This window comes from Helianthus annuus, chromosome 4, assembly GCF_002127325.2.
Source record: "Helianthus annuus cultivar XRQ/B chromosome 4, HanXRQr2.0-SUNRISE, whole genome shotgun sequence".
Taxonomy (NCBI): Eukaryota; Viridiplantae; Streptophyta; class Magnoliopsida; order Asterales; family Asteraceae; genus Helianthus; species Helianthus annuus.
The window spans coordinates 198,586,681-198,658,769 of record NC_035436.2 but is presented as its reverse complement, the minus strand read 5'-3'; the positions used below and the strand labels follow the sequence as shown (position 1 = coordinate 198,658,769).

At 37.5% G+C, this 72,089-nt stretch overlaps 3 protein-coding genes across 4 annotated transcripts; all 3 read right to left on the bottom strand.

Moving 5' to 3' along the window:
• Positions 1-31,166: 31,166 nt before the first annotated feature.
• Positions 31,167-32,709, bottom strand: LOC110937821 (E3 ubiquitin-protein ligase PUB23). Its single transcript, XM_022180275.2, has one exon. The coding sequence runs from the start codon at positions 32,677-32,679 to the stop codon at positions 31,378-31,380; it is 1,302 nt and encodes a 433-aa protein (XP_022035967.1). The 5' UTR covers positions 32,680-32,709; the 3' UTR covers positions 31,167-31,377.
• Positions 32,710-52,018: 19,309 nt separating this feature from the next.
• LOC110937823 (3-hydroxyisobutyryl-CoA hydrolase 1) lies at positions 52,019-59,865 on the bottom strand. The gene is made up of 14 exons (XM_022180276.2): positions 59,730-59,865; positions 57,311-57,391; positions 57,132-57,200; positions 56,724-56,787; positions 56,106-56,185; positions 55,664-55,747; positions 55,478-55,562; positions 54,726-54,811; positions 54,518-54,642; positions 53,887-53,947; positions 53,704-53,802; positions 53,485-53,586; positions 52,979-53,020; positions 52,019-52,285 (listed from the first exon to the last, which is right to left on the bottom strand). Exons 1-14 carry the CDS (start codon positions 59,745-59,747, stop codon positions 52,142-52,144), a joined length of 1,140 nt encoding a protein of 379 aa, XP_022035968.1. The 5' UTR covers positions 59,748-59,865; the 3' UTR covers positions 52,019-52,141.
• A 2,726-nt stretch (positions 59,866-62,591) lies between these two features.
• On the bottom strand, positions 62,592-66,372 carry LOC110937824 (uric acid degradation bifunctional protein TTL). 2 transcript variants are annotated; one of them, XM_022180277.2, is made up of 6 exons: positions 66,135-66,372; positions 65,961-66,055; positions 64,322-64,379; positions 64,156-64,257; positions 63,431-63,572; positions 62,592-63,309 (listed from the first exon to the last, which is right to left on the bottom strand). In XM_022180277.2, the coding sequence occupies exons 1-6, from the start codon at positions 66,270-66,272 to the stop codon at positions 62,879-62,881; spliced, it is 966 nt and encodes a 321-aa protein (XP_022035969.1). In that variant the 5' UTR covers positions 66,273-66,372; the 3' UTR covers positions 62,592-62,878. The 2 variants fall into 2 exon arrangements, with proteins under 2 accessions (XP_022035969.1, XP_022035970.1); XM_022180278.2 differs by having other exon boundaries at positions 62,592-63,306.
• Positions 66,373-72,089: the final 5,717 nt, after the last annotated feature.

Here is a 72,089-nt window from a genome sequence, read left to right as displayed (position 1 = left end):
TGGGTACCTCTGCATCACAAATTGGTGGTGCAAAGCGAGATACCTTGTGGCTTCCATCTGCAATCTCTGGGATAGGCTTGACTACCCCTGGAACACTTGAGATCATGTCCTTTAGTTTCTGTAATTCCCTGGCCATAGCATGGTTGGTACCTGTATCCTGCATGAATCCATGGTTAGTAGTAGGATAATTATTTAAAGTGTTACCTCCCATTAGGTTCAAGTTAGGGAATCCATATTGCTGGGATTCTGGAACAACGGAGGGACCAGTGGAAGCAATGGTCTGCATTGGGATGAAGTCCCCTTGATGGACATCTAGGCTTCCTGTTTGCAAACTTTTTAGGGATCCTGGTATTTGGGATGATCCTGGAACGAAGGGGGATCCTTGAACCTGGGATGATCCTGGAACAAAGGAGGATCCTTGAACCTGGGATGATCCTGGAACAAAGGAGGATCCTTGGCCCTGGAATGATCCTGGAATAAAGTAGGATCCTTGAAACTGCTGTGCCCCCGGATAGGCTCCCGGATTCATGAAGGATCCCATGTACTGAGGATAGGATCCTATTGGCTGAAAATGTGATTCTGATGTCTGAGTCATTGCTGCCGAGTTGAGACGTGATCCTCTTGACTCCCCTATAATTTGCACGTCCGGGATCCCTGATGGCTGGGAAGTGATCATTGGAGTATCAAAGCTCAAGGATTTGGGCATTAGTGGAGAATGATCCTCTGCCGCTTTCTTTTGTCTTTTGAGATCTCCAATTTCCCTGAGGATCCTTTCGTTAGTTTCATCTTGCCGCTGCATACGATCCTTCATCTGCAAAATCAAAGCAAATACATCACTAGTACTGGGAATAGAAGAATTCATAGCAGAAGAAGATAGAGGTTTAGAGAAAGTGGGAGTTGATCTCTTTTCAGTATTTTTCTGAGATCCTGCCGGTGGAGGAGGCAAGGTGATCTGTGATGAAGTGACCGCAGACATCGCCGTGGACGTGTTCTTCAATGATGAAGCCATGTAATTCTTTGAAATGATTTCGAACAAAAGATTTTCTTATGAATGAAGCACCAATTGCCCCACGGTGGGCGCCAAACTGTTTTGGTCAAAAATCACACAAGGATAATGCAACCAAACTTTAAGTAAACGGGGTATGATGCTTGGTTTGTAGAAAAAGTAAAGGATCACTTCAATGTGAAATATGCAAAGACACAATGATTTATACGAGGAAAAAGCCCTTGATCAATGTATGATCTCCGGCATAAAAAACCTCGGGTGATGGCAACTACCGATCACCAACTTCAATATAATAAAAATGTAGTTACAACTTCGGATAGTAATGAGCTGAGTACAAGGATCACTGAGTGTCTAAGTGTTTGAGAGCTGTGTCGTATGTCGTGTGTCCTCTTCCGAATGAAGAAGAGTGGTACTTATACATGTGTAGGTGACTTATTTTAGGTAAAATGACTAAATATCAGCTCATTACCCCTTTAGAAATAAAGATAATCTAGCCTAAATTGCTGCCCATGAATCAAGCCATGTTTCCATATCCTGTGCAACGTCTATCTCTGATTTAGCTCTTGCCATATTTGTGAAGACGCGTCCCTGGATCATGGTCTTTAGAGTATATCCTGCTAGATGTTCCTGCAAAGCAATATTGTATTAAGCGGAAGTGGCCGTTAGTGTGAGGATCACCATAATGTCCCATGATCCTGATCCTGAAGTTCTGCTGAGGATCACTGTCTGCCAAAGAAAGAAGGATCACTGGTTAGGATCATGTGTAAGGATCACCTACAGTAAAATCCAGCCCTAACATCATCCATATCCTGGCTCCTGCTATTGAAAATCAGGTGGCCATGGAAATAGAAGATGATACTGCAATGATCCCTAGTGAAGAAGCTCAATCTTATTCAGGATCATGGATCTCACCAATCATGAGATACTTGCAATACGGGGAGATCCCGATGGGAGAAAATCCTAGAGCTTTCAGGATTAAGGTATCTCAATTCACAATTTTGAATAATGTATTATATAAGCGATCTCTTGCAGGACCATATTTAAGATGTATCGAGGATCCTGAAATTGAAGAAGTGTTGAGAGACTTCCATGAAGGAGATTGTGGAAACCACACTGGGGGCAGAGCATTATTCTCAAGGATCCTTAGAACAGGATACTACTGGCCAACTATGAAAAGGGATGCTGTAGAATATGCTAAAAAGTGTGATCATTGTCAAAGACACAGCAATATCCTCCATCAGCCAGCCGAATTGCTACATCCTATACCATCCTCTTGGCCATTCATGAGATGGGGGATGGATATAGTTGGCAAGCTCCCTAAAGCACCTGGTGGAAAAGTATTTATGCTTGCCATGACTGACTACTTCTCTAAGTGGATAGAAGCTGAAGCTTTTGCTCAAGTCAGAAAAAAAAAGAAGTTATATCCTTTATCGAAAGAAACATTATAACTAGATTTGGCATTCCCTCTGAAATTGTATGTGATAATGGTTCCCAATTCATTGGAAGCAGAACTACTAACTTTTGTGACAGTTGGGGAATTAAGATGATAACATCAACACCAGTTCATCCACAAGCCAATGGTCAAGCAGAATCATCCAACAAGATCATCATCAACAATCTGAAGAAGAAGCTAGGATCCAAGAAGGGGAAATGGGCAGAGGAGTTACCTTATGTGCTATGGGCTGATAGGACAACTCCCAAGAATGCCACTGGTCAAACACCTTTCTCTTTAGTATTTGGGGCAGAAGCAGTGATCCCAACAGAGATGGTGATCCCAACTGCTAGAATAAGTGCTCGTGATCCTGAAGAGAATGCTACAATCCTGGCTCAGGATTTGGATACTATTAAGGAAATCAGGGATCTGGCTAGGATAAGGATGGCAAGCTACCAACAAAGAATGGCTGGTGCTTACAACAAAAATGTTAGGATAAGGAAGTTCCAAGTCGGAGATATGGTGTTGAGAAAAGCATTCCAAAACACTATCAATCCTGCTGACGGGAAGTTAGCACCAAAGTGGGAAGGTCCTTACTTGATTGAAGCTGAAGCAGGAAAGGGGGCATACAGATTGCTAACCATGGAAGGAAATTTGTTACCAAGAGCCTGGAATGCTGTTCACTTAAAGAAGTACTTTATGTGAACATGATCCTTCAAGCATGTGATCCTTACATTGAAGTATCCTCGAAGGATCCCGGTGATGTCAGTGATCCTTACTCTGGTAATGTCCTTATCTTAAAACTATTACATTTCCTTACTTTTTACCAAAGGATAAGGATCCTGTATCCTTCATCCTCTTCTCACGAACCATTTGAGTTATGATAGTTCAGGTATCTACAGCATATCGTCAAAGATCTTCAAAAGCAACGCAGATCCTTGGGTTCAACCCCAGTTATCCTTGGGATTATCCCCAGTTTCCGCCAGCAGCGCACGATGATCCTGATATAGTTCACGTCTTTGGGACCAGTACCCACTTCCGGGGCTGACAACCTCATCGTACTGGCTATACCCAGGATCCTACGTATAATGGTAGACATACCATACATCCGTTCCTAAGGTTTCTAACGTTTTCACGTTAGCTAAGGTTTTGACATTTTCATGTCACTAAGTTTGGATAGTCGCCAGTAAGGGCCATACTCCAGTTTACATACGATCCTTTGGGCTTGTCCCCAGTTATCCTTTGGGCTTGTCCCCAGTTATCCTTTGGGCTTGTCCCCAGTTATCCTTTGGGCTTGTCCCCAGTTATCCTTTTGGGCTTGTCCCCGGTGATCCTTTGGGCATGTCCCCAGCTATTAATTTATCTTTTACATTGGCTTAGTCCCAAGTTATGTCCCATTTTTCAGGTTCTCGAAGTTAAACAAATAAGGATCCTTAATCCTTATTATCCGTTAAAATTTCACTTATGGTTATCTTGATTAAAGGTTAGGATCCTAACTTGGATCCTCAGGTATGATCCTTGACTATTTTGATTATACTAAACAACCCTTACACTTTGACAACTAAACCTATGATCCTTGAAATTGATTGCTTCAAAAATCTTCAGTGTCAGGATATTTGATCTAGGATCATATCCTAAATTTATTAAACATGGTTTGCTCAACTCTTGTTACTCTGACAAATATGTTTCTAAAAACAAACTGGAAAATAAGAAGACAAATAAAGGATAACAACACGGGATAAGCCAGAAAGATTAAAGTTATATTATTAACAAAAGGATCTTAAACCCTTTCAAAAAGTTGTCAAAATTGCCAACCCACATTTCTACCAGCAAAACGTGGCCCGTCCACATGGGTTGGCAAAGGGTGTCCATTGTCTATGCGGTCTTAACAGGTGCAGGAAATTGAAGGCGGCAGGATCACAAAGGCTTCATCCCCCAAACAGAGGATCCCTCCACCATTTGCGATCCTACCTATTGTCCAAAGGATCCAGGATCCTTAACCCTAAAAGCTATTGTTTAAGTACAGACCATAAATTGTTTTAAACATCAACAACCACAAAAACCACTTCCAAACCTAAAAAAAATTGGGCTCCGGCCTAGTCACAAATATCCATCATCGCCCAATCCAGCAGCTCAAACCTTTGCTGCTCCATCACCACTAGCTTCCCCACCTTGATCCTTGCCAGCATCACCTCCTTCAAGCATAGGGATCCTGAGCCTCCGCAGCCATCTGCAGTTGTATCTTATACATAGCAATCGCGGCAGAGACCTTGGCATTCTGGGTGATCTCCTGCTTTTCGCCATCCATGTTGATCAGCATTTGAGCAGCCTCATCCTTTGTAGCCTGGAGCTCCTTCTCAAGATCAGCTATCTTAAGATCCTTCAACACGCCCATTTGTTGAAGGTCGGCGATTTGGCTTTCCTGATCCTCGACATGGCCAAGGTAGGTCTCTACTTCAGCAAGTTTCTGCAAAAAGGAAAAAGGTAAGATCAGGACCAGGTGATCCTCAAAGAAACAGAATACACAGATAGAATACTCAAGTAGGATAGCCAACAGGGGCAATGATCCTTACTTCATTAACATAATCAAGAAACTGCTGGCGGAGCAGGGGAAATCCTTGGAGATCCTCAGAAGTCTTTCTCTTCTTTCCCTTGCCCCTAACAGGTGCTGTTAGGGCTGGATTTTTATTATAGGTGATCCTTACACGTGATCCTAACCAGTGATCCTTGTTTCTTTGGCAGACAGTGATCCTCAGCCGGACTTCAGGATCAGGATCATGGGACATTATAGGATCCTCATACTAACGATCATCTTCGCTTAATGCAATGTTATTTTTGCAGGAATATCTAGCAGGATACGCTCTAAGCATCATGATCAAGGGACGCGTCTTCACAATTATGGCAAGAGCTTAATCGGAGATAGACGTTGCACAGGATATGGAAACATGGCTTGATTTATGGGCGGCAATTTAGGCTAGATTGTCTTTTATTTCTAAAGGGGTAATGAGCTGATAATTAGTCCTTTTACCTAAAATAGGTCACCTACACTTGTATAAATACCACTCTCCATCATTTGGAAGAAGACACACGACATACAACGCAACTCTCACACACTTAGACACTCGAAACAATAGTGATCCTTGTACTCAGCTCATTATCATCCGAAGTTGTAACTATATTTTTCTTATATTGAAGTTGGTGATCGGTAGTTGCCATCACCCGAGGTTTTTTATGCCGGAGATCATACATTGATCAAGGGCTTTTTGCTCGTATAAATCATCGTGTCTTTGCATCTTTATCACAGAAGTGATCCTTTACTTTCATAATTAACCAAGCATCATACCCCGTTTACATAAAGTTTGGTTACATTATCCTTGTGTGATTTTTGACCAAAACAGTTTGGCGCCCACCGTGGGGCAATTGGTGCTTCATTCATAAGAAAACCTCTTTGTTCGAAATCATTTCAAAGAATTACATGGCTTCATCATTGAAAAACATGTCCACGGCAATGTCTGCAGTCACCTCGTCCCAGAACATTCTGCCTCCACCACCGGCAGGATCCCAGAAGAATGCTGAGAAGAGACAAACTCCTACCACTTCTAAAACTCCATCTCCTTCTGCTATGAATTCTTATATTCCCAGTACTAGTGATGTATTTACTTTGATTTTGCAGATGAAGGATCGTATGCAGCGGCAGGATGAAACTAATGAAAGGATCCTCAGGGAAATTGGAGATCTCAAAAGACAGAAGAAAACGGCAGAGGATCATTCTCCATTAATGCCCAAATCCTTGAGCTTTGATACTCCAATGATTACTTCTCAGCCATCAGGAATTCCAGACGTGCAAATCATGGGAGAATCAAGAGGATTGCACCACGGATCGACAACAATGACTCAGGCATTAGGCTCACACTTCCAGCCGGCAGGATCCTACCCCCAGCATTTAGGATCCTTCATGAATCCGGGAGCCTATCCGGGGGCACAGCAGTTTCAAGGATCCTACTTTGTTCCAGGATCATTCCAGGTTCAAGGATCCTCCTTCGTTCCAGGATCATCCCAGACACCAGGATCCTTCCAGATACCAGGATCCCTAAAAAGTTTGCAAACAGGAAGTCTAGATGTCCATCAAGGGGACTTCATTCCAATGCAGACCATTGCTTCCACTGGTCCCTCCGTTGTCCCAGAATCCCAGCAATATGGATTCCCTAACTTGAACCCAATGGGAGGTAACACTTTAAATAATTATCCTACCACTAACCATGGATTCATGCAGGATACAGGTACCAATCATGCTATGGCCAGGGAGTTGCAGAAGCTAAAAGATATGATCTCAAGTGTTCCAGGGGTAGTCAAGCCTATCCCAGAGATTGCAGATGGAAGCCACAAGGTATCTCGCTTTGCACCACCAATTTGTGATGCAGAGGTACCCAAAAGGTTCCATATCCCTACTATGAAGCTGTATGATGGTACAACGGATCCAGAGGAACACATAGCACAATACAGGGAAAGGATGGAGATCAACCCTATCCCAGAAAAGTTGAAGGAAGCATGCCTAGGTAAAGGATTTGGATCCACTCTTACTGGATCAGCTCTTAAATGGCTGCTAAGTCTTCCCCCCTACTCTATTACTTCATTTGCTAATTTAGTTAATTTATTCAATAACCAATTCTCTTGTAGCAGAAAATTTGAAAAATTAACTAGTGATTTGTACAGGATAACTCAAAATCATAATGAATCATTAAGGGATTATATAACTAAATTTAGTAAAGAATCCTTGGACATTCCCAACTTGGATATGGCTACGGCTGTTGAAGCCTTCAAAATGGGACTGCTTAAGGATTCATTATTCTATGATGATCTTGTTATGACACCATGCAGGAATCTAGATGAAGTAAGAACTCGAGCACTCAGGTTCATCCGGCTAGAGGATGACAAGAGGATCCAGGAGAGACAAGTAGGATCCTCAAAACAGGAGAAGCAAGGATCCTCCTTCAAGAACAACAAATTCAAATCCTACCATAGAAATGAGAACAAGAATGTGCATGCTGTTGACCAAGAAGAGGATGATGAAGAGTATCCTCCAATCTCAGAATATTGTTTTTCCGTTGATAATCATGAACTGATCCTTGCAATGCAGAATCTAGGTGAAAAAGCTAGATGGCCCAGGAAGAATGATAAACCATCCGGGACTAAAGACAAGTCAAAATGGTGTGCATACCATGAGGATTTCGGGCATCTAACTGAAGAATGCATAGCTTTAAGGAAAGAGATTGGATATCTGTTAAGCAAGGGGCACCTAAAAGAATTATTGGGAAGAAAAAGGCAAAGGACTCAGGATCCTGAAAGGATCCCTGAGAAGGCTCCAGCACCTCCGGCAAATGCACAAGTGATCAACTTTATTTCCGGAGGATCAGACATCTGTGGTACATCCTTCTCGGCGGCCAAAAGACATGCAAAAGAATCAAAAATGGATAATGGTGAAAGGCCTATTAGAACATCAAGTGTCTCAGAAGGGAAGATGATAACATTTGATGAGGATGATCGCATTAACATTCAGGATCCTCACCATGATAGTTTAGTTATCACTCTCTTTATCTCTAACCATTTTGTCCGCAGGATCCTTATTGATGGAGGGAGCTCAGTGAACATTATCCAGCTTGATGTCCTGAAGAAGATGGGAATCCCAGAATCAGACATCACACCAAGATCCTCCGTGCTTGTAGGATTCAGTGGGGAAACGAAGAAAACTCTGGGGGACATCAAACTCCCAATCTACGTGGAAGGATTACATAATTACCAAAAATTTTGTGTTATTGACTGTTTATCTTGTTGCAACGTTATCCTTGGCAGGCCTTGGATACATGATATGAAAGCAGTCCCATCTACCTACCATCAATGTGTGAAGCTCCCTAGCCCATGGGGAATAATCAAGATCGACAGTGATCAGCAGGAGGCTAAGGATTGTTATACCTCATCCATGAAGCCAACCTCGAAGCCAAGGGAGCAATAGCAATTACAGTATCCTCCGAGGAATGTCTTGGAGGCAAAGGAACAAGATGTGGACGAAATCCTCTTGGATCCTAGTGATCCTGAATTAAAAATCTATATCGGATCAGGGATCCTTGGCAAGATGAAAGAAGACTTAATATCCTTCCTCAAAAGAAGAAAATCTACCTTTGCTTGGAAACATGAAGATATGACAGGTATATCTAAGGATATTATTACTCACAAACTTGGCATTGACAGGTCTATCAAACCAATCCATCAAAAAAGGAGGAAATTTGCACCAGAAAGGAATGCCATTATCCAGGAAGAAGTAGAGAGACTACTTCGAGCAGGTATGATCAGAGAGGTAAAGTATCCAAAATGGTTAGCCAATGTGGTTGTTGTACAAAAGAAAAACGGAAAGTGGAGGGTATGTGTCGATTTCACTGATTTAAATAAGGCATGTCCCAAGGATCCTTTCCCATTACCCCACATTGACTCCATGGTGGATGCAACAGCGGGGCATGAACTGTTAACCTTCATGGATGCATCATCTGGATTCCAACAAATTCAAATGGAACCATCTGACCAAGAGGATACAGCCTTCATGACCCCAACAGGTTTGTATTGTTATATTGCCATGCCTTTTGGATTAAGAAATGCAGGTGCAACATACCAAAGGCTGGTGAATATGATGTTCAAAGATCAAATTGGACAAACTATGGAAGTATACATAGATGATATGGTAGTCAAATCGAAGAAAGCTGAGGATCACCTAAGGGATTTGGAGGAAGCATTTGATATCCTTGATAATTATAACATGAAGCTCAATCCTTCAAAGTGCCACTTTGGTGTGAAGGCAGGAAAATTCCTAGGATATATGGTAACTCAGAGGGGCATTGAGGCAAGTCCGGAGCAAATCAAAGCATTAGTAAACATCAAGTCCCCTGCCAATGCTAAGGATGTGCAAAGGCTAACAGGCAGGATAGCAGCTTTGAACAGGTTCATATCGAAATCCTCAGAAAAATGCAAAGAATTCTACGATATCCTAAGGAAGAATAAGAAGTTTGAATGGACTGAGAAGCATGAGAACGCTTTACAAGCCCTTAAAGAATATATGTCCTCAGCACCAGCATTAGCAAAACCGGAAAAAGGAGATGTGTTATCCTTATACCTGGCGGTATCCTCAACCGCTGTAAGTGCTGTCCTTGTCAAGGATCACGAAGGTACACAATATCCTATCTACTATGTAAGTAAAAGTCTACTTGATGCCGAATCCAGGTACTCACACCTCGAAAAACTTATTCTTGCATTAATCATGGCATCCACTAAGTTAAGGCATTATTTTGAAACCCATACTATTGTTGTTAAAACTAATTTTCCAATTAAGAATGTCCTCAGGAAACCGGAGATGTCAGGGAGAATGGCTAAGTGGGCAGTGAAGCTTAGTGCCCATGATATAAGATATGAACCAAGAACAGCCATTAAATCACAAGCCTTAGCCGACTTTGTGGCTGATTTCAGTAGTGATCTACAAAAAGAAGCAGAATTGGAGGTCCAGCAGCTGGATGAAACCAAGGATCCTTGGATATTACACACTGACGGATCCTCAAATGTCAAGGGCACAGGGCTCGGGATCCTACTAAAATCGCCACAGGGGGACATAATACCCCACTCCATAGCCTGTGAGTTCCAAGCAACTAACAATGAGGCTGAGTATGAAGCCTTGATTGCTGGCTTGCAAATTGCTAAGGATATGGGGGTAAAATATCTTAAAGTATATGTAGACTCATTATTAATCACCAATCACTTTAATGGATCCTATGCTGTTAAAGGTGAAAAACTAACCAAATATTTAGAGATAGTCAAAGAATTGGCACTCTCTTTTGTTTCTTTCAGCTTAACACAGGTACCGAGGGAGGATAACACGGAAGCTGATGCATTGGCCAACTTAGGATCATCCTTAAAAATTCCAGGAGACATAAGTATCCCTATCACCCATATCCTGGCTCCTGCTATTGAAAATCAAGTGGCCATGGAAATAGAAGAGGATACTGCAATAATCCCTAGTGAAGAAGCTCAATCTTATTCAGGATCATGGGTCTCACCAATCATGAAATACTTGCAAAACGGAGAGATTCCAATGGGAGAAAATCCTAGAGCTTTCCGGATCAAGGTATCTCAATTTACAATCTTAAATAATATGCTATATAAACGATCCCTTGCAGGACCATACTTAAGATGTATTGAGGATCCTGAAATTGAAGAAGTGTTGAGAGACTTCCATGAAGGAGATTGTGGAAACCACACTGGGGGCAGGGCATTATTCTCAAGGATCCTTAGAACAGGATACTACTGGCCAACCATGAATATGCTAGGAAATGTGATCCTTGTCAAAGACACAGCAATATCCTTCATCAACCAGCTGAACTGCTACACCCTATACCATCCTCTTGGCCATTCATGAGATGGGGAATGGATATAGTGGGCAAGCTTCCTAAAGCACCTGGTGGAAAAGTATTTATGCTTGCCATGACTGACTATTTTTCTAAGTGGATAGAAGCTGAAGCCTTCGCCCAAGTCAGAGAAAAGGAAGTCATATCCTTCATCAAAAGAAATATTATAACTAGATTTGGCATTCCCTCTGAAATTGTATGTGATAATGGCTCCCAATTCATTGGAAGCAGAACCACTAACTTTTGTGACAGTTGGGGAATCAAGATGATAACATCAACACCAGTTCATCCACAAGCCAATGGTCAAGCGGAATCATCCAACAAGATCATCATCAACAATCTGAAGAAGAAGCTAGGATCCAAGAAGGGGAAATGGGCAGAGGAGTTACCTTATGTGCTATGGGCTGATAGAACAACTCCCAAGAATGCCACTGGTCAAACACCTTTCTCTTTAGTATTTGGGGCAGAAGCAGTGATCCCAACAGAAATGGTGATCCCAACTGCTAGAACAAGTACTCGTGATCCTGAAGAAAATGCTACAATTCTAGCTCAGGATTTGGATACTATTGAAGAAATCAGGGATCTAGCTAGGATAAGGATGGCAAGCTACCAACAAAGAATGGCTGGTGCCTACAACAAAAATGTCAGATTAAGGAAATTTCAAGTCGGAGATTGTTTTGGTCAAAAATCACACAAAGGATAATGCAACCAAACTCTATGTAAACGGGGTATGATGCTTGGTTTGTTGAAAAAGTAAAGGATCACTTTTACTATGAAATATGCAAAGACACAATGATTTATACGAGGAAAAAGCCCTTGATCAATGTATGATCTCCGGCATAAAAAACCTCGGGTGATGGCAACTACCGATCACCAAACTTTCATATAAGAAAAATAGTAACAACTTCGGATGATAATGAGCTGAGTACAAGGATCACTATAGTTTCGAGTGTCTAAGCGTGTGAGAATTGTGTTGTGTGTCGTGTGTGTTCTTCCGAATGAGGAAGAGTGGTATTTATACATGTGTGGGTGACCTATTTTAGGTAAAATGACTAAATATCAGCTCATTACCCCTTTAGAAATAAAGATAATCTAGCCTAAATTGCTGCCCATGAATCAAGCCATGTTTCCATATCCTGTGCAACGTCTATCTCTGATTTAGCTCTTGCCATATTTGAGAAGACGCGTCCCTGGATCATGGTCTTTAGAGCATATCCTGCTAGATGTTCCTGCAAAACAATATTGTATTAAGCGGAACCGGCCGTTAGTATGAGGATCACCATAATGTCCCATGATCCTGATCCTGAAGTTCTGCTGAGGATCACTGTCTGCCAAAGAAACAAGGATCACTGGTTAGGATCATGTGTAAAGATCACCTATAAAAATCCAGCCCTAACAATTGCCCCCAAAATATAAGGAGTTAATTGTAAATAGACGAGTTATATTTTGTTTCGGTCTTATCTCTAACGGGTGACTCCAAGAAACTAGCCGTTATGCTCGGACTAGCCGTTGTGATCATTACGTCAGAGATGTGACAATCCTGCAGATCATGATTATAAATAGGAGATAGGGTGAGGATCAGTTTGTATTTAAATTCGAGATACACTCCCTTTATATTCTGCACCGAAGGTTGTTCAGGTATCCTCTTCTTCTCTCTTTCCCTTCTTCCTTTTCTTTACTCTGTTTTTTCTACTCCGTCTCTGTTTCTATTCCGTCACAAAACATGTTGCTCCGGAATTCTCCACACAAGGATTCCAAGAAGGATAGTCCCTTAAAAAGCCAGGGGATTATCAAGGATTCTCCTATGGAGAGGTGTTGCTTTAGTGATGCTCACGTAGACAAAATTCGTCACTGCTTTCCGGCGAATGCCGTTTTTAAATCCTTTGATCCTACTACTTTGAGCGACTATATCTCGGATGTCTGGGTGGCTTTTCCTGCTACCCCGTTTGCTATAGGGTACTCGTATCCTTTTCCAGACTTTACCCAGTCTTTCTTTTCCTTAACCGGCATCTCTTACATCCAAGCTATGCCGATGATCTGGAGGGTTCTTTATACCTTCGAGAGGATCATCGAGCAGGAAGGGATTGATCTGGGGATGGCGGAGTTAGCTGAGTTTTACGATCTCACCACCTTCGGTTCTCACCGATATTTGTCGAAACGGAAAGCTGGGGAGGATCACCCAATCTTCAAAGTTACTAAGAATGATACCAACTGGAAACGTCGGTTTTTCTTTGTTAAGAGGGATTCCATCCCGGATGGGAAGGATCTGCCCAAGGAATGGGCCACTCATGGTAGGGTAGAGGATCCTCGAAGGATCACTATCAGTCCTGTTCTCATATGATGAGGATCACTGATGTCTTTTCTCCTTTGTCTTTTTTATGCAGCTATCTCCGTTGCTCACTTAAAGTTGACCCCTGCTGCCAGAGAAAGAGTGTTAGCTTTTAAAAAGCTTGAACCTGAAGTCAGAAGCTTCCAAGTCACCATTCAAGATTCTCAAGAGATATCCTCTGCATCTGCCACAATGTCAAGTAAGTATCCTTATAGAAAGTAAGTTTTATGTAAAAGTATTTAATTTTAACAAGGGAACTTATCTTGTTTTTGAATTGTGTAGGTGCTGGAAAATCTGCCAGGTCTGTTAAATCAGCCTCCAAATTTGGGATCAGTGATCTTGCCAATGTCACGTCTTCAAAGAAGAAGGCTCCTGCTGCCAGTCCTTCAGTCTCAGCTCCCAAAGCGTCTATCCGGGGCAAGGGGAAGAAGAGGAAGACTACTGAAGATCTACAAGGATTTCCCCTCCTCCGTCAGCAATTCCTTGACTATGTGAATGAGGTAAGGATCACTGCCCCTGTAGGTTATCCGCCTATCATATCCTGTTTGTGTATCCTGCTTTTCTTGAGGATCACCTGAGTCTGAGCTTGTCTTTATTCTCTTGTTTGCAGAAACTTGCTGAGATTGAAACTTATCTTGGCAGTGTTGAGGACCAGGAGAGCCAGATTGCCGATCTTCAGCAAATGGGTGTGTTAAAGGATCTCAAGATAGCGGATCTTGAGAAGGAACTCCAGGCCACCAAGGATGAAGCTGCTCAGAGGCTGATTGATATGGATAACGAGAAGCAGGAGATCACCCAAGATGCCAAGGTCTCGGCGGCGATTGCTATGTACAAGATACAACTTCAAATGGCTGAGGAGGCTCAGGATCCCACCTTTGACAAAAGCTCATGGGACGTTGAAGGTTGGAAGGCAAGGCTAGCGGACTTGGATGACGAGGAGGATGCTGAGGATATCCCAAGGCTGGAGGGAGGTGATGCTGATAAGGATCAGGGTGGAGAAGCTGGTGGAGATGGAGCAGCGAAGGAGTAGGCTGCATGATTGGGCGATGATGGATATTGTTGACTAGGCCGGAGCCCAATTTTTTAGGTTTGTTAGTGGTTTGTGGTTGTGGTATTTGGAACAATTTATGGTCTGTAACTTAAACAATAGTTTCTTAGGGTTAAGGATCCTGGATCCTTTTAGACAATAGGTAGGATTACAAAAGGTGGAGGGATCCTCTGTTTGGGGGATGAAGCCTTTGTGATCCTGCCGCCTTTATTTCCTGCAAAATGCTAAGACCGCATAGACAATGGACACCCTTTGCCAACCCATGTGGACGGGCCACGTTTTGCTGGTAGAAATGTGGGTTGGCAATTTTGACAACTTTTTGAAAGGGTTAATGATCCTTTTGTTTAATAATATAACTTAACTTTTCTGGCTTATCTTGTGTTGTTATCCTTCAATAATCCTCTTATTTCTCCATTGCTATATTTGTTAAAATAACAAGAGTTGAAAAAAGTGTTTAATGAACTTAGGATATGATCCTAGATCAAATATCCTCATATTGAAGATTCTCAAAGTGTTTTAGTTCAAGGATCATTGGTTCGGTTGTCAAAGTATAAGGGTTGGTTAGGATAAAGAGTATAAAAAATAGTCAAGGATCATACCTGAGGATCCACGTTAGGATCCTATCCTACAATCAAGACAATCATAGATAAGACTTTGATAGTTAATAAGGATTAAGGACCCTTATATGTTTAGACTTCCAAAACCTGAAAAGTGAGATATAACTTGGGACTAAGCCAATGTAAAAGATAAATTAGTAACTGGGGACATGCCCAAAGTATAACTGAGAATGATCCCGGAGGATCACTGGGGACAAGCCCATAGGATAACTGGGGACAAGCCCAAAGGATAACTGGGGACAAGCCCAAAGGATCGTATGTAAACTGGAGTATGGCCCTTTCTGGCATCTATCCAAGCTTAGTGACATGAAAATGTCAAAACCTTAGCTAACGTGAAAACGTTAGAAACCTTAGGAACGGATGTATGGTGCGTCCACCATTATACGTAGGATCCTAAATATAGCCAGTACGATGAGGTTGTCAGCCCCGAAAGTGGGTACTGGTCCCAAAGACGTGAACTATACCAGGATCATCGTGCGCTGCTGGCGGAAACTGGGGATAATCCCAAGGATTACTGGGGTTGTACCCAAGGATCTGTGGTGCTTTTGGAGATCTTTGACGATTTGCTGAAGATACCTGAACTATCATAACTCAAATGGTTTGTGAGTAGAGGATGAAGGATACATGACCCTTATCCTTAGGCAAAAAGTAAGAAAATGCAATAGTTTTAGGATAAGCATATTACCAGAGTAAGGATCACCGATATCTCCAGGATCCTTCAAGGATTCTTCAATGTAAGGATCACATGCAGGAAGGATCATGTTCACATGAAATATTTCTTTAAGTGAACAGCATTCCAGGCTCTTGGTAACAAGTTTCCTTCCATGGTTAGCAACCTGTATGCCCCCTTTCCTGCTTCAGCTTCAATCAAGTAGGGACCTTCCCATTTTGGTGCTAGCTTCCCGTCAGCAGGATTGATAGTATTTTGAAATGCTTTTCTCAACACCATATCTCCGACTTGGAACTTCCTTATCCTGACATTCTTGTTGTAGGCACCAGCCATCCTTTGTTGGTAGCTTGCCATCCTTATCCTAGCTAGATCCCTGTTTTCCTCAATAGTATCCAAATCCTGAGCTAGGATTGTAGCATTTTCTTCAGGATCACGAGCACTTGTTCTAGCAGTTGGGATCACCATCTCTGTTGGGATCACTGCTTCTGCCCCAAATACTAAAGAGAAGGGTGTTTGACCGGTGGCATTCTTGGGAGTTGTCCTATCAGCCCATAGCACATAAGGTAACTCTTCTGCCCATTTCCCTTTCTTGGATCCTAGCTTCTTCTTCAGATTGTTGATGATGATCTTGTTGGATGATTCTGCTTGACCATTGGCTTGTGGGTGAACTGGTGTTGATGTGATCATCTTGATTCCCCAACTGTCACAAAAGTTAGTGGTTCTACTTCCAATGAATTGGGAGCCATTATCACATACAATTTCAGAGGGAATGCCAAATCTAGTTATAATATTTCTTTTGATAAAGGATATAACTTCTTTTTCTCTTACTTGAGCAAAGGCTTCAGCTTCTATCCATTTAGAGAAGTAGTCAGTCATGGCAAGCATAAATACTTTTCCACCAGGTGCTTTAGGGAGCTTGCCAACTATATCCATTCCCCATCTCATGAATGGCCAAGAGGATGGTATGGGGTGTAGTAATTCAGCTGGCTGATGGAGGATATTACTATGCCTTTGGCGAGGATCACATTTCTTAGCATACTCTATAGCATCCCTTTTCATGGTTGGCCAGTAGTATCCTGTTCTAAGGATCCTTGAGAATAATGCCCTGCCCCCAGTGTGGTTTCCACAATCTCCTTCGTGGAAGTCTCTCAACACTTCTTCAATTTCAGGATCTTCAATACATCTTAAATATGGTCCTGCAAGGGATCGTTTATATAGCACATTATTTAAGATTGCAAATTGAGATACCTTAATCCTGAAAGCTCTAGGATTTTCTCCCGTTGGAATCTCCCCATGTTGCAAGTATCTCATGATTGGTGAGATCCATGATCCTGAATAAGATTGGGCTTCTTCACTAGGGATCATTGCAGTATCCTCTTCTATTTCCATGGCCACCTGATTTTCAATAGCAGGAGCCAGGATATGGATGATAGGGATATTTATATCTTCTGGAATCTTCAAGGATGATCCTAGATTGGCCAATGCATCAGCCCCTGTGTTCTCCTCCCTTGGTACCTGTGTCAAGCTAAAAGAAACAAAAGAGAGTGCCAATTCTTTGACTATCTCTAAATATTTGGTTAGTTTTTCACCTTTAACAGCATAGGATCCATTAAAGTGATTGGTGATCAATAATGAATCTACATATACTTCGAGATATCTTACCCCCATATCCTTAGCAATCTGTAAGCCAGCAATTAAGGCTTCATATTCAGCCTCATTGTTAGTTGCTTGGAATTCACAGGCTATGGAGTGGGGTATTATGTCCCCCTGTGGCGATTTTAGTAGGATCCCTAGCCCTGTGCCTTTGATATTTGAGGATCCGTCAGTGTGTAGTATCCAAGGATCCTTGGTCTCATCCAGCTGCTGGACCTCCAATTCTGCTTCCTTTTGTAGATCACTACTGAAATCAGCCACAAAGTCAGCTAGTGCTTGAGATTTAATGGCTGTTCTTGGTTCGTATCTTATATCATGGGCACTAAGCTTCACTGCCCACTTAGCCATTCTCCCTGACATATCCGGTTTCCTGAGGACATTCTTAATTGGAAAATTAGTTTTAACAACAATAGTATGGGTTTCAAAATAATGCCTTAACTTAGTGGATGCCATGATTAATGCAAGGATGAGTTTTTCGAGGTGTGAGTACCTGGATTCGGCATCAAGTAGACTTTTACTTACATAGTAGACAGGATATTGTGTACCTTCGTGATCCTTAACAAGGACAGCACTTACAGCGGTTGAGGATACCGCTAGATATAAGGATAACACATCTCCCTTTTCCGGTTTTGCTAATGCTGGTGCTGAGGACATATACTCTTTTAGGGCTTGTAAAGCATTCTCATGCTTCTCAGTCCATTCGAACTTCTTATTCTTCCTTAGGATATCGTAGAATTCTTTGCATTTTTCTGAGGATTTCGATATGAACCTGTTCAAGGCTGCTATCCTGCCTGTCAGTCTTTGAACATCCTTGGCATTGGCAGGAGATTTGATATTTATTAATGCTTTGATCTGTTCCGGGCTTGCTTCAATGCCCCTCTGGGTTACCATGTATCCTAAGAACTTTCCTGCCTTAACACCAAAATGGCATTTTGAAGGATTAAGTTTCATGTTATAATTATCAAGGATATCGAATGCTTCTTCTAAGTCCCTTAGGTGATCCTCAGCTTTCTTTGACTTGACCACCATATCATCTATGTACACCTCCATAGTTTTTCCAATTTGATCCTTGAACATCATATTTACCAGCCTTTGATATGTTGCACCTGCATTTCTTAGTCCAAAAGGCATGGCAATATAACAATATAAACCGGTTGGGGTCATAAAGGCTGTATCCTCTTGGTCAGATGGTTCCATCTGGATTTGTTGGAATCCAGATGATGCATCCATAAAAGTTAACAGTTCATGCCCCGCTGTTGCATCCACCATAGAGTCAATGTGGGGTAACGGGAAAGGATCCTTGGGACATGCCTTATTCAAATCAGTGAAATCGACACATACCCTCCATTTTCCGTTTTTCATTTGGACAACAACCACATTGGCTAACCATTTTGGATACTTTACCTCTCTGATCATACCTGCTCGAAGTAGTCTCTCTACTTCTTCTTGGATAATGGCATTCCTTTCTGGTGCAAACTTCCTCCTTTTTTGATGGATTGGCTTGATAGACCTGTCAATGCCAAGTTTGTGAGTAATAATATCCTTAGATATACCTGTCATATCTTCATGTTTCCAAGCAAAGGTAGATTTTCTTCTTTTGAGGAAGGATATCATGTCTTCTTTCATCTTGCCAAGGATCCCTGATCCGACATAGATTTTTGATTCAGGATCACTAGGATCCAAGAGGATTTCATCTACATCTTGTTCCCTTGCCTCCAAGACATTCCTCGGAGGATACTGTAATTGCTATTGCTCCCTTGTCTTCGAGGTTGGCTTCATAGATGAGGTATAACAATCCTTAGCCTCTTGCTGATCACTGTCGATCTTGATTATCCCCCATGGGCTAGGGAGCTTCACACATTGATGGTAGGTAGATGGAACTGCTTTCATGTCATGTATCCAAGGCCTGCCAAGGATAACGTTGCAACAGGATAAACAGTCAATAACACAAAATTTTTGGTAATTATGTAATCCTTCCACGTAGATTGGGAGTTTGATGTCCCCCAGAGTTTTCTTCGTTTCCCCACTGAATCCAACAAGCACGGAGGATCTTGGTATGATGTCTGATTCTGGAATTCCCATCTTCTTCAAGACATCAAGCTGGATAATGTTCACTGAGCTCCCTCCGTCAATAAGGATCCTGCGGACAAAATGATTAGAGATAAAGAGAGTGATAACTAAGCTATCATGGTGAGGATCCTGAACGTTAATGCGATCATCCTCATCAAATGTTATCATCTTCCCTTCTGAGACACTTGAGGTTCTAATAGGCTTTTCTCCATTATCCATTTTTGATTCTTTTGCATGTCTTTTGGCCGCTGAAAAGGATGTACCACAAATGTCTGATCCTCCGGATATGAAGTTAATCACTTGTGCGTTTGCCGGAGGTGCTGGAGCCTTTTCAGGGATCCTTTCAGGATCCTGGGTCCTTTGCGTTTTTCTCCCCAACAATTCTTTTAGATGCCCCTTACTTAGCAGGTATCCAATTTCTTTTCTTAAGGCTATGCAATCTTCAGTTAGATGCCCGAAATCCTCATGGTATGCACACCATTTGGACTTATCCTTAGTCCCGGATGGTTTATCATTCTTCCTGGGCCATCTGGCTTTTTCACCTAGGTTCTGCATTGCAAGGATCAGTTCATGATTATCAACGGAAAAACAATATTCTGAGATTGGAGGATATTCTTCATCATCCTCTTCTTGGTCAACAGCATGCACATTCTTGTTCTCGTTTCTATGGTAGGATTTGAACTTGTTGCTTTTGAAGGAGGATCCTTGCTTATCTTGTTTTGAGGATCCTACTTGTCTTTCCTGGATCCTCTTGTCGTCCTCTAGCCGGATAAACCTGAGTGCTCGAGTTCTTACTTCATCTAAATTCCTGCATGGTGTCATAACAAGATCATCATAGAATAATGAATCCTTAAGCAGTCCCATTTTGAAGGCTTCAACAGCCGTAGCCATATCCAAGTTGGGAATGTCCAAGGATTCTTTACTAAATTTAGTTATATAATCCCTTAATGATTCGTTATGATTTTGAGTTATCCTGTACAAATCACTAGTTAATTTTTCAAATTTTCTACTACAAGAGAATTGGTTATTGAATAAATTGACTAAATTGGCAAATGAAGTAATAGAGTAAGGGGGAAGACTTAGCAGCCACTTAAGAGCTGATCCAGTAAGAGTAGATCCAAATCCTTTACATAGGCATGCTTCCTTCAATTTTTCTGGGATAGGATTGATCTCCATCCTCTCCCTGTATTGTGCTATATGCTCCTCCGGATCCGTTGTGCCATCATACAACTTCATGGTAGGGATATGGAACCTTTTGGGTACCTCTGCGTCACAAATTGGTGGTGCAAAACGAGATACCTTGTGGCTTCCATCTGCAATCTCTGGGATAGGCTTGACTACCCCTGGAATACTTGAGATCATGTCCTTTAGTTTCTGTAATTCCCTGGCCATAGCATGATTGGTACCTGTATCCTGCATGAATCCAAGGTTAGTAGTAGGATAATTATTTAAAGTGTTACCTCCCATTGGGTTCAAGTTAGGGAATCCATATTGCTGGGATTCTGGAACAACGGAGGGACCAGTGGAAGCAATGGTCTGCATTGGAATGAAGTCCCCTTGATGGACATCTAGACTTCCTGTTTGCAAACTTTTTAGGGATCCTGGCATCTGTAAGGATCCTGGTATCTGGGATGATCCTGGAACGAAGGAGGATCCTTGAACCTGGGATGATCCTGGAACAAAGGAGGATCCTTGAACCTGGGATGATCCTGGAACAAAGTAGGATCCTGGAAACTGCTGTGTCTCCGGATAGGCTCCCGAATTCCTGAAGGATCCCATGTACTGAGGATAGGATCCTACGGGCTGAAAATGTGAGCCTGATGTCTGAGTCATTGCTGCCGAGTTGAGATGTGATCCTCTTGACTCCCCTATAATTTGCACGTCCGGGATCCCTGATGGCTGGGAAGTGATCATTGGAGTATCAAAGCTCAAGGATTTGGGCATCAGTGGAGAATGATCCTCTGCCGCTTTCTTTTGTCTTTTGAGATCTCCAATTTCCCTGAGGATCCTTTCGTTAGTTTCATCTTGCCGCTGCATACGATCCTTCATCTGCAAAATTAAAGCAAATACATCACTAGTACTGGGAATAGAAGAATTCATATCAGAAGAAGATAGAGGTTTAGAGGAAGTGGGAGTTGATCTCTTCTCGGTATTTCTCTGAGATCCTGCCGGTGGAGGAGGCAAGGTGATCTGTGATGGAGTGACCGCAGACATTGCTGTGGACGTGTTCTTCAATGATGAAGCCATGTAACTCTCTGAAATGATTTCGAACAAAGGATTTTCTTATGAATGAAGCACCAATTGCCCCACGGTGGGCGCCAAACTGTTTTGGTCAAAAATCACACAAAGGATAATGCAACCAAACTCTATGTAAACGGGGTATGATGCTTGGTTTGTTGAAAAAGTAAAGGATCACTTTTACTATGAAATATGCAAAGACACAATGATTTATACGAGGAAAAAGCCCTTGATCAATGTATGATCTCCGGCATAAAAAACCTCGGGTGATGGCAACTACCGATCACCAAACTTTCATATAAGAAAAATAGTAACAACTTCGGATGATAATGAGCTGAGTACAAGGATCACTATAGTTTCGAGTGTCTAAGCGTGTGAGAATTGTGTTGTGTGTCGTGTGTGTTCTTCCGAATGAGGAAGAGTGGTATTTATACATGTGTGGGTGACCTATTTTAGGTAAAATGACTAAATATCAGCTCATTACCCCTTTAGAAATAAAGATAATCTAGCCTAAATTGCTGCCCATGAATCAAGCCATGTTTCCATATCCTGTGCAACGTCTATCTCTGATTTAGCTCTTGCCATATTTGTGAAGACGCGTCCCTGGATCATGGTCTTTAGAGCATATCCTGCTAGATGTTCCTGTAAAACAATATTGTATTAAGCGGAACCGGCCGTTAGTATGAGGATCACCATAATGTCCCATGATCCTGATCCTGAAGTTCTGCTGAGGATCACTGTCTGCCAAAGAAACAAGGATCACTGGTTAGGATCATGTGTAAAGATCACCTATAAAAATCCAGCCCTAACAGAGATATGGTGTTGAGAAAAGCATTTCAAAATACTATCAATCCTGCTGACGGGAAGTTAGCACCAAAATGGGAAGGTCCCTACTTGATTGAAGCTGAAGCAGGAAAGGGGGCATACAGGTTGCTAACCATGGAAGGAAACTTGTTGCCAAGAGCCTGGAATGCTGTTCACTAAAGAAATATTTCATGTGAACATGATCCTCCATGCACGTGATCCTTACATTGAAGTATCCTTAAAGGATCCCGGTGATATCAGTGATCCTTACTCTGGTAATATGCTTATCCTAGAAACTATTGTATTTTCTTACTTTTTACCTAAGGATAAGGATCATGTATCCTTCATCCTCTACTCACGAAACATTTGAGTTATGATAGTTCAGGTATCTTCAGCATATCGTCAAAGATCTTCAAAAGCACCGCAGATCCTTGGGTCCAACCCCAGTTATCCTTGGGATTATCCCCAGTTTCCGCCAGCAGCGCACGATGATCCTGATATAGTTCACGTCTTTAGGACCAGTACCCACTTCCGGGGCTGACAACCTCATCGTACTGGCTATATTTAGGATCCTACGTATAATGGTAGACGTACCATACATCCGTTCCTAAGGTTTCTAACGTTTTCACGTTAGCTAAGGTTTTGACATTTTCATGTCACTAAGTTTGGATAGTCGCCAGAAAGGGCCATACTCCAGTTTACATACGATCCTTTGGGCTTGTCCCCAGTTATCCTTTGGGCTTGTCCCCAGTTATCCTATGGGCTTGTCCCCAGTGATCCTCCAGGATCATTCTCAGTTATCCTTTGGGCATGTCCCCAGCTACTAATTTATCTCTTACATTGGCTTAGTCCCAAGTTATGTTCCATCTTTCAGGTTCTCGAAGTTAAACAAATAAGGATCCTTAATCCTTATCATCCATTAAAGTTTTACTTGTGGTTATCCCGATTAAAGGTTAGGATCCTAACTTGGATCCTCAGGTATGATCTTTAACTATTTTTAATTTTATTATTCATTTGAAAAACCTTTAGACCTTGACAACTGAACCTATGATCCTTAAAATAAACTTCCTTGAAAATTTTCGATTATAGGATATTTGATCCAGGATCATATCCTATATCTCTTGAACATGGTTTGCTTAATTATTGTTACAAATATATTTCTAAAACAATTGGAAACCAAAAAGATAAACAAAGGATAACAACACAGGATAAGCCAGAAAGATTAAGGTTATATTATTAGCAAAAGGATCTTTAACCCTTGCAAAAAGTTGTCAAAATTGCCAACCCACGTTTCTACCAGCAAAACGTGGCCCGTCCACATGGGTTGGCAACGGGTGTCCATTGTCTATGCGGTCTTAGCATTGTGCAGGAAATTAAAAGCGGCAGGATCACAAAGGCTTCATCCCCCAAACAGAGGATCCCTCCACCTTTTGCAATCCTACCTACTGTTCAAAGGATCCAGGACCCTTAACCCTAAAAACTATTGTTCGAAGATTACAGACCATAATTGTTCACAAACCATCAACAACCACAAAAAACCATTACTAAACCTAAAAAAATTGGGCTCCGGCCTAGTCAACAATATCCATCATCGCCCAATCATGCAGCCTACTCCTTCGCTGCTCCATCACCACCAGCCTCTCCACCCTGATCCTTTTCAGCATCACCGCCTTCCAGCATGGGAATATCCTCAGCCTCATCCTCGTCCTCCAGGTCTGCCAGCCTTGCCTTCCAACCTTCAACGTCCGACGAGCTTTTGTCAAAGATAGGATCCTGAGCCTCCTCAGCCATCTGAAGTTGTATCTTGTACATAGCAATTGCCGCGGAGACCTTGGCATCTTGGGTGATCTCCTGCTTCTCGTTATCCATATCGATCAACCTCTGAGCAGCCTCATCCTTCGTGGCCCGGAGTTCCTTCTCAAGATCTGCTATCTTGAGATCCTTAAGCACGCCCATTTGTTGAAGGTCGGCAATCTGGCTCTCTTGATCCTCAACATGGCCAAGATAGGTCTCGATCTCAGCAAGTTTCTGCAAAGAGGGGAATAACGTAAGTTCAGAACCGGATGATCCTCAAAGAAACAGGATACACAAACAGGATATTCGAAACGGATAACCAACAGGGGCAGTGATCCTTACCTCATTCACGTAGTCAAGGAATTGCTGACGGAGGAGGGGAAATCCTTGGAGATCTTCAGAGGTTTTCCTCTTTTTTCCCTTGCCCCGGATAGGTGCCTTGGGAGCTGAAACTGAAGGACTGGCAGCAGGAGCCTTCTTCCTTGAAGACTTGACGTTGGTGAGATCATCTATCCCAAATTTAGAAGCAGATTTGACAGACCTGGCAGACTTCCCAGCGCCTACACAATCAAAAAACAAGATAAGTTGCCTTATTAGTCAAACAATCTTACATATAATTTATTTTCTATAAGGATACTTACTTGACATAGTGGCAGATGCAGAGGATACTTCTTGTGAATCTTGGACGGTGACTTGGAAACTTCTGACTTCAGGATCAAGCTTTTTAAAAGCCAAGACTCTCTCTCTTGCAGCAGGGGTTAATTTCAGATGAGCGATGGATATAGCTGCACAAGAGATAAAAAGACATTAGTGATCTTCATCATATGAGACTGGACTGATAGTGATCCTTCGAGGATCCTCTATCCTACCATGAGTGGCCCATTCCTTGGGCAGATCCTTCCCTTCTGGGATGGAATCCCTCCTAACAAAGAAAAAGCGACGCTTCCAGTTTGTATCGTTCTTAGTGACCTTGAAGACAGGATGATCCTCCCCGGCTTTCCGTTTCAACAAATACCAGTGAGAACCAAATGTGGTGAGATCATAAAGATTAGCCAACTCCGCCATCCCCAGATCAATCCCTTCCTGCTCGATGATCCTCTCGAAGGTATACAGAACCCTCCAGATCATCGGCATAGCTTGGATGTAAGAAATGCCGGTTAAGGAAAAGAAAGACTGGGTAAAGTCTGGAAAAGGGTATGAAAACCCTATGGTGAACGGGGTAGCAGGAAAAGCCACCCAAACATCTGAAACAAAGTCGCTTAAAGCTGTAGGAACGAAGGATTTGAAAACAGTATTCGCCGGAAAGCAATGACGAATTCTGTCTACGTGAACGTCAGTAAAGCAACATCGCTCCGTAGGGGAATCCTTGATAATCCCCTGGCCTTTTAGGGGACTATCCTTCTTGGAATCCTTGTGTGGAGAATTCCGGAGCAACATGTTTGTGACGGAACAGAAACAGAGACGGAGCAAAAAACAGAGCAAAGAGAATATAGAAAGGAAAGAGAGAAGAGGAGAATACCTGATCAATCTTCGGGATTGTCACATCTATGACGTAATGATCACAACGGCTAGTCCATGTGTAACGGCTAGTTATTCGGAGTCGCCCGTTGGAGATAAGATCGAAACAAAATACAACTCATTAATTTACAATGAACTCCTTATATTTTGGGGGCAATTGTTAGGGCTGGATTTTTATTATAGGTGATCCTTACACGTGATCCTAACCAGTGATCCTTGTTTCTTTGGCAGACAGTGATCCTCAGCCGGACTTCAGGATCAGGATCATGGGACATTATAGGATCCTCATACTAACGATCATCTTCGCTTAATGCAATGTTATTTTTGCAGGAATATCTAGCAGGATACGCTCTAAGCATCATGATCAAGGGACGCGTCTTCACAATTATGGCAAGAGCTTAATCGGAGATAGACGTTGCACAGGATATGGAAACATGGCTTGATTTATGGGCGGCAATTTAGGCTAGATTGTCTTTTATTTCTAAAGGGGTAATGAGCTGATAATTAGTCCTTTTACCTAAAATAGGTCACCTACACTTGTATAAATACCACTCTCCATCATTTGGAAGAAGACACACGACATACAACACAACTCTCACACACTTAGACACTCGAAACAATAGTGATCCTTGTACTCAGCTCATTATCATCCGAAGTTGTAACTATATTTTTCTTATATTGAAGTTGGTGATCGGTAGTTGCCATCACCCGAGGTTTTTTATGCCGGAGATCATACATTGATCAAGGGCTTTTTCCTCGTATAAATCATCGTGTCTTTGCATCTTTATCACAGAAGTGATCCTTTACTTTCATAATTAACCAAGCATCATACCCCGTTTACATAAAGTTTGGTTACATTATCCTTGTGTGATTTTTGACCAAAACAGGTGCTTTAGGGGCCGAAGCAGAGGGACTGGCAACAGAAGTCTTCTTTCTTGAAGACTTGACATTGGCAAGATCATCAATCCCAAACTTGGAGGCAGACTTGGCGGACTTAGCAGATTTCCCAGCGCCTACACAATCAAAACAAGATAAGTTTCCTAACTAATTTAACAGTCTTGCATAGAACTTACTTTTTGATAAGGATACTTACTTGACACTGTGGCAGATGCGGAGGATACTTCTTGTGAATCTTGGATGGTGACTTGAAAACTTCTGGTCTCAGGATCAAGCTTTTTGAAAGCTAAGACTCTCTCTCTTGCAGCAGGGGTTAACTTGAGATGAGCAACGGATATAGCTGAAAAAACACAAAAGACAAAGAAAACATTAGTGATCTTCATCATAAGAAACAAGTCTGATGGTGATCCTTCCAGGATCCTCTATCCTACCATGAGTAGCCCACTCCTTGGGCAGATCCTCCCCGTTAGGGATGGTATCCCTCCTAACAAAGAAGAATCGTCGCTTCCAGTTGGTATCATTTTTGGTGACCTTAAAAACAGGGTGATCCTCTCCAGCTTTCCGTTTCAGCAAATATCGATAGGAACCAAACGTGGTAAGATCATAAAGATCAGCCAGCTCTGCCATTCCTAAGTCAATCCCCTCCTGCTCGATGATCCTCTCGAAGGTATACAAAACCCTCCAGATCATCGGCATGGCTTGGATATAAGAGATGCCGGTCAAGGAAAAGAAGGATTGGGTGAAGGCTGGAAAAGGATACGAATATCGTATGGTAAACGGAGTTGCAGGAAAGGCCACCCAGGTGTCGGAAACAAAATCGCTTAAAGCGGTGGAAGTGAATGACTTGAAGATAGCATCCGCCGGAAAACAGTGACGGATCCTATCAACATGAGCATCGGTGAAGCAGCATCTCTCGGTAGGAGAGTCTTTAATAATCCCTTGACCTTTCAAGGGGCTGTTCTTCTGGTGATCCTTGTAAGGAGAGTTCCGGAGCAACATATTCGCGGAAGAATAGAAAGAGAAAGGAAAACAGAGTAAGAGAAGGAAAGAAAAGAAGAAGAATACCTGATCGATCTTTCGGATGAGATTATAAAGGGAGTAGCTCTTAAATTTAAATGCAAATTGATCCTAACTATATCTCCTATTTATAATGATGATCTGCAGGATTGTCACATCTGTGACGTAAGGGTTGCAACGGCTAGTTCGAGATTAACGGCTAGTTATCCGAGTCGTTCGTTGCAGATAAGATCAAAGCAAAATATAACTCATTTATTTACAATAAACTCCTTATATTTTGGGGGCAATTGTTAGGGCTGGATTTTTATAATACATGATCCTTACATGTGATCCTAACCGGTGATCCTTATTTCTTTGGCAGATAGTGATCCTCAGCAGAGTTTCAGGATCAGGATCACGGACCATCATAGGATCCTCGTGCTAACAGTTGCTTTCATTGAATTTAATGTTGTTTTGCAGGACATCTAGCAGGATCCGCTCTTAGCATCACAATCAAAGGACGCGTCTTTACAACTATAGCATGTGCTTAATCGGAGATGGACGTTGTGAAGGATATGGAAACTTGGCATGATTTAAGGGCGATAATTTAGGCTAGATTTGCTTTTATTTCTAAAGGGGTAATGAGCTGATTATTAGTCTTTTTACCTAAAATAGGTCACCTACACTTGTATATATAACACTCTTCCCCACTCGGAAGAACACACAACACAATTCTCACACGCTTAGACACACATTACGATAGTGATCCTTGTACTCAGCTCATTATCATCCAAAGTTGTAACCATATTTTTCTTATATTGAAGTTTGGTGATCGGTAGTTGCCATCACCCGAGGTTTTTTATGCCGGAGATCATACATTGATCAAGGGCTTTTTCCTCGTATAAATCATTGTGTCTTTGCATATTTCATACTGAAGTGATCCTTTACTTTTTCAATAAACCAAGCATCATACCCCGTTTACATAAAGTTTGGTTGCATTATCCTTGTGTGATTTTTGACCAAAACAATGCGTATCTTCATTAATGAGCTCGTTATAAACAGTGTCATCGTAAACGGGCTCGACTGGAGGATCCCGAATATGTACCGGTGCAATCGCGTTTTCATCGTCTTTTAGAATCATATTTTGCATAATAATGCACGCATATACGACACTCATAAGTTTTTAACACTCATAGCACGCATCAGTCGATTAAGTATACCTCATTTTGCCTTTAAAACACCAAAAGCCCGTTCCGCGTCTTTTCTTGCCGCCTTGTGTTGCCTCTTGAACTTCTTTTCTTTCACAATGTGAGGATACGGAAATGATTTCACAAACACAGACTAGGTAGGGTAGATTCCATCGGTAAGATAGTATCCACGCTTGTACAAGTGGTTGTTCACGTAAAATGGGCATTTTGGTGCAGTTCCATTTTGTTGAGTAAGAAACAAAGGAGATTGTTGGAGCACGTTGATGTCGTTTTGTGAACCTGATGGACCACAAAAAGCATGCCAAATCCACGAATCTTGAGAGGCCATCGCTTCGAGCATAACTGTGACCCCCTTCATATATTGTCCCCGCAACTCTGTTGGACACATTCTCCAAACAAAATGTGTACAATCAAGACTACCCAATATCCCAGGAAGGTGATGTTTCTGCTCTTGAGCTTGGTATAAGAGCGCAACGTCGTGGCTAGTAGGTCTATGTAGAAACTCGGAAGCGTATTAATTACATCTTTTTCACAAAAAATTTCTAGACAATCACGGGAAGTCCTTTCGGCCATATTTAAATATTTGTCGTACTCGTCTGGAGGGTTACCGGTTGCAAGTTGCTTAATAGCCGACGTAACTTTTTGCATTGGTGTAAAACTCTTCTTCATAGTCGCATCTAGGGTCTCTTGAAACTACGAGTTATTCGCTTGCACGTCACTCACAATTTTTAAAAACAACCTTTTTGACATACGAAACCTATGACGAAAAACCTCTTCGTTGAATTTGGGCTCCTCGACAAAATAATCTCTCATAAGGTTTTCGTGACATTTCTCTCGATCTGGACGGACACATTTCCTTTTTCTAGAAGTACCCGTGTCTTCCAATTCGGCGGCTTAGTTAATAAGATTTTGGAAAAAAATTAAACTACTATCGCCTGAGGAAGAATCAATACTTTACTAATATCAATTGGAATGAATAACGGTGATATATCATCCATTATTTAGAAATAGAAGTGAAAATGGAAGAAGTGAAAAATTGAGTTGGATGGAGAAGAGAATGGTGAAAAATGGTGTTGAATGGTATTGTTTTTATAAAGAAAAGTTGATTTTTTTTTATAAACAGATAGGTAACGGCTATATTCTTCAATCAATCACACTCAATCAATCGGTGACTACTCACCGCCCATCATCCTTACCGCTCACCGAATTGAAGCTGGCAACCGATCACCGATCAGGAACACCATTCCCCGAATGGTTCACCGCATCCACTCCGTCTCCCCTAAGCAATGATTTTGCAAATAACTTCACTCCATTCTGTAAGTGTTGATATTCTCTTGTTTTTCTATACACACTTTATAATAATAATAATAATAATAATAATAATAATAATAATAATAATAATAATAATAATAATAATAATAATAATAATAATAATAATAAATAAATAAATAAATTACACCTTATTGTATGGATCAGCTGTATACTATAATAATCAACCTTATAATTTAAGTGTCACATTTTGAATATTTAATTTTGTGTCTCACCATCACTAAAATTTAATATTAAAAGTTGTGCGCTCAAAGTTTGAACACAAAGTATTTAATTTGGTTTGGTCAACTCTCCCACCCCTATTGGTTATTGGTTACTGGTTAAGGTCGGTGGAGCTGGATCGGTCCCAGTCAGTTGTTGCCATATTTTGGGTCGCAACCCAACTACTCTCCTCAGAATAATAACTCTCCATGCACTTCATGTGAAAATAATATACACCCCATATGTTGCTTTTAAGAACCTCTGTTTCAATGTTTTCTTTATCTAAGATCTAAGAAAGCATAATAAAACAAAAATATCATATCTTCTGTTCATTATCACATCCACCGTCGAAAACATAACTACTTCATGGTAGAGGCAGGGGTGGAACCAGAGGGGGGTCAAGAGGGTCCGCTGACCCTCCGATCTCCAGAATTTTATTGAATTTTTATATATAAAATTGGAGTTTTGAAAAAACAAACATGAGATGGACCCTCTAATTGTAACCTGTAAAGAAAATAAGCTTTTGATGAGCCTCTGACTAAAACGTCCTGGTTCCGCCACTTGATAGAGGTAATCATAAGTTGTTTTATTTATCAAACAACTAACAGGTTAAACTCATATTTATCCGGCGTAATTAAGTCACCATTTAGTATGTTCGGTTGTAGAATCGGCTGCTAAAAGGAGCAAGCAAACGATATCACTGAAGTCATTTATCTTCAGGTTTTAAATGACCGCGGACATTGATCGATCATAGTATTTGTGGCCGTTTTAACTTGTTTTTTTATAGTGATTTTGTAATAACTTAGTTATATATTTATCGACACCCCCATAGATTTTTTTTTCTAGATTCTACCATATAAAATAAAAACAACAAAAGGGAAGAGAAACCCTTATATATTTTATATATTTGTATCATACATTAATTCATACTATATAACTTCTATGAACAAAATTATACATTACAATACTCAAGATGGTTTCAAAGTTCAAACCAACATGAACAAATGGAAAATAATGTTTTGTATATTCTAATTTTTCATATATTTTTTGCACATACACTCGTTATGCTTTGTGTCAATTAATAAACAAGGGTTATACTTATGATCAAACGTGATTATCTCCCTTCTTAATGACGACTATGTATACATAGGTATTCCTTCAACTCGCTAGGAAAACATGGATATCGACTCCATGAATTACCATGCTTCTTGAACATATCCAACACTTTGTTCTTAATCGACGACGGTCCACTCATATGCAACAACACCACGAGCTTCTTGACCGCCCCGTACATCATCATCTCCTCCAAAACCTTTTCCGTTGGATGGAAACAACATATTAACGAGAAAATCTTCACGCAAATCTTTGAAGCCGACTCAGATACATTAAACAATATCTTCGATACTGCACCAATCCCTAGACGGTGTTCAATAAATGCCACCCTTCCATCCGCGCATTCACACAATAATTTGATTATAAGCAGTATCTTCTCACACTTGGATCTATTCGAGTCGGGTAGTAGCTCAACTAGGGTACACATTGCTCCGGCCTCTATGGCCCTTGACCGGCTTTTCTTCGACGAGTCTAAGATCTTTATCAAGACTTGTAAAGCAGATGAACTTGCCTTCATTGAAATCTCATCTGATGCAAGCTCCAACATTGATTTGAACATACCGATCCCTTCTTCATTAACAACAACGTTCCAATTGAAATCGGCTTGTGTTAGTTTTTTGAGTATTGTTATTGTATAAACCCTAGCATCCTTACTTCCTCTTTGAAGAATAATTGACATTGATTTCATACATTCAGGCTTCGACAATACCTCAAGCACTTTAATACCGTAGTCTCCTTCGGATATAGGGAGATGTTGAAGAACACCCAACGCCTCCTCGCACGCTCTAAACACCATGAAATCCGAACAATCGGATAATATTTGAACAATTAACTGTAAAAGCACATCTAACCCTCCTAATATAATGAAATCAAGCTTCATCTCATCCCCTAACTCAATAATTTCTCTAAGTTTCTTTAGAGAGTTTACCTTAAAGGGACTCGAGCCGAGGGTCTTGAGCAATGACACCATTTCATCGCGCTTATACGATGGCAAAGGTGATGAAGAAGAAGATGAAGATGGTGATGGTGAATGACTATTTTGCCATAAAAGAATGAGTCTCTTGAGGGTATGATTAGGGGTAACACCGAAATTTTCTATGTTTTGCATTGTGGCTGGACAAGTCTTCTTCTTGTAGCTAAAGAACCATTTTTCGATGTTTTTTCGTTCGTACGTGACACCCGTAGAGATGATAACTGGTTCTTTCATGAGCTCCATGGATATGGGGCATCTGAAATCTTGAGGAAACTCCCGTTCTGAATCAAGATTTGATCTCCCCATCTCCATTGTAGGTGAAGGGTTTGACATCAATAACATATGTATGTGTGTCTCTATATATAGGGCCGGCTCTTGGACCGGCCAACCCGTGTTGTCGCTCGAGGCCCAAATTTTCAGAGGACCAGAAAGGTTTTTATAAGCTTTTATATATACTAAAGTATATATTTAATATATGTATTCATTTATTACGTAAAAATAATATTGTTGGTGGAGTGGAAAACCATCTTAATATAATAATGTAAAGGTTTCAAGTTTAAGTGTTGGCTCAACCATAAAGATTTTTTTTAAGTCATTTCTTCCTAACCACAATTTTGGACCCAATCCCGAGGCCTAAAATTTTTTGAAAGTTCTCGAGGACGGATATATATATATATATATATATATATATATATATATATATATATATATATATATATATATATATATATATATATAATTATACAGATATACAAGTGAAAAGTCTAATGAAGGAAAAAATCAAAGTCAAATACCGAGATTGATCGAGTGTTAATAAAAGATGCGTGTGACAGTGCAGAACATGTAAGCAACAAGAACATGGTAGAGTTGATTTTCTTGGAAATTATAAAATATTAGATGCATGGTTGTATATCAGTCTCAACCCTGATCTTATAATTACACAATTTTCCCTTCAAATTATTTGAGCTCAACATAACAATTATTTCCTAAATAACTTCTTGCAATTTTAACACAAAAAAATGATTTTAGCTAAAAAAACACAAGGAGTCAATTAAGCTATAGCAAATCCTATAAGAAATGTAGTGGCAGATGTAACATACCAGGAGGGGTCGTTACCCCTCAACTTTCTTGGCAAAATATAGTGTAAATTTTTTTTTTCTTTTCTTTGTTTTATGTATCGGCTTCTAATACCCCTTAACTTTTCTTCTAGATCTGTCACTGAAGAAATGACAAGAAATTCGAAGAAAAATGCAAAACAATTTGTGAGTTCAATAATTAAAACTTAAATGTAATGTGTATTATTATTTCATATGTTTTCACTTGTGTATCACACTTTTACCTAACGAGTCATAAAAGCCATGTGAATATGCATGTAAGTATGTAACCAGTAAGTTTGATTTTCCAAGTTTTTTTTCGAATTCAAAAAAAAAAAAAAAAAACTTTTACTCTATTTTACATTTTCTTTATTATTTAAGTATGTCGTGTAACTATAGAGGGAGAAAGTGTATAGGGTGAACACAGGATTGCCCACAGTTGGTCGTATGTAAATCTAACTTAGTCCGTTAGTCTTGGTTCGTTGACCTACGAACACCGAGGGGGGATAGATTTAAATTTTACTAAACATGTTTACATGTGCACATATTAAAATCATGGATTAGATCAAGTAGAAAAGGTGAAATAAGGGCATGTTTGGCAAAACTTATCTAACCTAAAAATGACTTTTTGTAAAAAGAACTTATTGACTTTGACTTATGACTTTTTGAAAAGAAGTTAAAAAAAAATATATTTGGATTAGCTTATAGGGTGGAAAAAGCCAATAAGTCAATAAGTTGTTTTTTAAAAAGTGTTTGGCTTAGCTTATTGATATAAAATAACTAAAAGGGCTCAAAAAGTTATAAGTTGCTCAAAAAGGCACACCATCCTAACTTCTCAAAAATGATTTTTTCTTCTTTACAAAAAGTCATTTTGAAAAGTCTTTTTAGACTTGTCAAACACAAAATCTCCTTATTAGCTTTTTAAAAAAGCTAATAAATCAATAAGTTGGTTCAAAAAGCTTAGCCAAACATGACCTAAGTAAGAATCATCATTCATCTTGGATTTGAAGGGCTGAAATTAGTTTTAGAGAAAAGAATATGATGGAAGGGTATAAGGCTATGAGGTGTGGATGGAGCCTTATGGGGCTTTATCAAGTCGACCTAGGATCCACCTCATCTATGGAGCCCCTCTTTAATTTACATGGTGTGGATGAAGACCCTATTAAAAAAAAAACATTTGATTGGTTCATATCCAAGCCATGGGCGCTATACATGGTTACCATGATGGAGCCCCATCAATGGCGCCCCCCCTCTTCACTTGGAGGGTGTGGTGATGGATGGTGACGTGGCGGGGATGGAGCCCCCACACCTCATAGCCTAAAGGAAATTCTACATTTATGAATTTTCTCTCTCCACATATAAGCAAAAGCCAATTCATCCATCAATTTAAGATGTACAATTTTTTCATACAGAATTCTTTTTAAAAGAAAATGTCACCATAATAATGAACAATTTTTTATCTTTAATATGAGTACGATATTGTCATATAAAATTAAAATAAAAAAAATCATTTTAACTCAGGTTTATTTTTGTATTGTGTTAAATGCTCTGCTCATCGTGTCTTTCTGCTGGGTTTTGGTCATTATGTTTTCACTAGGGTTCCTCTACATTGTGTTATTATCAAAACTTATAACATAGTGTTAATTTGGATTCTATCCATTCTACCTAGGGCTGTAAATGAACCGAACGTTCAGCGACCAGTTCGTGAACCGTTCGGCGGGAAGTTCGTATATATTCGTTCGATTAGCTTAACGAACGGACCCGGACAAAAAAGTTCGTTCGGTTAGCTTAGCGAATAAACACGAACATATGTCTCGTTCGTTCGACTGCGTTCGTGAACGTTAGGTAATATGTTCGGTTACGTTCGTCCGTGTTCGTTTGATTATAACAAAAAATAATAAATAATAAACTTTTTATCTAAACATATTGAAAACTTGAAACCCAATTTTTTTCTAAGTTAGCTAAAATTTGGACATGCTAAGACATTTTTGGGGATAATTATGTCTAAGTTAGTTAAAGTTGATTCATTGTTTGGTGGTGTATTAGACTACTTGTGTTTTGATTTATAATTTGATGGTTGCATTTAACAACTTATATTCAATGTTTAAGGATAACAATATTTTTATTTTTTTTATTTTCAAGTTAAATGTCCGTTTGCGTTCTTTTTTATTTGCTTGCGTTCGTTTGTGTTCGCTTGCATTCGTTTGTGTTCGAGACCAGTGTTCACGAACTGTTCGTGAACAACTGAATTTCCTTAACAAACGAACATGAACATAAAATTATGTTCGGTATGTGTCTCTGAATAGTTCGCGAACATGTTAATTTCCTTAACGAACGAACACGAACATGGCCTTGTTCGTGTTTGTTTGATTCGTTTACAGCCCTACAGATACCTTTTGTATTTATTGGTAATCAAATAATTCATAATGATTTCTAAATATTAGTGGTTTTTATTCGAGATAATTATGATATATTTAGGCTAGCGCGAGCCATGTGCAGGGTGGACGATTGCATAGGGCCTACTCTCCTCTCGGCCTAAAGTTAAAAAAAAAGTAGCATATCATATATATAGTCTTATATAGGTTGAGGATCCTGTAAAAAAATGTGTTTTTTGTGAGAAGGGTAACAAAGAATCTACACCATTAGATCTTTGATCTAATTCTAATGATTGAGATAAATAGGGACCAAATTGTAAATTGTGTTTTATTATTTTGGACTGATTTGAAAATTGTAGGGGTAATAGAGTCTTTATATCAATTTGAAAATAGGAAACTGTAAATAAAAACCCCTACAATTTCACGAATCATGACATCTCTGTATCATCTTCTTCTCCAGATCTGTAAAGATCCATTGATGGTCGGTCAGATGGGTTGTAGCAGGTAGTGGCACCGAAGCGGCAGGGGGTTCCGGCAAGGTGGTGTCGGGTGGTTGGGTTCGAGAGAGAGAAAGAGAGTCCGTAGAGTGAGAGACAGTAGAGAAGCGGCGCCGGCCACCTCTCCACGACGGCGGCGGCGAAGCGGCTGTGGTGGTGCCGGCAGTGGAACGACGGGGTTGTAGTGTTATACAGAGTTATAAAAAGGTAATATGGTGTTATATATTATTCATAGTGTTTTATAGTGATTTGTAGTATTCTTTCTTGTTTTGTAGTGTTATATATTATAACAGTGTTATTAACTGTTGAATGGTGTTTTGTAGTGTGTTTAATAGTGATTTGTAGTGCTATATCTTGTTTTGTAGTGTTATATACTTATTACAGTGTTATGAACTGTTAAATGGTGTTTTGTAGTGTTATATACTTATGACAGTGCTGAATGGTGGTTGCAGTGTTATATATAATGTTATAGCATTATATAGAGTTATAAAAAGGTTATTGTTTTGTAGTGTTATCTACTTATTACAATGTTATGAATTGTTGAATGGTGTTTTGTAGTGTTATATACTTATTACTGTGCTGAATGGTGGTTGCAGTGTTATATATAACGTTGTAGTGTTATACAGAGTTATTTGTAGTGTTTTATAGAGATCTTTAAAAAATCGTATTCCTATAAATAAAGGTGGCGGTTATGAAAAGATATCAATTAATTAAATCAATAATAAAATTACTTGTTTACCCTTTTGAATTAATTTAGATTGAGGATACATGTCATCTCCACAATGTTTCTCATACTTCTCACACTTTTAACTATTTTTACAATAACCTTACTCTTACTCTCTCTCTCTCTCTCTCTATATATATATATATATATATATATATATATATATATATATATATATATATATATATATATATATATATATATATATATATATATATATATATATATATATATATATATATGGGTTGGTTAACGTACAATTTTTGTTAACGTATGCAAAGCACGAGATTGAGTTACAACATGCGAACTTCATTTTCACCATGCGATTTTTTTATAACATGCTATTTTCTCATTTATACAACATACTATTTTTTCATCTTTCAACATGCGACTTTTTTGTTTTTCAACATGCGACTTTTTTGTTTTTCAACTTGCGAGTTCTTATATTTTACAACATGCGAGTTTTTTGTTATGAAGTTTATAACGTGCGAACTTCGAATCTCGTATGCTCGTACGATAAGGAATACTGTACATTACACTATATATATATATGGTCAGGATTTAGAGAAAACGGTGAAAAGTGTGAGAACGGTGAGAACGCTTATGGGTCGTCCGATCAAAACAATCCATTGACTAGATTGCGCGGTGGCGTTTTCGTAAATAGCATCAATCTTATTATGTGGGACCCGCTTCATTAAGGGTAAAAAGGGTCTTTTACCGCTCATATTCAAAACGCCATCAAATGATAAAACGACATTCAAAAAAATAAAAGGCCATTAAAAACAAAACGCCAAAAATTAGTGATAAAACGCGTTGGATATTATAGGAAGATGAAACAACACAGTAACTGAATTTCAGTTATTAACATTTTTTAGAAGAAATTCCCTCCTAAATTACGCGCCAAAAACAACATTATATAAACGAGGTAAAACATAGCTTCCATAATCACTTCAGTCTATCCAATTCTACAAAAAAAAAACATCTTTAACCAAAAACGCAAACTTAACCAAAACGCCAAAAATGGCAACAATTGTTTCTTGGAGATACACTCTGGGAATCAAGCGATACGTCCTCCGTTTTGACAACAGAAGGAGGGTGTATGTTAAGACGGCCAGGGCAATTCTGAAGATGGAAGAAGAGATACAGAGGGCAATCTTATCCCTTGGCATCACTCTAGACAACGAATGCCATGAAACACATATGCTTATGAAAGCATTAACCAGAAAATTTGGACAAATCAAAGCAGATATGAAGCCAGACCCTGTCATGACATCATGGCGTTTTGATGATGAAACAGACATGGTGACCGTTACATATGACAGCGGAGAGCAGGAAGTCTACTGGCTAGAAAACATCATGACAAAACAGCGTCTTGGTTTCGTGTAAGAATTGCATAACGTCACTTGTTCCAACACAGAAATAGACTCAAAATTGGAGTTAATGCAAGACATGTTCAAGTGGAGGCTTCAGAATCTTCAAGAACAAGAAGTTAATTAAGGTGAAGGTGATGACATGGATGAAGCTCCAGATGAAAACTCCGAGGAGGAAGAAGATGACGCAAGTGATGGATACTATTCGGATAAAGTACCTTCTGACGAAGGCTTTTAATTTTTTTCCTCTTTTTTTTTCTTTTGTGTAATCTCCTTTTTTTAAGATAATTAACTGATATATTTCTCTCTTTATTAGCAAAACGCCAAAAAAATACTAAAAATGGTTATTCCTTACAAAACGCCAAAAATAACAAAAAAATATTTTTCCTGCTTAATATTTTATTTACTCCGTTATTGAATTTTGTCATCTTGGTCTGCATAACGCCATTTAAAAAAACGCCAAACTTAGAAGATGGGACGTCTATCATCTGTAAAACTGATAAAAGCTGATCAACACAATAAATACAAAAACAGTAACTGAAAAGACATTTACTTTATTACTATCATTTATTACAATAAAAAAGTCACGCCTAAACTACGCACCAAAAAACTCTTATAAGAGAGGTCTATACATAATGAAATTGATCACACCCAGAAAACACAAACGTCATATCCTCTAGAAACCACTCACTTTAAAACGCCACAGATGGCAAAGCTTTCACTGAAATGGATTCTTCTTCTGAGGGGGTTATCTCAATAATATTTTGTTGAATGAGATGGACAAATATTCAAGAAAAATAGACTGATGACAGTGATATGCCATCATGTGAGCTTTGTTCTTGATGAATATCGGCATGGAATAAAGAGATCAACACAAGTGTAAAATGCTATTTTGGACTCAATTATTATAAATAACGTCAAGCAAGAGTTGATCTTCAATGATATGCCACCAAACAAGAATATCACACCAAAACACAGGATGCCACTAAGCAGCTTCTTCTGAAAAAGACGGGGTTTATGTAGGAAAGTTGGCATCTAGCTAAAGTATTCAAAAAAGGTTCAAAACGCCAAAACAAATTCAAGAAGATAGAGGTTGATGACAGTGAAGATTCGGAAGAGAAATTAGATTACCATTTTTTATTTTTTTTATTTTCATTTTATATTGTTTTGATATCAAGTTATATGTTGTTTTGTTATTTAATTCTCTATAAATAAAATACATTATTATATAAAACGCTAAAAACTACAAACACCAAAACGCTAGAAGTATGAAAACTGGGAGAACAGGTGCTGACAAAGCACCTTGTAAAATGTATTAAACGCCAAAAAAAAAATTGGTCTTATTGTAATCTTATGCAAATATTAAAGACTTGTAGTGAATTATTTATACAAAACAACACAAAACGCCAAAAAAAATTGACCAGAAAACGCGCGATAGCGCCAAAAAAATTATCTATGTGACACAAAAACAATTAATTCAACGCCAAAAAGTTTAATAAATACAATTAACGCCAAAAAAACTTAGACGCCAGAAAATATTGTACCGCGTTGGAAAAAAAAAAGAAGATTGAAAAGACAAAAAAACCACTCCGCCCTTCTCTACGTCGCGTGACACGTGTTGGGCCAGAATGCGTTCTCACACTTTTGAGTGTTTTCTCCTGATCCCGTTTCTCTCTCTCTCTCTCTCTCTCTCTATATATATATATATATATATATATATAGTGAAAGTCTAAAATACAATATTGCTTAACGTACGAGCGTACGCTGTGAAATTACGCATGTTGTAAAATTCAAAACCCTAATCATGTATGTTGGAAAACCATAATCATGCATGTTATAATAATGTAATGAAGCATGTTATAATTATGTAATGAAACATGTTATGGCTTTTAACATGCGTGATTATGTCTTTCCAACATGCGTGATTATGGTTTTTTTCACATGCGTGATTAGGGTTTTGAGTTTTACAACGGGCGTAATTTCACAGTGTACGCTCGTATATTAAGGAATATTGCACGTTAACCACAGACACACTCTCTCTCTCTCTATATATATATAATAGTGATTTTTGATAAGTTTTTAATCATTCGTGATTCATGATTTGTCATCAATTATGTGTTGTCATTTAATTTTGATTCATGATTTGTTATCAACCGCCAATTATTTGTGATCCGCAATTTTGTTTTTAGTTACTCATTATAATACTAGGTTAAAAAACATGTCTATTACACAACTTAAATTAATAAAAATTGGTTTTATTTTTGATATTTTAAATATGTGAGATCATAGAAGGCAAAATAGAAAAATGAAAACCACAACTATTAAATTTTGAAAAACTGAAACAAAATGCTAGTGAATTAAAATTTTATTATAAAAATGGTAAAATTTAAATAATGAAAAACGTGCGAGGTTGATGAAAACAACATAAGGAATGTATTAAATGTATATTGAAAAGGAAATCGGATAAATATGAAACGAGGAAGGATCAACATATAAGTTAAATTGGTATACAGTTTAGGCGAAAAACAAAAAACTAGTGTTGCCTGTAATTGTGTCATACGTCTCGTAAGATTTGTGTTTGTTGTTATTATTATTATTAGGTATAAGGTATAATAATAAATATAAATAAATAATAATCTTCCTATACTAATAAACGAAAATCTTTTTTGGACACGTGTTACTCTCTTGTGCTTTCTCACCTTATTTTTCTATTTATCTCCCATATTAAATAATAATAATTTTAACCAAAATATTAGATAAGAATAAATATTTAGATAATAATAAACGTTTGTTTTTATTATGATCATATTAAATAATAATAATAATTTTAAACAAAAAAATAGATAAGAATAAAAATGTTTGTTTTTATTATAATCATGGTAGATAATAATAATTTTTTAAACGATTGAAATTGTGGTAAATTGGGAATTAAAGGTTCCTGTTTGCTATATACTTAATAACTGTACTAATGTTTTTTATTTCACTTGAATTAAATAATTATTCTAGGTCGGGCATATGCTTCTATCAAATTGTAAGTGTTTTTTATGCATCGCTAACTATAATGGTAGGTGTACTTCTATAACTGGTTTAAACTCATCATTTATTGCACACTGCATCAACATGTAGAAAGAACACCATTTTTAAATATAACAATTGTATAGTCCATTCAAAGAAAATTTAATTCTCGATTTTATGGTATAATTCATAAAAAATGATGAAATGTATAAACACTTGGGGATCGATCTCCACCTTTTTGTACCGTAAACTCTCTTGAATAAAATTTAAGACGAGTGTTTTATGAAATAAACAAATTTAAGACGAGTGTTTTATTCAAAATAAAAAAAAAACAAAGTAAAATGTTATAATAAGAAATAGTACATCAATGTTCATTTTAAAAGATACATCTTGATGACTATTTATCTTAACATATGACATTATATTTTATTCAACACGTGTAATATACGAGTTTTTTTTTTAAAGATATATCTTTTTATTATTTATTATATAAAATTACATTTATACAACCCGTGTAATGCACGGGGTTCTAACCTAGTTATAAATATAGAGAAAGGAAGAAATGAAGATTATATAAAGATTTAACACGTATGAATTAAAAGTAACATTTGAATTAAAATTAATTAATATAAAAGATAATTATAGGAGAGCGATTCTAATAGTGAGACATGGCATTTTTTAGAATAATTTATTATAGTAAGGATTGTTATATACTTGTTCGATTACTTGCTCAGATGTCAATTATTAGAATAATTTATTATAATAGGGATTGTTATATACTTGTTCAATTACTTATCCGTAAGGGTGCAAAAGAGCCGAGCGGCTTGAAAAAAAGCTCGAACGAGCTGAGCTTAAACGAGCTCGAGCCTGAGCCCGAGCTTCATTTATCGAGCTCGAGCCTGAGCCCGAGCTTCGTTTATCGAGCTCGAGCCGCCTCACAAGCCTAAACGAGATTTCTGTTTATATTTTTTTTATTAATATATTAATCATATATTTATATAATAATAATTACCATTTATATAAATATAAAAAATAACTAAATTATATGTATAATAATTATAATTAATATAAATTAATTAATAAATACTAAACGAGTCAAGCCCGATCTGAGCTCAAGCTTTAGAAATAAAGCTCGAATCAAGCCGAGCTTTTATTTGTTACACAAGCTCGAATCGGCTCGTTTGCACCCCTACTTATACTTTTGTTTGTTACACAAGGTAACATACAATCAATTTTTGTTTTTTTCTTCTTATTTTGTGTACTTTCAGTTTTATTAGCATAAAACTATTTTTAAATTATCATTTCATAAATAAAATGAAGTCTTTTGGATATTGGATTTAAACATTAGATTTCAAATTTGAATGTCACATTATTCATAGAAATATGAAAATTAGGTTTGCTCCCCATCATGGATAAATGTCAAACTATAAGGTGGCGATCAAACAAGGCAAGATGATGTATAAATATTTATTTTTTGCACAAAGTAAACCTTTTGATAATGACATTAGATACAGTTTACCAGTAAAAACCTTTTTGCACAAAGTAAACCTTTTGATAATGACATTAGATACACTTTACCAATCATCATCATCATACTTAGTAAATTCCATTAATAACAAAGTTAAGGTAGAGTTTGAGAATGGTAAGATATAGACAGTCTTACCTCTACCCCGTAGGAATAGAGACACTACTTCTAGTGAGACTCCCGGCTCGATAGTAGTTTTGCATCAAGCCTTGGACATAAGGCACATAACACTCAGCAATTGAGACAACTGCCGACTAATGCATGTATCACCTTGTCTTTCGGCTATTAGCGCCACCACATGATGCATGATTAATCATCCACCTCTTTTAACGTTATTTTCACGAAATTAGTAAAATAACGTTAAAATTAGTGCACTTTCACTTTTGCCCCCCAAGGTCCACACAATATACATTATATGCGCATATCGTAAGTGAAGCGTTTACCAGTAAAAACCTTTAAAATAACATGTTCTTTTTATAATAAAACGAAACTTAATGCCCATAGAAAAACACCTCTAAAGGAAAGTTGTAGTTTATGTTAAGTAAAACACTAATGAACATTTTAATGTTATGTATGATAGGTAAGTCTCAATCTCGAAAAAGGCGAGCTTGGAACGAACACACCTTTCGGCCCGTATGCGCTTCCGGTTAAGTTGTCATAGATGGGTCAAAAACACTTTTTGGGTTGTAAATGTTATTTTAATACTTATGTCTTTTTTGTAAGTAAGTAGGTTATGATTGTACTTGTCATACGGTGGTAGTTCGGTTAACGTTTGTTAAAAACTTTGATGGTTGTGTTTGGTTCGATCAACCATAAAGATATTTTGGTAAATTTTCTAAATTTTAGAAGAAAGGTATTCAAATTACGATGATTTTTATGTCATTATGGTCTTACGATGAAACAAGCGTTTCATCATTATGGATTCCAACCCTTTCAAGACCGACGCCGGGGCTTTAAAAAGGGATAGATAATAGTTCGGGATACTTTCCAAGACGGACTTTATTAGAGTGACCATTCCTCCAATAGACAACATGGAAGCTTTCCAAAGCGAAATGCGCGATTCAAAAATGTCAAACATGAATCCCCAAATTGCCACCCTATTCATATTAGCCCGCACTAACACGCCCAAGTGCACAAAAGGAACCGACCCCATTTTACAGTTAAGCCTCCCGGCCATCTCCTCTACCTCCCCCGATTCCACTCGAATCCCGAAAATACTAGATTTTTTCATATTGATCTTTAACTCCGGGCATAAATAAAAACACCGAAGCAAAAGAGCCACATTTTTTGTATTATTACCAGCCCATTCCCCCATCAAAACACAGTCATCTGCATATAGGAGGTGAGTTAACACCGGTCCCTCATTCGGAAGAATTATACCCCTTAACGCGCCAACCCGACTTGCTCTTTTAATCATCCTAGAAAAAGCCTCCATAACAACAATAAATAAAAACGGGGAGATAGGACCGCATTGTCTCATACATTTCATTTGAAGCACGGAAATTCAAAAGTTGGCAATCCATTAACAAGGACCGAGGATCTCGCTGAAAAAAGAATGCCAAAAATCCATGAACACCCCTTAGCCGGAAATCTCATTTGAGACAAGACCATTAAAACAAAATTCCAATTCACATTGTCATATGCCTTTTCAAAGTTTATTTTGAACAAGAAAACTTTGTCCCGCTTCTTCTTTATCCAAGTAAGAACTTCATTTAAAATAAAAGAACCATCCAAAATTAGCCTATTTTTCAGGAAAGCGGATTGAGTGGACGAAATCACCGACCCAAGCACCTTCTTAATCCGATTGGTACTTCATCTGATTGGCAAGAACTTTAGAGATCACCAAAAATCCATAAACACCACTTAGCCGGAAATCCCTTTTGAGACAAGACCATCAAAACAAAATTCCAATTCACATTGTCGTATGCCTTTTCAAAGTGTATTTTGAACAAGAAAACTATGTCCCGCTTCTTCTTTATCCAAGTAAGAACTTTATTTAAAATTAGAGGACCATCCAAAATAAGCCTATTTTTCAGGAAAACGGTTTGAGTAGACGAAATCACCGACCCAAGCACCTTCTGCACTCGATTGGCACTTCATCCGATTGGCAAGAACTTTAGAGATCACCTTATTAATTATTCCTACCAAATTAATCGGCCTATAATCGTTCAAACCTCCCGGATACTTCACTTTAGGAATAAGTGCAATGAAGGAACTACAACCTTTATTAATTACTCATGTATCATAAAAGGCACTGAAAATATTCACAAAATCCCCTTCAAAAAACTGCCAAAAACTCTTTAGAAATTTCATATTAAACCCATCTGGGCCCGAGGCCCGCTCACAACCACATTCAAAAATCGCAACTTTGATCTCTTCTGTCGAAAACGACTCCACGAGAGTTTTAGCTTCAACATCTGAAAGTTTACTCTCAAGTGAATACTCAACATTAGGCCTAATGGCGATATCCTGCACAATTTTTTTGCAAAAAAAAAAAATGAAAACCTCCCTTTTAATCATTTTCGGTTTAGAAATCCACTCGTTACCAACCAATAGCCCAGGGATAGCATTACATGATTCCCTATGATTAATCATCCCATGAAAGAAGGCCGTATTATAGTCTCCGTCCCTAGCCCATTGAATCCTGGCACGTTGTTTCAAGTCTTTGGCTTTAGAGCCTTCTATATGCATCAAATTCTTTTTACACTCCATACGAATCTATTCCTCTTATTTTGTCAACTCTCGATCTTCCATAACAACCTCTAACTCTTCAAGCTCTTTCCAAAGTCTTTCCTCCTCTTCCCCTTCTTTCACCCGAATATCATCCCTCCATTTTTAATATGACATCTGAGGCATTTAAATTTATGCATTAGTATAACATCCGGCGAACCCTCAAACAAGAACGAAGATAAAACCTTAGCCACAACAAGATCAAAACCCGGTCTATCAAGCCAAGAGCAAAAAAATCGAAATGGGTGGGGGCCAAAGTTGGAGTGTTTAATGGATAATAACAGAGGATTATGATCCGAGTGGCCACGAGGAAGTTCTATCAGGCACGCTTCTAGCCATCTATTCTGAAACTCCTTGCAAATCAAAACCCTATCAATTTACCTAACTTTCTTTCCTTTTTCACCTTCCACAATACAAGTAAATTTACTGCCCTTCATATCATATTCCACTAGATCCACGTTGTAAATAAATAAATTAAAATCCTTAGCACATCTCGCCTTGAACTTAGAATTCTTTCATTCCTCAGACCTCCTTACCGCATTAAAGTCCCCAACGATAACCTACAACCCCTGATTTAGTGTTGAGGATAGAGGACCATAACGCTCTTTTTTTCCACTGTCTTTTGGGGGCATATACATTTATGATATTAACGAGCTCGTCACAACCCTTCACAACCCCACTGGGCATAAGAAGATTCGAATATTTAACAACACCCTTGAGCTGAAACATATCTGGATCCCAGATGCACAGGATCCCACCTGAACGACCCATAGGATTGACCGACTCTTTCGCCCAAACTGATCTCCCTCAGAACTTACTAATGTATGCGTCCCGGATGTCAGAACTGTTGGTTTCCTGAACTACAATAAACAACACCTTTTCCATCCCCTTCAACTCTCTAATCCAACTAGCTTTCTTTTCAGCCCCAAACCCCCTAATATTGATAGATAGGATATTCATCTTGAAACCACATTGATTCCTTCTTCCACTATAGCTTCTTCGAATTTATCTCTAATACAATCCAAATTTGCACCTACAAGTCACATAAAGTCGATAGTATCTTGAATTTTGTTGTTCATATTTCTAACTTGGGTATCATCGACAAACTCCCCTTCTTCTGTGTGATTTGATGCATCTGAGACTGCCTCAGTGTTATCCCTAAGAGACTAGTTAGAAACTTCTGGATTATTATTTAAATACAGCCCACATTCTTTATTAGAAATACCATTCGGACCCACAATATTAGGCCCACCTTCCTTCCTAGAGCCATTCAGGCCCAACATCTTATCCAACGTAAAAGGGGCTTCACTTATTTGTCTTTTCTTAGGCCTTGGGAATTGTTTATTAACATGATGAACCTAAGACTCAGTAAACGAAGGTCCCACTTGGGAATTACTTGAGTTGTAATTATTCTCGGGAACCGAGAATAGAAAAACCGAATTATTATGTTGGCAGTTAACGTTCTTCTCTTGCATGGGAATATCACCAGATCTTTCATGCGTCGACTCTTTCGCATCTTGAGAAAAACTTTTAATTCCATCACCTTCCTGTCGAGACCTAACATCTCCTTCTCCGGCTATTTCTCCGGTCATCTTTTCCGGCTCAACTGGAGTACCTTGATGCGCTAAAAATTCCGATGAGGCTGGCTCCGACCTCTCTAACGGCTCTAGGCAGTCTGGAATCCAAGCTCCCGAGTCTTCTGACACCACTGAGATCTTATTGTTAGTGCATTTATGTCTATCGCCTCCGTCAATCCAGTCCGTAGCTGAAAACTGTTTAATTCTAGGCTTTATGTTGTAATTAGTAGAGAAAAGGCAAGGTGGCAATCTTGTAAATAAGGGGAAATCCCTTATGCCTTGTGCCTATAAATAGAAGCCTTAGGCTTAGTTTTAGAAACATTTGCCATTTGTGAGCTTTGAGAGCTTAGGTGCTTAGAGAGAGAAACTAGAGAGAGAAAGTGGCAAAACGTGATTCTCGGAGCTTGTAATCGTCAGATCATTAATAGAATCACCGATTAGTGTACTTCTCGTGTGTTCGGTCACACACGTTCACGGATTCCGCACGTCGAACGTGTCGTTACGCAATCGATTCGGAGCAAAAACCGGACCTACACTTATTACCATTGCTTGTTAACATTTTATCTTGCCATCTCAGATTGCAAACCCATGAGATCTTATTACCATTGCCTGTCAAAATGCCTAAAACCTTCATGGAAAGATTGCCATCGATAACCCGAAGTTGAGATAATTGAACCACCACGCCATATCTATCCCCAATGGAATTGAACACAGAGGACTTTAACAAGTGTGGCGGCACTCCGTGATGTTGATCCGTGCCAGTCTTCAAAAGGGAGGGACAGTCCTCTCCGTCTTTCTAACGAAGAAAACCACTTACTCCAGGTGATTTTCTCTTCTAGTAACTTACTAGCTTCCTCCTCAAACTGAAAAGAAAGGAGAACAAAGAACCCTCCCAGATATTGGATTGCAACTTATTTTATTTTGCCTTCTCAGAGTATGGCATTCAAAGATCTGAGAGTCTTGAAATCCGTTGTTCTACCCACCAAAGCCTTCCTGACTAACCCCGAAAGCGTATTGAGAGAGGGATCAATGTCAATGGTTTCTTCTTCTAAAACTGGACATGTTTTGTTGAGAAGAATGTCTATGAAAGATCTACCGTTCTCGCGAATATTCACCACCCTAACCGGCGGACGTTGATGATCATGCCTTCCACCCAGAAAGGTACCTTGCTGTATTTTAGAACTTTCACGACCTAGACCCCTACCCCGACTTCATTGAAGCCATTGTCATTCTCCAAAGCGAACCTTGCAATGTTTACCTTCAGTTTGTTACCTCCCAGTTTTATCTGCTTGAGATTCCTTTTCAGTTCCATATCGTCTCTGACCCCTTTGAAACTAACAAAGCCAAAGATCCGGCCTTCCTTATCTCGTTTTCTCGCGATGTAAACCCCTGCTAACTCTCCATGCGCCCGGAAGACGCCTGCCAAATCCCATGGCCGACACACCTCTGGTATGTTAGTAATAAGAAACTTCAGGACTGGCACCCTAGTTCCACCATCTACCGATCCTCCCTTATTACTTCTTTGTCTGCCATAGGGCATAATGGGTCAACCCGATCTGTTAAGATACAAATACGATAAGACATGAACCTGAAACACGTAAACACGAACACGACACGAAATCTTATCGTGCCAGATTTTTGAAACACGAACACGGACCTGTTAATAAACAGGTTACACAAAACGACCTGTTAAAACACGAAAAAATTACCAACGTATCATACGACCTGTTTAAGATACGAATACAACCTGTTAAGACACGGACATAACCTGTTTAAGACACGAACACGACATGTTAAGACACAAACACAACCTATTTAATAGGTGAACACAACCTGTTAAAACACGAACAAACCTGTTTAAGACATGGACACGACCAAATTATGTGTATAGACCTTCACTTAATAAATATCAATATTCTTTGGTCAACTCTATTGCTTGAGTTAAGGAGCAAACTAGATTCCAAATCTTGAAAATCCAAATTAATAACTCAACCCTGCAATGAGCTAGTAGGTCAATATATTAAGACAATCAACTATCGTTTTTGGTTAACTACTATGTGCAATAACCCCTAAAAATCAAAATGATGACACGAACTATATATATATATATATATAGGATAAGGATCATTACAGAACACTAATTATTGCGAGAACAAAAAGAACAACTTCAAATCACTAAATTTTGAGATTTAAGGTTCATATTTCTTAAATTTTATGTTTCTTACATTCATATATGTATTATTTATACATAAAAAATCATATATTTTTCCCTAAACATAGCCTACATACATGTAGGTAATTTAGCCTACACATAACCTACATGTGTGTAGGTTATTTAAAAACTGAAGATTTTTTATATTTTGTTTTAAATTCTAGTGTGAGAAACAATAAATCTTACATTTATAACAATTTCATTTACTTTTTAGAATTTTAGGATTGAAAAAACGAGTGCTTCATTTTGTTCTGCGTGTTCTCGCAATATTTAGTGTTCTGCATAGAACCTTCCCCTATATATATATATATATATATATATATATATATATATATAGGGGACCGCTAAAATGAAAACCAACTCCAGTTGTAAGAACCATGAGAACTACACCGTACGGGGCGAGTTGGACTAAATTTTTTTTTCATAAACGTAGATGCGTGTATTATAAACACGTTTGTAAAAAAAATTCAAAAAAAAAATGTCGTGTGTGTAGTTTTGAGCACCACAAGTTTGTGTTTACGGGTACCGTAAATTTTATTTAAATTTTACGGTACCCGTAAACACAAACTTGTGGTGCTCAAAACTACACACACGACATTTTTTTTGGAGTTTTTTTTTACAAATGTGTTTATGATACACGCATCTACGTTTATGGAAAAAAATTTGGTCCAACTCGCCCCAGATTAAAAAGTTCTCATGGTTCTTACAACTGGAGGTGGTTTTCATTTTAACTATATATATATATATATATATATATATATATATATATATATATTATGGAATTAAGTAAATGGAATGCATTTGCTAGTTAGGTAAGACTATATATCATGAATTAGCTAAACTTAAAACACTTATATGATCAATTTTCCTTGAATAATAATTGATAATAACAATAGCAACAATAACAACAATGATAATAAGAATAAGATTATTGTACAAATGGGCTTTAACATACTAAAATGAGAAGTAAAAAACAACAATGATAGTAAGATAAGATTATTTTGTATAAATGGGTTTTTAACATATTAAACATGAGAAGTGAAAGAAGATTTTTTTTCTTTTGAAAATTTCCCCCATCAAGCATGTATTTTAGTACTAATATGTATATATATATATATATATATAATTACAGTAGTAGAGTAATTATAAAAAAAAAGAATAAATACTTAATTTTATGATATTATTCTAAAAAAAAATATATATAAATTTTATCCACGTCTAAAAAATAATAGAACTAATCATAGTTTACTTTGGGCAGTTCTCACTTGTCACCAATTTTTTTCATTGCCTGTTTGACAAAGCTAACATTTAGAAGATTTTTTTTTTTTTTTTAAATTATATACTTTGTACCCCTGGAACTTACTAAGCACATCTATTCAGACTCAGTTCTACCAATTTGACATATGTTAACGTGCAATACATGATAAACAATAATAATAATAATATAAAAGCATCCTCATGTGTAGGCACAAGTGGCATGTCAATTTAAGTAGAATATGGCAACCATGAGGCATATAATAAAATTCAAACCAAACCTATGTTTGAACAGTCCTATATAGTACCTGGTTATGAAATTGTTCATTAATGCATATTTTATTTTCTAATATTTACAAATAGAATATCAGATATAATGATAAATATGTCATTATGGAAACCACGGATTACTAATTTATAATTATAATGTGTGCCCTACACGCATACATTTTTATATTGACTAAATATATTAATTTATAAAATATTCTTTAATCTTAAAATATTATTCATTTTTGTTTGACTCTTCACCTTTTTTTTACTCTTTAATTTTCTTTTACTTTTAACTCTTTTTTTTATCCTACACTTTTAAACAAAATATTCTTCATCTTTTATATAACCTTCATAGTTTTCATCTTTTACACTTTTAACCTTATAGTTTTCATTTTTTCAATATTTCTCACAAACATTTTCTATTTTTAACCCCCAACACTTTTCCACTTTCAACTTTGGTCCATGTACTTTACATATTTTACAAATTTGTCGCTTTACGATTCATTCCAAATTTTGCAAGTTAACACGCTGTAACGCGCGCTTGTGGTTCAACGTTTTACGTCTATACTGTTGCGGTTTAACAGCTCCGTCGAAACTCACGGATCCTAAGGCGACTTAGTTATTCTTTTCTATTTTTTTACTTTTTCGGTCTAATTTTTGCGAGTTAGCACGTTGTAATGTGTGTGCGTGATTCATCATTTTTACGATTTCTTTTTGTTCAGCTTAACGGTCCCACCCCAAAGCACGGGTCTTAGATAATAGTTATATATAAAAATCGTAACGATCATACTATTGTAATTATATAGATTTTAAATAGCATTATATTAGTTTTAAAAAATATAAAATGAAAAGGTGTTAGTGATTAATCTACACTACTTTATGGTTTGTAGCTTTTAAAATGTAATTAAGATCTAGACTAATCTATGTTTGTCCAAACCGAAAAAACTGGTCCGGCCGGTCCGGTTTCACCCATGTCCAGCCGATATTTAAGTCGCATACTTTATTCGTTATAAAGCAGAGGCGTTTTAGTCGTTAAAACGCAGCAAATACAAATTATATAACGATTTAAATTCATTGAAACTTACAAGTAGATCATCAACAAACAACGTAGCTACCAATTTTTATTATTCTTCTGTCATTAATCAACACAATTTTGATGGTTCAGAGCTTAGAAATGGCATATGAAGGCAGGTTTGACTTTGACCTAGCAGGGAGTTTGAGATCTTCCCAATCTTTATCATCTAATGCTGTAAAGTAATGGTCAACCATATCCTTGCTCACTAACTCTAGTTTTGAAGGCTTCCACTAAAATATAGAAGTCGAAACAAAGAAACCGTCAATACATATCACTATTTTTCAACCCATTATTTTACACAAATGGGTCGATTTGGGTTGTGTTATATCTCTAACGGGTCAAATGCATAAAACGTTCTAATTCACTTTGCTAAAAAAAGGATAGATTATTAGGTCTATAACTAGATCTAGGGCTGCAAACGAACCAAACGTTCAGTGAACAGTTTGTGAACCGTTCGACGGAAAGTTCATTTGTGTTTGTTCGTTTATTAGACAAACTTCGTTTAGTTAAATGAGCGAACATGAACAGAGGCCACGTTCGTTCATTTATGTTCGTGAACGTTCGGTAACGTGTTCGTTTATGTTCGACAGTTCATTAGTGTTTTAAGTTTTTACATTTTATTTAAATACTTCAAATTCTGACAAATAAAATATTTAGTAAGTGTCTGTGTAATATATATTCTATTCATGAATGCATCTTTGTGTTCATTTCCTTAACAAACGGACACGAATATAAAATCTCGTTCGGTAAGTGTTCACGAACAATTCGCGAACACGTATATTCCTTAACAAACGAATACGAACAAGGTCGTTCGGTTCGTTTGCAGCCCTAACTGGATCCGACCTACCTAAAAGTTACCCATTTGACCCGAACCGATTTTGAACATTTACCCGACCTGTCAGGTTCCGGAGACTATCTTTTACCTTTGGATTTTTATCTTTGTCAAGCAACAAAGCTCTACATCCCTGCATTATAAAAAGTTAATCAATGTATTTTGTCAAGGACAATTTAAAACATATGGTTAATAGTTATATATTTCTTTTAGAGTTAATTGCCCGGATGGTCCTTGTGGTTTCACGTTTTTTCACGTTTAGTCCCCACCTTTTGAAAATAGCAGGTATGCTCCCTATGGTTTGTTATTTTGTTACTTGGATAGTCCCCTGAGTAGATGTCAGTTAGTTTGGAAATAACACGTATGCTCCCTATGGTTTGTCATTTTGTTACTCGGATAGTCCCCGGAGTAAATGTCAGGGGACTATCCGAGTAACAAAATGACAAACCATAGGGAGCATACCTGCTATTTCCAAAAGGTGGGGACTAAACGTGAAAAAACATGAAACCATAGGGACCATCCGGGCAATTAACTCTTTCTTTTATAATTGGTCGAGAATTGAAATTTTATAGAATAAATAAAGTAACAAACCGGTACCTCAAAGAAATCCTTGCTATATTTTCCTTGCATGACGGTACAAACCATACGGTATTCACGGATAAGACACTGACCAACGCCTTGAAGTCTCCCTTCTCTAATCTGCACATCATAAGCAATATAGCTTTACAATACAAGAAAATTGTACAACGATCGGTTTGTGTTGTAAATGAGTTTATAAAAAACAATATTTAATATAAGAAAAGAGTGAATATTTACAGAGCGAAGAGAAATTTTTAGACTTGTTGGTGATGCGTTCTTTAACGACTTGATAGTCCACGAGATCCAGTCATCCATGTTTTTATCAGCTTCTTTCTCCTAACAGATTTTACAAAAGGACAAAAGCGTCATGTCATGCAATAAACGACGGAAACGAGTGCATTTCATGTTAACGGAGCTTACAAGTGCGGAGATAATTTCTTCAACGGTTCTCAGAGAGAAACACCTATCAATTGTTTTCAATCTACAGCGTAGGGTAGCAAAACTCAACTCAAGAATGTCGGTTAACAAAAAAAAAGCTATTAAAATGTGAGTGAGTAACTAGGGGTGCAAACGAGCCAAGCCGAGCTCGAGCTCGAGCTCGTTTAACATATGAAAGCTCGAGCTCGAGCTCGGCTCGATTCGAGCTTTATTTCTAAAGCTCAAGCTCGGCTCGAAGGTAATTTTCAAGCTCGAGCTTGGCTCGGGCTCGACTCGTTTAGTATTTATTAGTTAATTTATATTAATTAAAATTATTATTATACATCTGATTTAGTTATTTTTTTATATTTATATAAATGGTAATTATTATTATATAAATATATGTTTAATATATTAATAAAACATATATAAACAGAAAGCTCGATTAGGCTCGCGAGCCGGCTCGAGCTCGATAAGCGAAGCTCGGGCTCGGGCTCGTTTACTAAACAAGCTTGTTTTTAGGCTCGGGCTCGGGCTCGAGCTCGAAGCTCGGCTCGTTCGAGCTTTTTTCGAGCCGAGCTCGAGTAGCTCGCGAGTAGCTCAGCTCGTTTGCACCCCTATGAGTAACACATACCGAAAATATTGACTGTTTTCTTTCAACTTAGGATTTTTGTTTGAGAACTCGTCTATAATATCGCTGATCGATTTTGGATCGCCCGTATTAGCTTTGCATAATGCGTCTTCTAATAAGGATAATTTCTGTTTAAAGATAGAACCACATAAACGTCAGCCGAGAATCAATAAAAAGAGAAATGAATTTGGGAAATTGAAACGGAATGTACCTCTAACGGGACAAAGTGGGTTGCAAGACCACATGCAAGCATTTCGGCACCATCCAACCTAGCACCCGTAAGACCAACATATTCTCCTGCCAGAAGATGAAAATTATATATATATATATATATATATATTGATTTCGAGAGACGATGAATAGTAACTTTATTTTTATAACAATATATAGTTTTTTATTATTTTATTTATTTAATATATTATAATAGTTTATTATTATATTTACTTTTAATAACATATTTTTCTTTTTACTTGAACATCTATTTCCTTTACCTTTTTTAATAATTTTTTTTCTTTTTTTAACGTATATTAATTTATCGATTAATTTGATACTTTTTTAATAAGTTACGTTTATAACTTTTTTTTTCTAAAAACTTAAGTACGTAGTTGTGCTTGATTTCTTTCTCTGACATTGCGTTATAAGTTTTGTTAAAACGATGTTATATTGAAAATAAAGTATTTATTTGGTATTATAAAACGGTTCGATGATAAACTAAATCGTTCTAATGGTTTGACTTTCTAAACAACATGCTTTATTTTCAAATCACGTTTGTTTTACATTATCATTTGCTCGGTTTCGCCGCAACGCGCGATATAAAAAAACTAGTAAAATTTAAAAGTAGCATGCAGAATTACAACTTAAATTACCGACTAACCATTCATGGAACTACAAGGTGTTCTTTCACAAAGATCATATTTTACTGTAAAACGTAACGCTTTATGAGTAAGATAAAATTGGAATTACCAAAGAATCCGGGTAGTCTTGATAAGTAATAAGAGGCACCTACATCTGGGAATAACCCCAATGCAGTCTCCGGCATTGCAAAAACCTGCAAAATGATAGTATGAAATTTACGAAAATCACCACTAATAACGCAAAAGTAGATGCTTGAGAGTTTCTTCAAGTGGATGAATATGGCAAGAGGGATACCGTATTATCGGTAACAACTCGGAATCTACCGTGTATTGAAGCGCCTGCACCACCTCCCATTACAATTCCTCGAAGAAGTGATACCTTCACGTATGATTTCAATTGAGTAAATTACGTTTTTGGCCCCTGTGGTTAAATCACTTTTACTATATTAGCCCAAAATAAGAATTTTTAACATATCTGCCCCCATGGTCTCTATAACTAACCATTTTGGCCCCTAAGTCTAACCATTTTGGCCCCCATGATCTCTAGACTTAGGGGCTAAAATGGTTAGTTATAGAGACCATGGGGGCAGATATGTTAAAAATTCTTATTTTGGGCTAATATAGTAAAAGTGATATAACCACAGGGGCCAAAAACGTAATTTACTCATTTCAATTTAACGTATGGATTATCATACATATTGTATGCAACAATGCATAAATATAACTATTTAAGTTACCTGGGGTTTGGTGTAAGTTGCCATCAAATAATTCATCGTAAATTCTTTTGAGAAAAAATTTGCTCCTATTTTCCAGCTACCTGATACAAAAAAATATCATCAGATAACAACACACACCATCAAAACTTCAAAAGAGTAAAATGTCATTTTCGTCCCTGAGGTTTGGCCAGTTTTGCTACTTCCGTCCAAAGGTTTGTTTTTCCGCATCTGGATCCAAAAGGTTTGAAATCTTGCCATTTTCATCCGGCTCGTTAACTCCATCCATTTTTCTCGGTTAATTCAGGGGTATTTCCGTCTTTTTTGCTAACTTAAAGGGCAATTCGGTCTTTTTCACTTTATGCAAAAGGACCGAATACCCCTGAAAAGAACAATTGCTCTTTAAGTTAACAAAAAAGACAGAAATACCCCTGAATTAACGGAGAAAAATGGATGGAGTTAACGAGCCGGATGAAAATGGCAGATTTCAAACCTTTTGGACCCTGATGCGGAAAAACAAACCTTTGGATAGAAGTCACGAACTTGCCAAACCTCAGGGACGAAAATGGCATTTTACTCAATTCAAAATCATGACAATAATTTGCAAATACCACTACTGTGAATGTCAACATAGGCATTAACCTTTATTAATATCATTAACAACAGTTGCAACATCGCCGCCAGCACAAAAGGCTCTTCCTTCACCCTACACCGACATTCCGTTACAAGTCAATTGTGAATAACGTGAAAAGAATTCAACTTTTTAGAGTTAAATGCCATTTTAGTCCTTGTGGTTTGGGCCATTTTGCCAGTTTAGTCCAAAGGTTTCATTTTTAACCTGTGGGTCCAAAAAGGTTTCACAGTTGCCATTTTAGTCCACTTGGTTAACTTCATCCATTTTTCTGTTAACGAGAAGGCCAACTCGGTCATTTTGTATGTAATTCTGTTAACTAAAAATGAAACCTTTGGACTAAACTGGCAAAATGGCCCAAACCACAGGGACTAAAATGGCATTTAACTCTTTTATTAATTTAGCAGAATGAAGAGTACCTTCATGATAATCAGCTTGACGTTTGGATCCTCCTCGTATGCATGGAAAACTTCCAAGAGACGGGATACCTAGAAAGATAAAATGCGAATGATACGTCTCCTTTTAGTTTAAATAAATAGTTATGAGACTTTAAAGGTATGTGTGACATTTGATGGAAACGATTTAGTTTATGTCTTACCATTTCTAAGTTAAGCGCGTTTAGTTGCTTAGGCCTGTTCAATGTGATGATCCTTACATTTGAGCTCTCGTTTATCAATACCTGCCAAATGATGAAAGTTTAAGTACTAGCGAACCTTCCATAAAATGTTATAGCTAAATAACACATGTATACACTGACTTGTTATCTATGCAGTTAGTGCGGTAAAATATCGGATATCGGTCAAGGACTGATATTTGAAATATAGGCTATCTCGGTGAGATATCGGTGGGATATCGCTAATTTTAATATAATACAAAATTTATATATATAGCAATTTAACAGTGATATATCGGTTATATCGGTCAAATATCGGTGATATATCGGTCAATATCGCCGATAATATCGGTACCGATATTTTACTAAGGGACCGATATAACCGATATATCACCGATATTAACTGCATAGCTTGTTATACTACACTTGGCAACAAATTTGTCCAACGTTAATCGTCTAACACTTTTTGTTGTTGACCTTTAGAAGGTTTACGCTGACCAACACATTCCTATGCTGACGAGTAGCAAGGTACATCATATTTCAAGGATCTGAATTCAGTTAAGTTTATATAAGCACATATTCAATTAAGGTCAGAAGGCAAACATGAGTTGAATTTACGTATTTGTTACTATTATGTTTGAATCCGAGTTCTGACTTTTTCAACCTGGTCAAATCACAAGAGAACACATTCTCTGATTTTTTTTTTCTTTCTGTCTATTTTATGATTCCTGATGTATACAAGCTGTGTTTTAAGTTGTTTGTTTCCGTTTTCAAGCATATAAGATGTTTTTAAGCCACTTATGCTGCAAATCAGTTGTGTTTCTGTCTTGATGCTGTTTTCGGCTGCTGTACAGTGATCGTTTGATTCTCATTAAAGTGAATCAAAAATATGCTGCAAATCTATACCTAATAAATAACTGGTTGCGCCACGTGTCACAATTTTGTGAGCTCAAGACTCTTTTTCCCAATTCTCTTGTGTCGCCCCTCCGTATACCATTTCTTAATTAAAAATAGTTAATTATAAAAAGTCAATCATACCTTACCTCAAAATATTGTTTTATAATTCCTAAATCTTCATTACTAACCATTTATTATTTAAAATTGAGTAAATTACTTTTTGAGTCCCTGTGTTTTAGTGGTTTTAACCGCTTGAGTCCAAAATAAAAAAGTTTAACGCCCTGAGTCCCTAATCGCTCATTTTATAACGTTTTGAGTCCAATTTGTTCATTTAATAACGTTTTGAGTCCAATTTTGTTAAAAAAAATTGGACTCAAAAGGTTAAAAGTTGGACGTAAAAGGACTCAAAAAGTTATTAAAAAAACGTCTAGGGACTCAGGGCGTTACATTTTGATTTTGGACTCAAATAGTTAAAACCACTAAAACATAAGGACTCAAAAAGTAATATACTCTTTAACATTTCATTTATTCAACTTGTGTAATACACGGACACCTACACCTAATAAATAACCGGTTGCGCAAAGTGTCACAATTTTCCTGCTTCTTCACCGTATCTTATTCTATCTCTTATTTGTGTAAAATTGTAAATCAATGTTTTAAAAACCGGTTTTTAAATTGTACCGGGTTAGGTTCAGAAATGGTTCAACTGGTTAAATCGGATTGTACCAGGCGGTTCAACCAGTGGCGGATCTAGGATTCCGACCAAGCGGGAACGTTTTATAAATAGGCGGTAACGAAATCGAAAAAACGTCAAATTTTTCCAAAATTTACACTAAAAACGTCAAAAATTTTCCGACCAAGCGGTAGCGGAGGCTACCCCTTGATACAAGGTGCATCCGCCCCTGGGTTCAACCGGGTTGACTAATTAACCCTATAAATTCACAAAATACAATATTACTCAAAAAAGAATCCAAAACTATATCATTTCATAATAAAAAATATTCTAAAAGTTAATGCATAATAAAAAATAATCCAAAAATTCACTATTGTTACCATTTTAGGCGCTAAGTTTTTCTAAGAACGAACCTTTGACCCGGTACTGGTATACCCAATTTACCGGCGGTACAATTTCCTTACTGTTCTTCCAGTTTACCGGTATGATTCGTGCCGGCTAAGCTTCTGACATCCGGTTTAACCGGCCGGTATAAACTGGTTTTTAAAACATTGACTATTTAATATTTTCCTTGATCGTTAGCTCGATAAAGATCGATAAAGGGGGAAATCAGTCGACTGGAAATAGGATTAAATCCTGCTGACAATTGATCAGGGCACAAGAAATTATGATATACAGTTCGATCAAAGCAATCTAAACACTCTATGATGCAATGAAAATGATAAACAAGCACTCTGGGTGTAAATTCCAACAGTTAAAAGTTTAATCAAGTAAACAACAGTGCTCAATTGCATAATAAAACAATCAAATTAAGCGAATATACAGAAAGAATACCAGATTTGTTGGCGCCATGAAGATCAACCGAGAGTCGTACGAACAACGAGCGAACAACGACTAAACCAGGATAATTCGCAATTTACAAGTTTAGAAATGAGAGCCACTTGTAGAACATCAAATCACTATCGGGTCGGATCGGTTTACTAATGGGCTGGGCTTTTCCTGATGGGCAAAACGGGCTTGCATCCCATTTGTACATTATCAAACCAGTTCGGTTTATAACCGGCCTGGTTTTTTTAGTTTGGTCTCAAACCAGTTTGACCCAAACCGGTTCAGGTTAAGAACTGTTTTTAGGGATGAAAACCTTAACCCACCCAAGCCAATTTGGATCAGGTTTAAAATCGGTTTTAATGTTTAAATTGGTATTTTTAGCAGTTTTTATAGGCGGGTTCGAACTGATTTGGGTTGGGATCGATTCTTAGCACAAAAAATCCAAACTTGTATCAAACTGCTAGGTCGGGTTGGGCCCAAACTGGTTTTTTTATTGGGTCGGTTTCCAGGTCGCTGGGCCCAAATAGGGTTTTTTTATACCTCTAGTTATTGTCGCTTAAATTGTTTTAGTAAATAGATTAACACAAACTTAATGTAAGAGTAAAGTACAGTTTCAGTCCCTGAGGTTTACACCCGCTTTCAGGTTCAGACTCTATTTAAAAAAATCAACACTCCAGTCCCTGGCGTATTCAATTGCTCACAATTAAAACCTTGGCATTAACAGGCTGTTTTGTATTTATGTGAAAAGACGAAAACACCCCCAAAGTTTACTTACAGTTTCAGTCCCCTGAACGTATAATTCATATTTTCCCTCTATATTTAAAACTCTTGCCTAATCTAGTAACTAACATCCAATTATCCTTAATTACTCTGCAATATCATGTTATTAACATCAACAACAATCCGTAACAAGACCTGTAAACAGAATTGAAGCTCCTTTGAAATGGGTTGGACCGTTAGAACTTCAAATGGGTTTGACTTTTAGAAGCTGAATTGGGATTGACTGTTAGAACTTCAATTACGATTGAACTTTGCAATTGCAATTGAGTTTTAGTAGCAGAACATGAACTCCCTTCATTAAAACAGGTTTGACCAGTAATTCTGGTCAAACAGGTCTAGCAATGCCTAGAACTTGAAGGTTTAGAACTTGAATGGTATAGACTTTTAGAAGTTGAATGGTGATTGACCTTCACACCTTCAAGTGAATTTTACTTTCAAAAGTTGAACTGCCTTCAGGTGAACATGTTTGACCATTTATTCTGATCAAACAGGTTAAAGCAATGCCTACCAAAATTACACATGTTTGAAGTTTAGTCTAATTCCTATTGTACCCCTGATCAGGTTGTTCAAATCAAAGACTTATTTCCAGCAATGTCATCTGATCCTAAACACCCTTCAAATCAAAGACTTATATGCAGCAAACAAATATCCACTTATTCAACTAATATCATTTGATTATAAGCACATAAAACATAAATATGCTGCAAACTTCAACTAATATCATTTGATCATAAGCACATATGCTGCAAACTTCAACTGATACATCTCAAACAAACATCCACTGATTCAACTAATATCATTTGATCCTAAGCACATAAAACATAAACAAACATCCACTGATTCAACTAACATCATTTAATCCTAATATCAACTGATATGCTACAAACTTCAACTGAGATCTCAAACAAACATCCACTTATGTCATTTGTTCCTAAGCATCAATTTAAAGACAGTTTAAATAAGTATCATTTCGAATTATATTTCACCATTCAGTCACCATTAACAGTTACATAACAAAAAACGATTAGTTTTCCAAAATAACCTTTTAAAACTGTTCTACAGAACCTACTAGTTAGGTGATCATCTATCAACCCAACCCAAATCATCCACAACAGTTATAGTCAATATATTATATATGCATCATATATTTACAGCAGAGGTGCAGTAACACATCTACCCGCGACGTTGGAAACAGAGTTCCACCCGGAACCCCCTGCCATTCCTCATCAGGACCCGATACTAGATCCTGATGTAGGTCCTGGTCACCTGCACCCTAAACCCAACTGGAATCAAACTTAAACAACCCAAAATTCAGGTTTCATGCAACTAGAACGATTGGAGCCGAACATAAAGAGACTTGAAAAATGAAAATTTAAGTCAAATCTTACCGACGACGTGCAATGTGAACAAAATGGGAACAAAATTACAACATATTGCCTCATTTGGGAGATGATTGGAGGAAGTTCGTCGGAGATCTTGTGTCACCGGAGTGTTTGGGGAGGGGGGGGGGGAGTGGATTGTGGCTTACAAATGAAGATTGGGGAGTAAAATAGTAGCATAAGTTTCAAAGTTTTGGGAATTTACTTTTTTGCCCTCCATGTCATTAAAAGATTTGACAGTCAACTAACGGCCGTTTGGTCAAAGGTTTTAATTGTGAGCAATTGAATACGTTACGGACTGGAGTGTTGATTTTTTTGAAATATGGACTGAACCTGAGAGCGAGTGTAAACCTTAGGGACTGAAACTGTACTTTACTCTTAATGTAATTAAACTTCAATTCATACAAAAGATTCTAACATATATACAAAGTATAGCCTTACTAGGCTAAAATGAACCTATTGTTATGTTTTGGGTTTAGAATTTATAATTGATTGGGTTACAAAGGTTCCATTGTACATATGGCAAGAGTAGTTATGTTAATTTGGTTACAAAGGTTCCATTGTACATATGGAATTTGGCTGGAGAAGATGACCGAAGATCTAACTGCCACAGGATTAGAGAGACCTATGAAAGGTATCATGATTAACAATTTTCTCAGTACTTCAATATTGATACATCATGGTCTATATAACTAAACAAACTAACTGCTAATCACAAAGCATTACTATTTCATATAATAGTATTCAAAGTCCACAATTCAAATTATATATAAAACGAAAAACGCGAGACAAAACGGGACCAGACCGGGCAGGTAATAATCAGTCCATTTTATTGGTCCCTTTACTTTGTATATCTTGGTTCTGGTTCGGTCCGGCCCGGCTTAACCCGTAGGCTCACCGCATTTCAACAAGCAGTCAAAATAACTTACACAACTTGCATAACATAGTAATAGAAACTTGGGTCTAATTTATGACAGCCCGACGGGCCATGGATACCTAGCTGCCCCTGTAGGTCGAGAACGAAAAAGGCGACAACAACAAAGGAACATGAAAATGTTCCATTTTTTGTGACTCTTTAACCTTAAACACAATGGAGACAAACGGGAAGAAGCCATCCGGGTTGTATTTGCCTGTGTTGAAACTGATACGGTATACACCGGGGCTCAAATCATTGACTATTTTCATCAGCTGACCGCTTCTTCCGTCTTTATCCGTAGTTGATGAGCCTTGTAATATCCACTTGTCTTTATCCGACTCACCAAACACTGGGCCGGGCTGTTTGGCGTTATACATTTCTAACTGGACTTCGATCCCGGCTGCAGGACAGCCGCGGGCTACATCTAGTATATGGGTTGTGATGGGCGGGCGAACCCGTGTAGTTACGGGTGGAGCGGTTATATGCCCTCCCAAAATGTTCATCCGACCTTCTACATTGAAAGGATCAACGTCAATCGGAAGGGTAAACATATGGTTTATTCTTAACGCATAAAACCTCCTAAATTGTTCTAATTGTCTACAAACGGACCAAATAAACAAACTAAAAGTTACCTTCTGCTTTAGTGACACCGCTTGCAGTGGATTGAGCCTGAGTTACATTTGAGAAAAGCTTATGAAGACGTAATTCAGTTATTTTCATTTGTTCTTCGGCTGCATTCTCAAATTCGACAATTGGCCTGTTTGAAAACCGTCTCTACAAGAGTAGCATAACATCAGTCGATACGTAGAATAACTTCATTTGTTCTTATGACATACTTCTTTGTCTGCTTCCAAGCACCCTTGGTTTTAAATTGCGTGATGCGCTCCGATGCGCGATGTGAGCGCATCACGTATGCGATTCGCTCTTTATAAGAAAATACTACAAAATATTTATACATTACAACTTATAAAAACATACTTAAAACTAAAACAACTGACGTAATAAGAAGATAAGAGTTGTGCTCTTTGTTTCAAATCAAGCACACTAAAATGTTTCTAGAACCACAAAATGTGTTTAGGAACCATAATAGTACAAATCAAGCATACCATGATATTAAAAAAAAAAAAAAAAAAAAAAAAAAAAAAAAAACGCAACCCATTTCATAAAATCTGGGAGAAAAACATAACAAACAATGTTGCATGCATCAGAGCGCATTATGCAACGAAAGCATTATACGAAGTCGGTTCAATATTCTCGCATCACGTAAACGCAACGGGCGCATCACGCATTATGCACGTATTTTAAAACCAAGCAAGCACCCAACAGAAAATGATATATATGCACATGTCAAAATTACCTTCAACTCAGATAGAATTTCAGGAGTACTTCTTCCAGATGCACATATCAGGAAAACAAATCCAAACTTTTGCTTATATCGAGAATTCCACTCGTATAACTCCTGCAAAGAGAACTCTAATTCAAATATATGTAACACATTTTAGTTTTGGTGTTAAGGTTCATACTTGTAGGCTAGAATCGGTTGCAGTGGCAAGAGCAGTGGACTGCTCGCCTTTACTCCATCTACAAACAGAGAAACCGACAACCAATTAGTAAAAAAACTAACAAGAATGCAGGTGTTTTAGAGTTAAAAGCACAATAGGATTTATATGATAAAATGCGTTTTGAGTTCCTTAATTTCCACTTTTCATGTTGTCTTATGCAGAAATCATCATCATCATACTCGGTATATCCCACCAATAGCAAAGCTAAGGTTGGGTCTGAGGAGGGTGAGGTGAGATGTAGACAGTCTTACCTCTACCCCATAGGAATAGAGAGGCTGCTTCCAATGAGACCCCCCGGCTCGATAGTAGTTTTGCATCGAGCCTTGGACATAAGGCACATAACACTCAGCAATTGAGACAAACACCGATTAGTGCATGTACCCCCTTGTTTTTCGGCTATCAACGCCACCACATGATGCATGATTAACCATCCCCCTCTTTTAACGTAATTTTCACGAAATTAGTAAAATAACGTTAAAATTAGTGCACTTTCTGCTTGACAGATTAATCAAATCCTAACAACTTCATTACCAATCTAAATTGAAGGGACATGTTCATTAAAGAACCAATTTTAAACAAAGAACTACAAGAACCGCATAATGCAATTGAACATAGTGGTTGACTATTGACAAACCGCCTTATGCATCACATTTATAGCAAACGGTACAAGTGTTTAAACGGTTCTAGCACTGCACTTAAAAACTGAACATGCATTTATGTAAACAAAGTATCTTGAGCATTATTATCCATCCTTAATTTAGCAAAAATACACTTTGAGAGCTTTTTACTATTCAACTTATTTACATATTTTGACCCCTCAAGTTTCAATTTTATACACATCAACCTCTTTCGTTTTCATTTATCAACCTTTTTAATTTTCATCATTTAGTTTTCACTTTTCATTTTTAATCCTAACACGTTTCCACTTTTGACTTTGGTACCCTATAGTTTTCATCTTTTACAAAATTGTTGTTTTACGTTTCGATCTAAACCTTGCGAGTAAAAACACTGCAACACGCGTGTGTGGTTCAAATTTTTACGTCTATATTTTGGTGGTTTAACGGCCCCGTCGCAACTTGCAGGTCCTAAGCTGACTCAAGGGCTGTTTGGCAACTTCTGAATGGTTAAGCGCTGAACGAGTAAAAGCTCTGAACCATTAAGAGCCAGTATAATGCTTAACCGTTCAGAGGCAAATATCTGACCAATTCAGATTAGAGGTCTTAACCATTCAGACTCAGTCTAATGCTTAACCATTTAGAGGCAAATGTCTGAACCATTCAGACATCTGCTCGCAAAACAAACAGTCTGAACCATTAAATGTTGAACCAGTCTGATCCAATAAGAGCCCCTTAAGAGGTAAACAAGAGCCCCTTAGTTATTATTTTCTAAGTTTTACGTTTTAGTCTAATTTTTGTGAGTTAACAGGCTACATCGCGCGTGCGTGGTTCAACGTTTTTACGTTTACTTTTTGTTCAATTTAACAGTCCCACCGCAAAGCGCGCGGGGTCGGGTCCTAAATACTAGTTCTTCATTAAAACACATGATATCCAAAATCACATCAATCATTCGATTAAACGATCGACAAAGAAAGAAGCTTAACTGAGCACTTGTGGAACTGTTGTGAGCAGATGAAGATAAATTTTGTCCAATTTGGGGATGAGCAGCGAATGCTTCAAGCCAACCATTTACATCAACCTGTCGTCACTAAATCTATCAACATCAATTTTTCAATAATTAGTTATAAACTGAAACACAGATGATTGATTATTCAGACCCTATTGAACCAGATGTTCTTGGCTGCAACAACAGCTTCGTCGTATGTAGCAAAGGGTCCATCGGCGACCATTTCTTCTGCAAATTTGGTGCTTCCACAGCAAGAAATGAAATCATTTTTGCTGAACACTAGAGACATTGCTGTTGTGTATGAATGATTATGATGGTATTAGAAGAAACCACACACACACTCACACCGATTTAATTGGTGATCTGCCGGTTAAAAGAATTGGGGAAAAAAATGAGAGATTGGAATATGGAAGAATATAAAATAAAGTTTGGAAAATGTAAGATTTGGTCCCTGAACTTGGATATTTTTGCAGCCTAGTAGGTGTGGAAAGTCGATTAACCGAGGGTTCGGTTAATTGAAAAGTATTAATCATAACCATAACTGATGTTCGGTTAACCATCGGTTATGGAGCGATTTCGGTTAATTGTCCGATGTATATAAAACTTGTAAAATATAAACTCATGAATACAAAACTTGCAAAATTATATAGATACCGTGTGGATATTGGTAATGGGCCCTATGTGCATAATAATACGAACAGTAATGGACTCTCAATTGAACTGAAAGGTTAAAAAAAATTAGTGGGCCGTTAACTTATAAATATAATATATATATATATATATATATATATGTGTGTGTGTGTGTGTGTGTGTGTGTGTTTGTTTGGCTAATTGGTTCGGTTATTTTTGGTTTTAGATATATGATTAACGGAAACCGAAAGTTCGGTTATTCAAAAAAACAATAATCGAACCATCGGTTATTGCTTCGGTTCGGTTTTTTCGATTCGGTTAATTCGGATATTCGGTTTCAGTTTCAACTAATTCGGTTTTATGCTCACCCTAGCCATGCGTTACCTGTTTCATGCCCCGGTGGTGGCAGATTTGGTAGTGTGATCTGTGGTTACATACTGGCAAGGGTATAAATATTCTACCTATTATGATATGAAGGGTTAAAGGGGAGGGGCGTTGTGTGCATCACGGCATGAGGAAGATGAAGGAGGTGGGCCCAATGGGTTATCAACCAATCATGTTAAAACTTTTATTTTCTTTTTCTTTAATTTTATTTAGAGTAAAATGTTAAAATAGTTTCTAAGTTTAGGTTACTTTTGTACTTTAGTTAAAAAATGAATCCTTTTAAATCTGGGTCCTTAAGGTTTCAATATTGGTGTCATTTTCATCCAAAAGGAACATTAGATCAGAGTTTTCTGTTAACCTATACCTTTTTTGCCATGTTTCTCATATTAATTAAGATAATTTAAAGGATAAAAAGACAATTCTATCCTTTATTAAAATAAGGAACATGACAAAAAAGGTGGAGATTAACAAAAAAATTCTGACCCAATTTGCCTTTTGGATGAAAATGACATCAAAATTGAAACCTCTGGGACAAAGATTCAAAAGGTTTCATTTTTGAACTAAAGTGTCAAAAGTGGCTAAACTAAGGGACCAATTTAATATTTTACTCTTTTTTTAATAAAAAAATATTATTTTAATGGGTAAAGGGTAGTGAAAACTTGTGAAACGAAAACAGGGGTGTAGTGAAAAAAAAAAGTAAATGAAAAAGGTGTGGTAATGTGTCAATAATGTAACAATAACTTTAATATGTAACAATGACGTAGAGTAAAAAAAACTAAACGATAACAGATAGCCTTATAGTTTTCATAAACCAACTCACTAACCAACAACATGTTTCCATGGAGCCACATCGACCCAAACAACCCCTACAACCAAAACTAAGGCTCACCGAATACCCTGAACACACCGAACATCCAACCAATAGTTTTTTATATGGAACAAGCCTATTTATCGAATGTTATTAATCGAGTGCCCGTGAATCTCAACCCAAAATTTTATCAATGTTACGTCGTTAACACCGATGATAGGTCGAAGTTGGACAAACAAATATTAGGAAAAAAACAAGATTTGCCAACGATTTTTTAAACGAGATGGATTAGTATGCTTTTTTAGGTTTTCAAATTTTAGTTTAACTTTTTTAAGTAACTAGTATTTAGGACCCGCGTTTTGCAGGGGAACAGTTAAACCCAAAAAAAAGTAGACGTATTAAACGTTGAATCACGCACATGCATTGCGGCGTGTTAACTTTTAAAAATTAGATCAAAACGTAAAGCATAGAAAAGAATAATTAAGTCGACTTAGAACTCACACATTACAACTGGATCGTTAAACCACAAAAAAGTAAAAGCATTGAACCACACACATGTGTAGCATGTTAATATATAAAATTTAGACCGAAACGAAAAACATTATCGTAATAAAACGCCTGTTAATTTGCAATATTAGACCCACGTGTTGTGACAGGGTCATAAACAGCAAAAAAAAAGAGTAAAATGCACGGATGGTCCCTGTGGTTTGGTGAAATTTCACCTTTAGTCCCCAACTTTTCAAAATTACACTCTTAGTCCCTGTGGTTTGACAAGTTGTTACTCGGATAGTCCCCAAAGCGGATGAAGGTTACTCGGATAGTCCCTGTGATTTGACAAGTTGTTACTCGGATAGTCCCTGTGGTTTGACAAGTTGTTACTCGGATTGTCCTTGTCAATTCACACCCACTTAACCAGAAATACTAACCTCCATTCGCTTCGGGGACTATCCGAGTAACAATTTATCAAACCACAGGGACTAAGAGTGTAATTTTGAAAAGTTGGGAATTAAAGGTGAAATTTCATCAAACCACAGGGACTATCCGTGCATTTTACTCAAAAAATAGAAGTAAAAATGTTGGACCACACATGCACATAGCATGCTAGCTCGCAAAATTTACACCGAAAAGTTAAACATTATCGTAAAAAAGAATAACTAAGTTGAAACGATAAAATAAAAAAAGATAAAACCAATATATATATATATATATATATATATATATCTGTGTGTGTAAGTTCATGAATTAAATAATAAAATCAATGAAAGTAAAGGAGTTATCTTGTAATTTTTAGGGGCATGATTAGTAAAGAATGAAAGGTAAGGGGTCAAGTTTTGCAAAAAAAGAATAGTAAAAAGCTCTCACAAAACACTTTTGATAATTAATATAGTGCTATGAATATATCATTTACAGTGACACTCCACACCCTTAACTCCTCATTGTATTTAATCTTATGTTAATGTTGAGCCTATAAATAGAGGCTTTGTATTTCATACATATACATCAATAAGAAATTCATCTCCCATTCTCCCATTTTTTTCTATACATTGCTAATAGGTTCTAGTTATTACATAACACGTTATCAACACGAAAGTGCTCTCGCCAAAACTCTATTCCCCTGCCCTGGAATCATAACATTCAAAGTTAATACAAAAGATTATCATCGCATGTTCAATAAGACTATCCCACACAAAGGCGGCCTAATGAAGATTCGGCTGATTGTTATTACATTAGAACGTGCCTGATTTTGTTGGTAAGTTTTCAATTGAGTTTTTACTTTAACCACTAGATTTGGCGTATTAGTTATGTGGCGTTTGATTGTCTTATGGGAGGTTCGGGTTTAATCCATTACCAAAACTAATATACGCATCTTAATTTCCACACTCTTATTTTAATAATATAGCCATATAACTGTTTTGAATTGAAAATTATAATAACAATAATAATAGTAATTAATTTTGATATACATACATATTCTTGAGTGGTTTCTAATACTAGTTTATAAATGTTTTAATGAAATTATTGTTCCAATGATACTATTTTGTAATGAATTAATGGGATTGTAAGAATTTTATATTCGGTTGAGGTTGGACAACATAATTACAAGCTATATCAATGTTTGTTTTGGCTAGTGATTTTATTATGCTATTAATCTGGTTAATGTGATTTTTTATTAAGTTACTGTTTTGGCATACATAAAGTTTATATTCTTTGTTTTATTTTGAAAACAAGTATTTGTGGAATATATGGTGAATGTTGATAATAAACTAACCATCTAAATATTTGATATAATTAATTTGTTATGAAGTTATTTACTAAAAATATATAGTTCAAATTTAATTGTTATTTCTATTCATATATATATTTTACTTGAACTGAATATACTAAATAAATTAAGTAGTTGTCCTTAGAAAATTGGTTTTAAGATTACTTTATGGCTTATGTAATTGGCTGGTACATAGAAAATTATTCTTAATCTATTTGTTTTGTTTGTACATCAATAGCACATGTCTTAAATGATAAGAATGATTAAACCATATAAACATATTCTAAGTTGATATGAGCTTTTATTATACGTAAAGTGCATTATTTAAATTGTTGATTCATGAACCAAAACTATTTTGTAACATGTGTTAACTGAATTGCATAATATTTCAATATCAACTAAATCAACTAAGATGTTGATAATTGTGCATGATATTATCACATATTATTTGGCACGGTCTAATTATTACTCGAACTGCAGTTCGAGTATATATGTAATTATATTTTACCAATCCCCCAAGTACATCTAGAAGATGATGTTTGATATTTTAGTATGGACATAGTTGAACATTAATGTACGTTAAAGGTTGTTAAGTCATTTGTTATAAGAAATGCCTGTTATCATCTCCTATCAAAGTGGATATTCTCATTCTAGAAGTATCATCCTTAAATGCATAAGTGCATTACTATGTTTTGCTAGCTATGTATAGTTATAATATCTTTCACTTGAGCTTATTGTCATGATATAACCTTTGTCAAGCGAAGAGACATTGGAATGGGTTCAAAGAAATATTTCAGGTATAAACGATATTTGATGATATTTTACTAACCCATCAAAACAAGTTTGGTTAGTATTGTAGATGCGAGAATGTAACGAAACACAGTCGTGGACATATGATAACTTTTGGAAGGAGGCACCTAAAGTCTCGTTAGAAGATTATACAACATTGCTCAACATAAATGATTGCACATTAAGAGATCAAGCGACAAATCATTCGCTACAAAGGCTTTATTCAACTTTCAAGGAAGATGGACACACGTCACTAAGGAATACATGTTAAAATGAGGGGGTGACTTATTCAAGTTGCACTCTTTTTCCCTTGACTAAGTTTTTGTCCCATTGGGTTTTCTTAGTAAGGTTTTTAATGAGGCAACAAACCTGATCCAAAAGTATCAGGAGGAGAAAATACGCGCTGCACTCTTTTTCCCTTAGCTGAGGTTTTGTCCCACTGGGTTTTCCTAGCAAGGTTTTTAATGAGACAACATCACCAAGCGTATTACAAGAATATTGTACTATTTCATCACGTGGATCGTCAAGGGGGAGTGTTATGAATATATCATTTACAGTGACTCTCCACATCCTTAACTCCTCATTGTATTTAATCTTATGTTAATGTTGGCCTATAAATAGAGGCTTTGTATTTCATATATATACATCAATAAGAAATTCATCTCCCATTCTTCCATTCTTTTCTATACATTGCTAATAGGTTCTAGTTATTACATAACATATAGGGGTTAATTACTCTTTTTAATTTATTTATCTTAGTTAATATTAAAAATAAGATTTAAAAATCTTCTATATATAATAAATAAAACTATTTGTGGGACACGTGTAAGATGTTGAGGGCATCAGAAATTTTATTTTCCCGCCCATAGTTGTGGATCACCGTTCTGCTTATTCGCGGATATTACCCGTCCCATTTCATTTAACCCACATTATAAGTTTACAAACCCTAAAATGTCCTACTTCTCAAGTTCTCATCTTCATAATCAAACCCCATACAGGAGTTCGATTCTTTGCTTCAGATTACTAAATCTTGGTATGTTTCTTTAATCCTTACAATTGATTCTTCAAAGTTGTTTAGGATTTTGTTGTTTTATCTTTCCGTTTTTATGTCTCCTTCTAATTCTTGGGTTAGATTCGAGCACTGGATGATCACATTGAAATTAAACTTCTTCTGGTTCTTCATGTAGACCACCCGATTGTATCGAGTTTCGATTTCTAATACCGTGTCGATT

Excerpts from the sequence above, each read along its gene's own strand:
- LOC110937821 (XM_022180275.2), bottom strand. The coding sequence starts at position 32,679 with ATGTTATTGATGTCAAACCCTTCACCTACAATGGAGATGGGGAGATCA.
- LOC110937823 (XM_022180276.2), bottom strand. Across the intron at positions 53,948-54,517 it reads GAAAACAGTCAATATTTTCG|ATTGAAAACAATTGATAGGT; the intron begins GTATGTGTTACT and ends CCTACGCTGTAG. Across the intron at positions 53,803-53,886 it reads AAGAAATTATCTCCGCACTT|GAGAAAGAAGCTGATAAAAA; the intron begins GTAAGCTCCGTT and ends AAAATCTGTTAG.
- LOC110937824 (XM_022180277.2), bottom strand. The coding sequence starts at position 66,272 with ATGTCTCTAGTGTTCAGCAAAAATGATTTCATTTCTTGCTGTGGAAGC. Across the intron at positions 66,056-66,134 it reads AGAACATCTGGTTCAATAGG|GTTGATGTAAATGGTTGGCT; the intron begins GTCTGAATAATC and ends TAGTGACGACAG. Across the intron at positions 64,258-64,321 it reads CAACCGATTCTAGCCTACAA|GAGTTATACGAGTGGAATTC; the intron begins GTATGAACCTTA and ends TTCTCTTTGCAG.